The sequence below is a fragment of the Perna viridis genome, chromosome 5 (genome assembly GCF_037379345.1).
Source record: "Perna viridis isolate PV_CMFRI_1.1 ecotype Kerala chromosome 5, ASM3737934v1, whole genome shotgun sequence".
Classification (NCBI taxonomy): Eukaryota; Metazoa; Mollusca; class Bivalvia; order Mytilida; family Mytilidae; genus Perna; species Perna viridis.
The window spans coordinates 6,135,327-6,207,415 of NC_142449.1; the positions used below are offsets into that span (position 1 = coordinate 6,135,327).

At 33.6% G+C, this 72,089-nt stretch overlaps 2 protein-coding genes across 2 annotated transcripts; both read left to right on the forward strand.

Moving 5' to 3' along the window:
- Positions 1 to 115: 115 nt before the first annotated feature.
- Positions 116 to 8,365, forward strand: LOC148615743 (uncharacterized). The gene is made up of 2 exons (XM_088582282.1): positions 116 to 273; positions 6,682 to 8,365. The coding sequence occupies exon 2, from the start codon at positions 6,705 to 6,707 to the stop codon at positions 8,082 to 8,084; it is 1,380 nt and encodes a 459-aa protein (XP_088438408.1). The 5' UTR covers positions 116 to 273; positions 6,682 to 6,704; the 3' UTR covers positions 8,085 to 8,365.
- Positions 8,366 to 30,103: 21,738 nt separating this feature from the next.
- Positions 30,104 to 58,723, forward strand: LOC148615744 (thyrotropin-releasing hormone receptor-like). Its single transcript, XM_088581561.1, has 3 exons — positions 30,104 to 30,876; positions 57,002 to 57,224; positions 58,023 to 58,723. Exons 1-3 carry the CDS (start codon positions 30,121 to 30,123, stop codon positions 58,268 to 58,270), a joined length of 1,227 nt encoding a protein of 408 aa, XP_088437687.1. The 5' UTR covers positions 30,104 to 30,120; the 3' UTR covers positions 58,271 to 58,723.
- Positions 58,724 to 72,089: the final 13,366 nt, after the last annotated feature.

Below are 72,089 nucleotides of genomic sequence, written 5' to 3' on the forward strand. Positions count from 1 at the left end.
CAGTGCGGTCATTAATGAATGATATTTTAATGCAGATTTGTCACATTGTATGTCTGTTTAAAAGCCCCAGGCTGATTGGCCACATAAATGTCATTACACTCCGCCTATTTATTATCCTCTCATCCGAATCTCAGGTGTTCATATTTAGATTTTTACCTGTCGACTTAAATTTCAACACCTTAACGGTACAAGAATTCAATCTGATAGCCTATGGATTATAATTTAAGAAAACATTAGCGATGTCGCAAGGATCTGAATATAGACTGTGAGAAGGTAGGTTTCTATGCAGCGTTTTATATCGGTTTCCCTGATTTTCTTGTAATGAATACTTTGCTGTCGTAAAGTGATGTATTTTTAATGGAACTCAGCGGCTCTGTATATGTCTATATTCCACCTGCAGAGCATACCTCGAGCACGTAAGCTACTGTCCGAAGAATGAAGGTGTTTATTTTATGACTTGCTATGCTATTATCACTAATGAGTACTCGGTCAGAAAGCTTGGTATTTCTACGTTCATAAATATTTCAGTTCATAAAATCTAAGTATTCTCAACAGAAAATGACATACTTTGATATAATGTTAAACCCTGTGATTTGATAGAAGTCATAAAGTTCCTTAGCCCGAAGATTTTAGACTGTATACTATTGACAATGTCACGTTTTGTTGTATTTATTTGGATCATATATATATATATATCAACTACATACCCTTCATTAAATAAAATTGAACATCTATAATAATACTTGTTCACCTACTGGTAGTGTAAGGTTAAGAGTTGACCTAGATTCTGACACGTAGAAGCCACCGAATTAAACATGAGACAGGAAAACAAAGAAACCGTTTATGTAGTGAGAAGACAATGGGGGCATATTGTATTTCAAACATTATATCATTAAATTTCAAAAGAATCCCCACGCGTTATGCTTAAATTTAGTTACCCTGATCAACCACCCATTTATATATAAAAAAGGTAAATAAAATTATCAGCATCAAAAGTCGGACCGTGCAATACAATATTAAGTTTTTAAGGTTTCCTAGAATTCAGCATGTAAAAAAGTGTTGAGAAAATGAAGAGATTAAGAATACATCTATTAAAAGCGCACGTTTCATTGACCCAAACAATGGCTAGAATTTCTGATAAAATATATGTTAAGCTGTCTGGGTTGCCTTCTTAATAGAAATAGAACAATATTACCGGTAATGGACATTTATATCATTTATACAACTTGTAAATTAATATTATATATATCATACTACACATGTTACATAAGGAACGTGTTATTCCATGGCCCCGGACTAGTTCACCTGACAACACTCTGTCACCCCCTGAAGCAGATGCATTTATTTACATGTAATGTTTTCATGGTAAACACAACACTCTCTTTGAAATAATGAGATGCATTATTAATTAAATATTTCTTCGTGGCTTTTTTGCTTCAGTGATGTAACAAACTAATGTTGAAAAGGAATAAACATAAAATTGTGACAATGTAATAAAGTAGCGGTATATATATGGTAATATTTTCTTACCACTGTTTTCATTTCATTCTTGCGTTGTCATTACCTTTGAAAAGATTATGAAGAAGTAAGACATAGTCAATTGATCGTGTTTGTTATGATTTCGTATCCTGCAGTGCTTTTAACACATATATTGAATTATCTTTTATGCTGACTGGGAAGCATGCAGATTTTATATAGATTGGGTGCAAAGCATTAAAATAAAAGTATATTTTGACTGATCTAACGAATGTAGAGCTCAACAGAATAAATAAGTAATAAAAGAGGTTTTTTTTTATTGAAATGATGATGATTTTACTGATATTGCAGTTGCAATGTTTATCGTAAAAAAGAAAAACAATGTCTTTCGCATGCTTTCCAGCATAAGTCCCTTCCAACCTATAAAAAAATATACATAAATGTTCAATTTCATTATCGTTTCCAGTTATAACCTAATTAAATACTACACCTTGGCCCTACATTTGCATAACAGTCAAAATAATAGGACAAATTTTACTTTCACTAATTATCTGAACAAGGTTTATTTGATCCGTAAGGTTGAGCTTTATCGCATTATTTCAATTTTCAGAAATATAAACCAAAACAAACAAAATACTTTCCCCTGTAGTACATTTATGTTGATTGAGTCCGATTGTACATGTAGCCAGCCTTAATCAAATGGTATTATATTCAACCCTTTTCTAAGAGTTATTACTTATAATATTCTTGAATCACTGTATGACAGCGGTGGATCCAGTGGGTTCTTTAGGGTCGGAACCTACCCCTTTAGTAAGAAAACTGAAATTGTTCAAAATTTGGGGCAAAATATGATCAAATTATAGTCAGTAACCTCCCTTTTATATTTTTATTCGCACATGTATGAATCTTACAGGGTTATAGGGTGCTTCATAAGTATCTAAAGAAAAAGGCCTAATTGCAACTAGACATGAATTCAAAATTTTAATGAGATTAAATGTCGATTGTTTCATAAAAATACTACATTTTTGGACCTAGAAATCTCTGGTTTTGAATGCTAATTTTCTGTACTTTTAAATAAACCGAGATTCATGCAGTAGGCGTCCGAGTTTTTTTTTTTTCTTTTTGGGCTGAAAAACGCGGTAACCATAAATTAAGTTGGCATGGTTGTTATTAAAGTCCAGTTTAAATGTTCTTTTTGTTATCTTAAATCTTCAACCTTCATACAGAACTCGATAAGTAAATACAACCTAACTGTTTAAACTTAGAAAAAACAAACTGAAAGATACAATGTTTACATTTAGCGAGTAGTCAGATTATTTTCACGTCTCCCTTCTTAAAATTCAAAGAGCATTTTTAAAAAAGAAATGGGTTTTGGATTCGCCGTATTGATTTTCTTTGGATGATTCGTTTTCAAGGATTTAAAATAAGATCTGTGAAACCCTAAACTACGTAGCAGGACGGTCAGGAACACACTGTTCATAATTCTCACGGAGATGACCTTGTTTCTATATATATATATTTGTCTTTTGTTAAAAAAAACTGCTGTCACTCTTCAAATGAGGTATCTACGACTGATTTTAAGTTCTTCAAACTTCTTTGAAATAGATTAATGATTCGATAAATTATTTAATATATATGTTCATCTGATGATAACTTTGTTCTTTTTACATTTTAAAAATGCAATAAAAATTGTGTCATTGAAAAATATCTTTTCAAGATATGAAGGCATTTAATGTCAAGTGAACATCTTTTTATCCACCTATATTGTATGATTTTGAGGTTTAATCAAATTTTGGGATGCAATCCATTAAACACGACCTAGAATTGCCTTTATAGGTGCATAGTCGGATTAAATAACATAAAAGGCCTCTGTGATAAGTGCCCGATCATTCGTATATTGTTTCTCGGATTTCAAGGAAAAGACGTAATAAGAACGGGTTCTTTTGCCGTACCATATTATAATATTGTATTGAATTCTAATTTTTATTTTAATTTAACTCTAATTTGGTGTCTAGATTTTCATTGATGAGAATTAAACGAATCGTAATGGGGTATTCATTAAAAATTTGAAAGAAAAAATCGTGTTGAACCGGGAACGACAGTTTCTAGTTAAAGATAGAATATTTATCAAATGGACATAGAAATAATGGACATGCATGTTCTACAAAAATCTTTGCGATATACATATAATAAAATATTTGTCTTTAAATGATTTTTTTTAAATATATGCTATAGATTTAGGTGTGCATTTGGATCTGATGTTCAAAACAAAACATTGGGAATGTAATCCAGTGGTTATCGTTGTTTTTTTATATTCATTGTTTTTCTATAGATTAGTTTTGCCCATCATTGAAAACCCTGTAGTGACCTGTAGACATTTAATTGTTCGTTGCTTGGCATTTGGTGGATGAGATCAGCAATCATACCACATCTCTATTTATATTGATTAACAAATGTATCATATGATCATTATAATGCCTGAGGTAATGTAATAGTAATGGGATATTACTAGATGATGCTAGATTAAACAAATCTGCAAGACTTTGTAATATTTTGGTAAGATAATGTTCGAGGGAATATGACTTTTGAATCAGTCATGTCCCCTAAGGTCCTAGTACAAGTAGGGGTGGTTATGACAAATAAACTCGTTGACCTTTAACCTTTTATACGCATTTCACTTACTAAAAAAATCATTCTTCAGTCATGTTTCTTTTTTCATATTTTTCTTACTTTGGGGCCTTCAAAACTGGATACGCAGTGACAACAACAAAAATAATTGGTCAATTGGTACAATTACATATCAATTTAGTGTAATGACAATATAAATTTATGTGTTAATTTATCGTTCTACTCATTTTCAGCTAAAAAAACATATAAATTATATTGATTGAAGCAGTCAAAGTTAAGGTTTTGATATCACATATTGAACTGGGTTTCTATATTCGGGATTTTCTATAGTTGGACATATCATTTTTCGATAAACATTATGTTTATACATGCACGTGTATTCATATGCTTTGTGAACATCTGTAAATTTAGAAATAATATATGTAAATATATGTAAACGTTTAACCAACTGTCCTCTGATTGAGCAAATTATTGGTCGGCAATACCTGTACAATTACAACAGTGCAGCTAACGTTTACTTTGATGTTTCATATCAAATGCACCACTTCATATCAGTAAAATGCATGTCACGTATATACCTACACACACCAAACATATTAACATGGTCGGCGACCACTATGTTTTATGGAAATTTATTCACCGTATGCAGTTGTGTACTTTTTAGATTCATTATTAGAACATATTGGTTTCTTAACCGTGTTCTTGACATTTCCGACTGTTTTGAATTATTTTTAACAAGTTATGGTAGCGCAAAGCCTCGTTGAAATAATTTAGCCGGATGCGAAGCACTTGCATTGGAATAAATTTTATTGTTGCACTACAAGATTGACGAAATATTCTTTATTCTCGTGATAATTATTAGATAAAAGAATTAACTTTGGCTAAGATGATAACATGATCGGTGTGTCTTTGATTTAAATTGCTTGAACGTCTTATGTAATAATTTCACATGATAATAAATTAAACAAGAAAATCTTAATTGCTGGATAATGTAACATAATTATAGGGGTTTAGTGTACGAAAAATCCATCCAAATATTTTAGTAAAGGAATAATTATAGAACGTGTCAAGAAAGAAAGATTTCATTAAAAAGTCAAAATTTTTTACAATCACCCTAGCGTCTGGATGTAATAAGTCCGTACAGATTTATATTTTATGACATTTAATTGTAGATTCTACTCAGTCTGTTGAACCAAACAGTTCGCCATTCCTACACTTACCTCAGAAAAAAATCTAATATTAAGGATGAATGACTATCTAGTGACACTTGGTTAATAATGTAATTAATGTAATTAAGGAGAAATAGTTTATCACATCTTATTACGTTTAAACTAATGTATCTATATTTTTGTCACCTTTGGTCCGCCGTATAAGTAGTGTCTTACAACTTAATGATTCAGTTAACCAATCTATCATCATGAAATTTCTCTAAATATGACACAGAATTTATCTAGATATTGTAATTATCCTTAGAAATACAAAAATCTTGCCGAATACATTTAAATGAGATATTATGTGCCAGCGAGTGCTTGATATTTTCTTGGTGTTTTGGTGTAGTATAAAACGGTCAGGATTTTTAAAGGTGTAGGTTAATGGATTCTTCAAAATAGATATTTAAAAGAGTGTGTGCAGGTGTTAGTATTCTTCAGTACGTATTCTCAATTCGACAAAGTTGAGAGACACACTATAAAAAAGATATGTCAATTTTGATAAGAGAAGAGGTTTTATAAGATAGCTATAAAATAATATTTCTGATTTCGACCTACTCATGAAATGTCTTATTATTACAATGAAGAATGATGTATGAAGTCTGCACCGGTTGGCTTATTTAATCTTTGAACTTGACTTAATGTAAAACTGTAGCTGTAGACATGGACGGAGCGTGCATAACCTTGACATACACCTGTGTATGTAATGTATTATCACGTAGAATCTGGTTACCTTGGTTTGCTGCCATTTCAACGTTTCCCTGGATTAGAAAACACCCCCGTTATGAGTTTTTAATTAAATATTTTGTGACAAAATACCATTGGTTTTTAAGGATGTTGAAACTGTACTGTAAATCACCTAATAAACGTTAATCTTGAATTATTCAGTGCTTGTCTGAGGATCCACTTAATTACGTCTAGTTTGATGCATGTCTAGAAGGTGTAAGACTATTAAAATGTATTCAGTTTTTTACAGTTTTACAGTCCGAATGTTGTTACGACAAATGAATTATTCATATTTGCATTGACGATTTTTAGCTGTACAAAAAGTTATATTAAAATTCAAAGAAAAATACTCTATGGAGTGCTTGAAATAAACACAACCACCCTTTTTCTGTGTCAAAAGTTGCATCTGTCGCAGTTGTCCCAGATACAAATCATCTATTGTAAAATTCTATGCCTAATAAAGCAATCAATGTTATCATAATTTCATACATTGTTGTAAGTCTTTTTGTTTTCTTTTGATATTATTTTCCTTTTTAGAAACTGGCTTAGACAAACCTCTTTAGAAACTAGCTTAGACAAACCTCTTTAGAAACTGGCGTAGGCAAAATAATACAAGCATTTCAATTTATAATTATTTTTGCAGGTAATACAACCTACAAGGAAGGTATGATTCGGTGGTTCAAAGGTCGAAAACATAAACGAAAATGTTACGACAGTAGTGATGATTCCCCCTCGGAGTATGGATTTAAAGATTCAAAATCGAGAGATTCTTCTCCGTATGGATTTACGAAACAGGTACAGGAGGATCGTGTTCAATATGCAGACGTAGTGCCTCAAGTGGACAAATCAGGGACTGTGATAATAGACTGTAAAACAAGTTCATCGCCTATCTATGGAGCACCTTCTCCCCAGATAGGGGGCTCTTCTGGGTTACACGGCGCCTCGTCGCCACATATCTATGATGAAATCAAGGATTTACCAGATCACATAATAGCAAGCCAGTTCAGAATACTTACTGGTTTGAAATTTCCTTCTAGTCACTCAGAAGATGAGGAGGGACCATATATGGTGGTCCCGGTATTGCCGGCTAGGCGACTTCCTGCCAAATCTAGTGCCATAAAAAGTCATATAGATCAGTCACGATCTCAAGTAGGCTCTTCAAAAGAGGTTACAGAACAACGGGAATCCTTCCATGATTCTACAAAAGACACTAACTTAATTTTACGTGATAATGTCTCTAAGACCCCAACTTATGAAAGTGTTGATTTGCTGAACTGTAGTAAAAGTGATACCGAATCAATAGCATTACCAACACGCGCTCAACATGGGGAGGCTAATGGAACTGAAAGTGACAGTGAGTGTGATCTCAATTCTAATGAAAATAATGGAGGCGAATATCCCGTCTTTCTTGACAAAATTGAACAAAATTTGTTTCTAAAACAGCAAGTGAGAGAAATAATTCAAAGTCTTAGTGGAGCAGATTCGAGTCAAACTCGATGCTCCCGTACTGATTCGTTCTCAACCGTTTCAACAGAAACATCTGTGGTGTCGTCAGTTCCTCCATCATCAGCGTCGGAGGTATCTGATCCGGATGTATTCGCAGACCAGTCGGAATCTGAGGATGAAAAAGTTGATCACGCGTGTCAAATGGAAACTGTAGTGGCTCAAACAGTATGCACTGAAGCCACCCTTAAAGTGGACAAATCGTCTGCTAATACTGATCTCAAAAAGTGTGTTCAGAAGCAAAGGAAACGGTCTTCCAAGTCCAGGAAGCCTAAATTTAAGACATATTGTATTAAGGATAAGGACCATGAAACAAAGCTGCAGTCTGTGATTCAGGAGGATACAGAAATGTACCTATTACCGTCATGTAAAGAGGAAACAGACTATTACAATTATAAAACATGTAGAAAACCGGTGCTGATTCCTACACTTCCCACCAGGATCTACCAAGACCCAGACAGACTTAAAAGTAACAGGAATAACAAACTTTTAGGTGATCTTATTAGAATGAACTACGACAAACAGCATTTAATTCAAGTCTAGTTTAACAAGTCACGCCTTACATTATCAATACAATTACAAATCTCTACATTGACATGTTGAGATACATTTGTTCTATTTTCATTCGGTTTACTTCATTGGTTTTTTGTATCAGTGTAATCTTTTAGATCAATTTCAATTGAAAATAATACTAGGATAAAGTTTCGTGAGATTTGTAAGGTGATTTAACCAGTTAAATGACCAAGGACAGTTGTGAGAATTCACGAGTGAAACATATCAACCTGATTCTATACAAGTGCAATGGAATTAAATTGTTAATAATAGTTGGTGTGTGTGTATCATGATCAATCTAGATTTCTGTGTGAAATAGCAAATATCACTGATTGACCCTAAATCCTGGAGATCTTGCCTTGTCATCTCATAACGAAAACACACTTGTCATTGTTGTAAAGGAGGGTTTAGGTCGGGTCACCAGTTCGATTTAAAACTGAGAAAAAAAGATAGCTTTTCAGAAATTTGAAGTCATGAAGTATGTCATAAATCGGTTTAATGATTTGATAAATTACATCTTTATATAATATATTGTCAAATATACAATATATAGTATAGGACCGTAGTTCGGGTACTAGTTTATCATATTGGATGATTAATGTCCAATTCGTACGTCGACGTTTTGAAAAAAAAACTGTTTTGATAATCTATGCATTTGAACTTCCTTTAAAATGCAATCTTTTCTTGTCGTTAAAAAAGGTTAAACATTTCTAAAGATTATATTTCTTTTTATTTGCAATACTAGAAACCGTTCATTAAAAGGATATCTTATTTCGAACCATGTTATCAATGTATAATTTGGCATCACTAACTTGGTACGTCTGAACAAACCGATTGTCGTTGGTTTGAATTCAATCCGGGACTTAATTTATGTTGATAAGTGTTAGCCATGATTTATGGCCGTCTACTCCCTTTTAAATTGACATAAAATGAAGAAAAACGGCGTTCGTATCACACTGCCAGCTTTACACAGATGTCTTTATTTAGTCTACCGACCCACGCACATAGTACCTTGGCTATGTCCCTAATCGACTTTATCAATTTTATGTAATAACAGTTGGTAAAATTTTACCGAAGTATTCACAATTCTGGTGTACTTTTATTAAAGCTGCATTTGAAAAATGTCTTGAAAAAGCGGTGGATAGACACATCTAGATACTAAAACACTATATCTTATCATGAAGCTTAATAAAAGTGGATTGACAAGAGGTTGCGTTTATAATGAAATATATATTGTTACTTTTCTTGTATAGGTTACAGAGATTTATCTCTGATGTAATATTATATATGATGGTCATTTGCTTTCAGATTGGAGTAAGGATATTTATTATATTTTGGAACTGTACAATTGGGAGATCTAACCGAGATTTTTATTGTGAATATTAGAAATAGAACAACGAACAAATGTTAAAAGGTTGTGGGCTATTTAGACGTTAGTACGTGTATACATTTAGGCACCGACCGTTTTAATAAGCGAGGAGGCCTGGGATCTTTTGAAAAAAAAATAAATGTTCCAAATTTTGGAGAAATTTTATTTTTACACCTGCATTAGAAAAATAAAAATAATGATTCTATATTTAACCTTAACATGACTGATTTTCAAATAAAAATATTTATTTCGGTAGCAGCTGATAAATAACTAAGAATTATGCGCTTGCACAAAAAAAAAATCTTTTCTTTCATACACATCCATAGCTTGCCCATAATTGATATATGCAAACGACATTCCCAACTCAACACAAAAACATATGTGTTCATCCATCTTAAATTTCTTACACAGCAAATTCAATAACAAACTCAGAACCAGAGTATATATATGTGTTCAATTACGGCAAGTACTCTTAGCTGCACCGATATTTTTTATTTTGCGGGCTTCAGACATTGTATTCGTCGTTTTCACTATCGTGTTCACACTAATACACTAATTTCATTTAGAAAAGAAAGTATATTTATCTCAAGCTATGCGTATAAGTAAGACGCGTAAGAACGTCGCAAAATGTTCGTTTTAGCAAAGGGAATGCTGAATAGGGTCACGTTCAAAAGACTGTCTAGATTGATTATTCGGTTTGTTAGTTCTGTTAGTTCTGTTTTTCTTTTTATTCTATGTTTTTGTCTGTTTTTTAAGGGCTTTTCCTACATGGGAAAGACCTTATTGTTTTTCTAATGTTTTTTTTTATTCTTCCGTTATTTGCAAAATTTTCTTTGACATGGCCTCCCCTTTTCATCTTTCAAGATATCATTACCAAATTTGGACCATCGATAAGAACTTTTATCAGATGACCCTGTGAAGAATTCCATTACCCATAGTAGAAGTTATCTCCCTTTTATTGGCGTTTTTTTCAACTTGGTTCCCCGAACTCATTTTTCAGTCTATCATGACCATATTTGGTGAACATGTAGATGTCATCATGTTCAATTAGGGAATGGATTTCTTTACTATCTTTAAGAGTTATTTTCCTTTAAAACAATTTCTTTTAATCGCTCATATCTTGAAAACCATGACAGATAAAATAATTCTGGAAACGGTTTCATGTACATTCACAGACGGTCTAATTTATAATCATAAATTTGTATTTTGTTATCAAACCATACGGGAGTAATATCCCTTGAAATATTATACTAAAGTTTTAAACATTTATATTTCGAGAACCGCAAGTTGTAGAGACATGGGACCTTCATCAATGACCTTTGGTCTATGTGACCTTTCATTTGCAACCAAGGTCAAAGGTCACAGTGTGCTATTTTTTTCCATTCAACATTTACTTTGGCACGGCCCTGTTTCGTCATCTTTCAAGATAGCATTACAAAATTTGGACCATCTATAGACCTCTTATAGGACTTTTACGGGATATCCCCATGAAGAATTTCATTATCCGTTGTAGAAGTTATCTCCCGTTTATTAGCGTCTTATCGCTATGGTTAACATGGTCCCCCGAACTCATTTTTCAGGATATCATTATCATACTTGGTGAACATGTAGATGTCATCATGTTCTATTAGAAAATGGCCCTGCTAAGGATTTCATTATCATCTTTAAGAGTTATGTCCCCTTAAAACAACTTATTTTAATCCCTCATATATTGAAAACCATAATAGATAGAATCAATCTAAAACTGTTTCATGTACACAAGATGAAGACCTAATGAATGATTTTTTTTTTTTTTTTTTTTTTTGTTTGTTTATTTTTTTCTCTTTTTTTATTCTGATACCACATACAATGTACTTCCGATTATGAAGGTTACTATAGTTGTGTCTGTCTATTGTCGGGTCATTCCAAACAGGAACTCCGGTACTACTTTATACAAATAGAATTGAATACGCCCATAACTATCCAACACCAATTTGATATGTAAGAAAAGATTAGTTTTCACGACAAAATATGTGTTCCTTCCCAAAATAAACTGCCAAAAGACAGACTTTCTAAAATAACAGTCACTTTAAAACTGTCTGGAAAAGTAAGCATGCATGGTGGTGTTGTAACAAAAAACGTGTTTACCTTTTACTCTTCATTTGTTCATCATTTTGATTAAAGTCCGTGCGAAAGTATACATTTTTGTGAAACAATCGGTACAAAGGAGAAAACCAAAGTTGATTTTACTGGTGCTTAAGTTTTTTTTTTGTATGGTTTTCTTTTTCTTATCCCAGTTTTAATATGTAACTTTATTTTATTCTGTTACATACGCCTCTGTTACCTGTTTTTACGTCAAGGCCATGTACTTGGGTTTCGGTGTATCTGAATTGTCCAGTTATTTGATTTTTTGTTTACCGACATTAAGACTCGCCCATGTCATGTGTTCTCGTTTTAAAATGTCCCTCATGTTCTTAGTGTAGAGACTACTAGTATAGGCATTCAAATATTTGTTTTCGTTTGTGGAATCCTAAACAGACAATATGGTATTGAACGAAATCTAAAATTAGTTAAAATGCCTCCACTGGTGAATCCTTGATATGCAAGTTTCAAACTTTTACAAATGAAATTTGCCTTATCCCGGAAAAGAACCGTTGAGATCTTTGTTTTCGGCAAATATTATACCTATTTATTTTTGGAATATGTATTTTAATTGAAACCAACCAGAGTTAAACTAACTAAATGTTCTGTTTGATTACTAAACATCTCTTCGTGAATTAGCTTAAGAAATAAGTAGTTCTATTTTAATAGAAACTTATCCAATTAATTGTTATTAATTTTTAAAATCCAGAGATTATTATCTGAAAGGACTACATATACATATTGAAATTGGACTAAGACTTGTATTGTATAAGGTTAAAAGGATTGAGTCAGTTGAGGGCTGTTAATCCGGGACCTAAATAATCCGTATCGTTGTTTATAAATAGAAACTAATGCTACAATATTTTGAAAAAGACCAATTTTTTTCTTGCGTGATACCAATTTTATACATGTGCTTCTTTCTAAATTTGACTACGACAGAAAAGAACAAACGACCGAGCATCCCAAAAGAGACGAAACAAAAAGAAAACAAACAAATCGACATAAACACAGAAAAGTATAAAAGATGGAATTTTTTCTACATTTTAAGTAGTGACTGAACGAAAAAAACACTCTTAAAAACACTAACACAAACCTAAAAACACTGGAACAGAACAGAAAAAAAACTATATCATGAGCACTAAATTTGATTAATTTGTAAAATAATGATAAGAAAAACATCTACATAAAATATGGTATGTGGAATTCAATCAACACCACGGTTTCTGTATATTAACAATCAAACAATAGATCAATCAATCAATTTTCCTTACTATGTCGTTGAGCCCAGTACACGATTACAAGACATTACAGTGATAAGGGTGGGCAGATATTGCGATGGAAGCCACAGAGAACTCGCTAAGCATCGTTAACTAAGCGTGCAAGGCATCGTATCACAAAGGTGTTTCATGCCTCCATAGAGAACTCAATGAGCACCGCTAGCTAAGAACGGGAGGCCCCGGACCACAAATGTGTTTTATGCCTCCATAGAGAACTCGGTGAGTATCGTTAGCTAAGCGTGAAAGGCCCACATCGCAGAGGTGTGTCATGCCTCCATAGAGAACTCAATGAGCATTGCTAGCTAAACAAGAAAATTATCACAGTGGTATTTCATGTCTCCATAAAGAACATACTGAGTATCGCTAGCTGATCACGAAAGATCCTATATCACAGAGGTGTTTTATGCCTCCATAGAGAACTCGCTGATCATCGCTAGCCAAGAACGGAAGGTCCCGTACCACAAATGTGATTCATGCTCCATAGAGAACTCGGTGAGCATCGTTAGCTAAGAAGGGAAGGCTCCGTACCACAAATGTGTTTTGTGCCTCCACAGAGAACTCGGTGATTATTGCTAGCTAAGAACGGAAGGTCCCGTACCACAGATGTGTTTCATTCCTCCATAGAGAACTCGGCGGTGAGTATCGTTAGCCAAGCGTGAAGGGTCCCATATCAAAGAGGTGTTTCATGCATTCATGGAATTTGTGGATTGTGACCTTACGTCCGAACTTCAACTTGCTATTTATTTGCTCCAGCGTTTGGATATTTTTGGTCGTTTTCCTGGCCTTGGTCAACAATTGGAAGTAGATAAGTAGCTTCCTTCAAAATATGAATTCAACTAAGTTTTGTTGTTGGTTAGTAGTGGAACCAATATGGTCATGTGAGTAAACACTGGACATTGACTTAAAGGAACCCCCTGGAGCCGGACAAACAATTCTATATGTTTTCATATAAAATAAGAGAACGGCACTGGTTAGAAACTTTGTGAATTAGATTTAAAAAATATAATATTTTATGTCAATAATGTTTAAACGTATTGAATGTTAATTCAGGTTGTTTAGTGACGCTTTATAGCCAGTATACTTAAAATCTATGTTGACAAACCCACACTTAGGTAAACAGTAGAACAGTATTAAGCTATTTTCAGGTAAAGTATTAAGTAGATTTAAGTGTGTACCGAACACCGGGTGACATTGCTTGCTTAGATTGAACATTATCCAATATTTGTCTTCTATTCAAATTAATGACAATGCGAATTTTACGCTGGAAATTCATCTTTATTTGTTTAAAAATTCATAAAATTGTGGGAGGTCAAAACGAGTTATTATGATTGGAAACAGCCAAAATGCATTTTAATTTATACCGATGATGCAAATCTTATCTTTGAATGCAAATGAAATGTATTTTACAATTGAAATGCTTTGATTACATAGGGACATTTGTCAAACAATATATTGATTAGGTCGTCTTAACACTTCCCTCTGTAATTTTGACTAGACTTAAAAATCGTAGACTAAAGATAAGGCCTTGATAAAACAAATAAATCGTGCTAATTAAACAAGATGCACCACACGTCTGAACATAGTAGGAAGTCCTAAGCAAATGCAGGTATACTAGCGCTTGAAATCGAATATAAGGGTTCACTCGATTTATCACTATGCAAGAAAAGCACTTGCATAATAAATTATGATATCACATACGATGCATTTTATATGAACTAAATTATTCTTTCATTTACTGATGGACAATGTAGTATTGGATACACGTGATAAACATGCCCGATTTAGAGCATTGCGTCGCTGTGCAGTAGTTGTAGTAGAATTATTGCGTCATTAAATTAGGTTATCGATGATTCGACGTCGGGACAAAGACACGATAGTAAAAAGTTTAATTTCATGCTATGTATTACCCCACAGATAGCAGTGAAATGTTCACTACCTTATATTTGTGGTTTGACATCGTCTTCTGTAGAGTAACAATCGTCTTCACAGTATGAAATGTAACACTGTACCTGGTAAGAACGGAATGAACTTGGACTTTTAACAAGATAGATAAAGCAGAGGTACTCGTCCAATTGTTCAGGCTCTCCCAAGGCACCATTAATAACTATTCAATATGTACTAAAACTGTGCACTTTGCTTTCTACTAGCCGTTCAAGTGTGCTAAATAGGTTTAAATGGACAAAATAACCCACTCTACACATTACTATGTACTTCTCCTTTAGTTGTAAGTAGTTTGTGGAGGTAGTGTTCATTGTCAATATGGCTTAATGCATTCAAGCCTCCTGCTAGTTTTGAAAAATTTATATTATGCAGTGTTGCTTTATAATTTTCATCTAAGTTTGGGTTGAAATCTCTTGAACGAACAACACAGCAATGTCGCAGAAAAACAGACCTATTAGATGTCCTAAATCTCCGATCAAATTGGCATCTTTTCGCTTAGAGTCCTGGATCCACTCGAACAAACTTGAACATTTACCGGACCTTTCCATGTTGTTGCCGAGCATGTTCATCGAATACTCTAACTGTCTTTACATATCTATAATATTCTAACCACGAGAGAAAAAAGAAACTGATGTTCAAAGGCATTACGATAGTGTCAGACGCCATGTTATAAGGAGTGTACTACACGACCCGACTTACTTCGGTATTTGTTTTTGTCAATCATATCCGTTTTAAATGAAACTAAGCACAGCGACGCTATTACATTATATGTATACGTATAGTATATCAATAAATGACAATGCTTTGTGTAATTCATGAGTGATATCAACGAATGGAACTAAATGATCCAATAAATCTGAATGTCTCTACACTTCGGATGTCATGATGTGCATACAGATTGAGAAAATAAAATTCTTTTTTCTGTACCAAAAATGGTCAGGTCATTTCATATGGAGTCCACTACACCTAACAGTAATACTGATGATGTATAAGTGATGATAATTAAGGTGTATACGGTCTTGACTATCCTTGCGGATTGTGTATCTGCTGTTACTAGTAGGCTTACGGGTATTGGTGGCGCTACCCAGTCATCGCGATACCTGATCAAAGAACTCGGCCAGAGTATGTCCTACTAGCGGCTAGGCTGCCATTTTGGGGTCCTGTCCTACCCCAGACACCACGTAGGTATGAGAGAGTTTCCCCACTCTAATCGTCTTGGAGGTACGCCAATTAAAGAAAAGTGGCTTTTATGATACAGTTTATTTTTAAAGAAAAAAAAACGGTCGCGAAACTTAAGCCCAATATAATCGATGCCATGATGGGCTCTAGTATTGTAAAGTGTAATTTATCTGAATGTGTGTTTACTTTGAAGTGCCCTACTAAGGAACATATGGGCTATATTTTTTTCTATTTTCCTATCTATCCCTGATTTTGCTAGTTATCTCTCTTCTCGATTCGATAATTTTAATATTACCTTGATTTCGGACAGGATTCATTTCAAGAATTAGGAAATGGAGCTTCTCGTATTAAGGTACAATCATAGATCATACCTATTACACGGAGCATACTTATCTGTCATCTTGCAAATTCATTCAGACATATATTTTTTCTGTTAATTGATAGTGTTTGAAATGGTGTAAAAATAATATATTAGATTATCTCAAATGATTTTTTACATAAAAATTTTAAACATTTATTTTAAAGAGCCTCTTTTAAGGGGATATAATTGGTGGGAAATTTTCTTTCAAAGGGGAGATAATTGGCGGGAAATTTTCTATTAAAATGTATAGGGTATTTCAGTTTTTTAGCGTTGCAAGTAAAAGAGTTCGATGACCCCCAGTTTTCGTTTTGAAATATGAAAGAATTCCAGTTAAGTGTTCTTTACATAAAGTTATAAAGAATTTTAAAAGGCAGGGTTCTTTTTAAGACGGTTGCAAAATATTGAAAATTCCCTCTACATTAAAATTCTAAAGTATGTTCATTCAGGGTCATCTTTGAGAAAAACTAGGAAAATTTATCTACTAGAAATATTAGGTCTCATCTATCTTAAATCAGGTAGATATATATATCAATCAGTCATACTCTGTGTCGTTATTACCTAAGATCAGTACTACGTTGACCTTTTTGTAGCATTGTCTGGCTTTCCGTGATAGAAGAGATGACCAAGTACATATACTAATGACCAAAAGCAATTTCTATTTCGAAGCAAACAAAAATGTTTTTACTTTTTAAAGCCGCCCGGAGAATGAGGTTCGAAAAAAAAATCTCCTGGTGCAATGATAAAGAATCGATCCTTTATTCCAATGATTTTTAGAATTGCTTTTTCAGATGGTAAAACAATATACTAGACGCAAACATATAAAAATCATCATTATATGTTATTCGTGATCTTAATAATAATGAAAACAAATATATTCTATATGTCGTTGGTTTCATCCCCTTCTAACAGCTGCAGACAGGCCTTTCGGAGTTCTCTGTCATTATTCAAGGGAATCGTCATTTGACAATCGGATAACCAAATATTGTAAGATTCTTGCATTTTCTGAGAGGGCTGGCTGCAGCGTCTAGAGTGAATTTCAAACATCAGACCCTGTTTCGGAGCTTGACATGATGTAAGAAGACTGTTTTCAGATATTCTTATTAAAAAAGATGTTGAATTTCCACATTATTACTATGGTTGTATACTTATTTTAACTTCACTTTCATGAAAGCAGTAGATTTCCTTATCCACTTCCATACCCCCGGGTCTACCACGGGAATATGAGACCATATCCCCTATCAAGCTGACCAATCAAATTGAATGATTACTCCATTAGAATGTATCAAAATCACCATATCAAAGTAATCGAGGGAACCAAGATTCCAGCGGAAATCAAATGAACGCAATCAAGGGACAAAAACAGGCACACTCAACAAAGGACATAAAATAACCAAAATAATCCGTACAAAGAAACAAAAGTAAATGAGCAACTCGAACCCACTAAAACATCTATTTTACGGCAAGGTGGATGTACTAATTTTACAATTTGTCGAAATTGTGACGTCATACCTAAAACAAAAGCCAATTCTATTTTCACCTCCATAATATGGGTAATTCCATATTTTATATGCGTTTCAGTGTTCACTTAATATATTAACTTTCCTCTAAAAGTACATAAAATTATTGTTTTCGATATACCCGCCTCTGTTTTAAAAAAAAAACATTTTAAGTTCAAGGTAAAACAAACTGAAGAGATAATGACTGTTTACCAATACAAATTACCCCTATATTGAACCGGAAAAAGGCGGCAACAAAGTATCAACTGCTTGAAATAACCGCGTTATTTCAAATTTATTGCAGTTTTTGCAGCTGATGTTAAAATGTTGCACTGGTATCGCTCTAAAAGTACTTAGAAACGGAAAGTTAAATTCCTTCCGTCACGAAAAAGCTTTGTTTTGTATAGATTTAATGTGAAACGTGAATCTTTTCATTTACATAAATGTAAAATGACACAACAAATTACAGGGTAGAAAAATCCACATGAGTTATTTGGAGAACGATTTAATTCCTTATAACCACATTTTGGTGTTTCAATCGAAACTGATAAATCTGATTAATCAAAATTCAGGTTAGTTCCTACTTAATGCTTTGGTACATACGAAAGCCAACTGAGCTACCAAATATTTTTTAAGCAGAGGCATACAAATTAGCTGCTCCCGATTATATAGCGATCACCACGAAGTTTTGATATAAAAAAATGGCGCCCTGCTTGATTCAAAATGCTGTCACTTTCAAGGAGACGTTTATTCATGACTAAAATGGCAGCGAAGAAACTGAAAGACATTTGAAAAAAAAACTCGGTCTCCATTGATTTCTGAACACGTTTTTTTAACTGTGTTTTCATAATACATTTATATATATAATATTTCGCGTTTTTTTCGCGAAAGTTTCGCGTTATTGCGCGAAAGTTTCGAGTTAATATTTTTTTAATCTACGACTTTGTACACACTGGTTCATCATAGTGGTAAAAACTTTTTAATTTATAGTACCACAAGGGCAATGCTATCTCGGAGTTACTTCTAAAATTTACAAAATGTAATACCATGGTTCTTATAGTTTTAATGAAATTATCATACAAACACTTCCTACAAAATACAACTTGGGGCGTAAATACAATTATGCGACATTAGTTTTTAATTTGTGAAAAATCAAGATTTCATGCAAGAAAAATATTTTTCGTCTATTTCAGATGGTAAGGCGTACGCCGGGTTCGCTACAAAGAATACTTCAACCATAGTATCAAATAACTAAAAAGACGAACACCGCTGACCTGGTGGAAGCAGTCAGTGTATTTTGCTTGTTTATCAGCGAACAGTATGTGAATAATCAGTATTTGCTGCCTGTTGTTCACGGTGAGTGTTTTACAGACAATCAAATGTTACGGCTCAAATATAATAACATAGAAAACAGACACAAACGAGAGCTTAACAACAACGGATTTCTGTAACTAGTATAATGTCGTATCTCTGTACTACATCTTTGACCGTTTAAATATTTGTTCAAAAAGGTTCTCAGTATAAATAAAGATATCTCTGATCAAATGTTTTAAGTTTGTCCTTGGGACAGACTTTCTCTTTGGTCTACATGTTGTGCAATGAGATCTTTTGATTTAAAATAATCTTAAATAAATAATTTGGCAAACTATTTCCTTGTTTTTATTCCAAACTCAAACCAGTTTGTCGTAAAATAAAAACATATAAATGAAGTAATACGAATTAATAGAAAGTCATCCATAGTCTTAAAACCTGTTCGAAACCGACTCAACAATGCATTGTGTGTGAGCTGTTGATTTCTTGAGTGTTCGGAATAGATAAAAACTTACAATGTGACAAGTGAGGTATATAGAATCTTATGATACACTCGAAACGATTATTTTCCTTGATTACAACGCAAGGCTCATGGAGCATTTTAAAAATGAAAGATAACTATTTTTTCTTTACTAACTCGTACCTTTTTGCGTAACGTTATAAAACAAGTTTGACATGCTGAGATTAAGTATTATCGATATACTTGTTTTCCACTGAGTACAACACGCGGAAAGTAGAATTTATCACACAAGTCCATAAAAGTGCGCAAAAAAAAAGAAAACAAAAACAAAAATGTAATAAACAATACAACAATCAATAAACAAAAGCGTCGGGAGGAGTTGCTGGTCGCTCTCGTTCCGGGTTTACTTTCAGCTTACTTAAGGTTATACTTTGGTGCACCATACTTGTTCTTTTTTTAAATGTAATGTAGTGTTACGTTAATAGGAAGCATACACACTTTTATTTCTCTACGTGCATATTGAACATTTTGAATCTGCATTTATCAGGGGCGGATTCAGGATTTTAAATTGGGAGGGGGACGCACAGTTCAATTTTTTTAGGTTAAATTTTTGAAATATTCTTCTAGAGTGGGTCCAATGTAGATATATCTTTTGTGGTAAAATTAACGAGAAATTAAAGTTTCAACCTAAAACTAAAACCACCTAAATCTACCCCTGACAACCCATGCTTTGCAAATTTAAGGGGTGGGGGCGCACGCCCACCACGATCCCGCCTGAATCCGCCCCTGTTTATGAAGTAAAAGGTAAATATATTTCGTTTCAAAACCTTAAAATGTACATACATAATTGAAGAATTTCCTCCTGATGTTTGTAGGTGAACAGAAATCTCGTTTCCTGACACATTTATCTAAGCTTCAACACAAGTGGAACGCATGCATATTTTTATAAATGGGTGCTAGCGTGTGAAAATTAAGATACGAAATGTCTAGATGCCTGCACGTATTTCTAATGTTGGTTAATGGATTAATTTCAACAATACTGGCTCCAGAATATTTTTAATTTTGAGTTTTTGAAGAGCCGATGAATTTCGATGAGGTTGATTTTTAAGAAATACAATACTCTCACACAAAGTGATCATTCAACATCAAGAAATGGTGAAAGAAACTAACTTTTCTCAAAAAGTACTTTTATTCTAAACACAATAAATAGCATTTATCAAAGTCAAGCATCAAATTAGAACTTCAAATGATTTTTAAAGCAATGCTCTATTGTAAAAACTTATCAGCTGTGTCGGTGTAGTTAATGGATAATTGTCACCATAATCTCTATATTGTGTGGTGTAACATTTGAAGATGGCCATTGAAACCAAACAGATTATTTTACTTGTGTCTAAATTTAATGGATCACTGGGGATTTTTCTTGATCATTCATACCTTGCAACAATATCAACACCCGTGTTACAATTTTACAGCTTTTGTAAAGAGCTGACAGGTGAGCAGATAATTAAAACATCACTTGATCCTACCTTTCCTATAAACAATGATGTCTGTTCAGAACAGTTGTACCTTTCAAATGACAGTCGTCTTCCATTGTCGTCCACTTCAATGATGATCAAGATAAAGATGATAATCCATAGCAATAGTACAATTAACAGGAAAGGGATCAAGACCGAAAACTTTACTAAAACCTAAACTCAATTCAGGCAACAGTTGATGATAGTTTTATACATCTGAAACACACAGCCAGAGAAGAAACAATTATAAAGTGCGGACAAATAACAGTCAATACAATGGTACTTCAATTTGTGATAAATACTAGAGCAGTCACGATATGTATATTTTTTTAGGCACCGTCCACATGGGGATAGGTCTTTGACCAGATACAAACCGATCGAAAGCAGGGTTCTTTGTTACCAGCTTTTATGTAATTATGTACGTACATCGTGCTTCAGCTTTGTGTTAACAGTGCTTAAACTTATTGTTATTGACATCACCATGGAAATCGGTAAAAGAACAATGAGAAAATCATTTCAAAGGGAGAGAGGGCTTACATAGCCTTTACCTGCTGCCTAATCCTTTTCAATTTGTGTTGAATAAAATATGGTTTAGACTAATTAAACTAAACTTATCATTACATTTAATGTTTTTCCTCTTTTTCAGTTCTATTAAGACACGATTTCTAAAAGGAGAAGGGGCGATAAAGGGTCTCATTGGCCTAAATTCAACTGAAAATTAATTATGCAGTGTTGAAGAGCAACCAAGGGAACCAAGATTATAGCGGTAATCAAAAGAATGCAATCCAGGGACAAAGACCAGACATGGAAAACAGACACAGACAACAAAGGACATACAGTAACTAAAATCATACATACAAAGTAACAAAAGTAAATGAGCAACTCGGACTCCACTAAAAACTGGGAGCATGGACCAGGTGCACCGGTAGGGTAAGCGTCCTCTGCTTTTCTAGAACCACCCGCCGAGTTGCTCATAAAAAGTCATGTCCGGGGAAGACAAACGAGAAAAGGAAAACTATGACCCGTTGAATACATCAGTTTTAATGGTGCTGATGGATACATCATAACGATCCACAAGTTCATGATGACGACCATAAAACTTCTGTAGTGATGACTTCAATCTTGTAGCAACATAACCCTATTCCAGAAGCAATAATAAGAATGATTTAATTGTGAATTGGAGACTTGAATCCATCACAAATGAGAAAACGTAAAGTTACTGGCCATTTTGAGAGCGAGGGGAAAGGGCGTGTGGGGTTGGAATTTGGGGGGGGGATGTTGAAGTTATTCATTTATTGATTAAGTAACAAGACAGATTTTCAAATAGAAATATTGATTTTGCTTGCTGCTTAAATATAAATAAAACTTGCACTTGCGAAGCAAAAAATTTCACCTGGGTTGACACCCACCCCCTTCTTTGTAATGTCCTTTTTACGAGTCTCGCGCAGACGGTACATGTGTGGTAAAGCTCACGGTGCTCGCTGATTTAGGCAATGACTACCCCATATTATTTTTCCTGATATTTATATATTCTACTATGTTATGAACAACTTGTATGTTATTTTTTGTTAAGCTTCTAAATCAAATCATACAAAAATATGCATGACCAGCTTTATATTATTTGAATTGTCTTGATAAAGAAAAGTTTTAGCTATTCTGTATGCTGGTATAGATTCATACCGTTTGGTCAAACCTTAGTTACTGTGTAATGGTAGTAACAGTCAGTGCATACTTTTAAATGGACCAAAAATGAGAATCGGTGTAATTACAAAGCAGAATAATAGCTATTGAATCAAAATAATCTTTACACATCAAAGGCAGATAACTGACCTTTTCGATCTCTTCTTGAGTTATGGTTGGTTAAGGACAAAGAATATTTCATGCGCTTCACACATAAAGCATCTCCTTTATCGGGTCGTAATAAATGGAGCACAAAATGAGCTGACAGATCATCACCATGATAGCCGTCACTGATTTGTTGCTTTTAAATTCTCCTTTGAAATCATTTACACTTTCTTTTGTTTTCAAATAGAAATTGAAACTACCGTCTTTTTTTACTGAAATTTTATAGTCGTATGTTTCTTTCCATCACACAACTTCTGAAATTTGATGAGGCGGGTTATAAAAGAAACATGAAAATTAATGACAAACAAATGGTTAGTCGAAAAAGACCCATGGGTCTTCAATGAACGACGAGGAAACCCTCAAAACTGGTCCCAAAACAACATTATACACAAGCACAGCAAAATAGTTGCCTTTATATACTCCAGCAACAATAAAGTAAACTGGAAATAAAAACAAAACAAGACATACAGAGATCAGAAATTCCTGACTTAGGAAAAACGCAAAAATGTGATGGAGTTAAAGTACTTTAGTGTGATCACAAGCCTTCCCTTTTTATAACTGGCCAATGTGGAAAAATATTACACATATAAACATACTACTACTAAGTTTAAAGAGGTCGGAATCCTTTGTTAAAACATAAATTAAAAAAAAATATTATACGTTACCCACATGCACGAACGAAGGACGACTAGCAGATTCCAGTTCACTAAGCTTGGAGCAAGTGCGAAGAAAGATAACCCTAATTCATTATATTGCATGCTTTTGTGTTTAGGTCTCAGTATCGTATTAATTTTCCCACAGACTTCTATAGTGAAGTGCATATTTTTAGGATTTTTAAAAAAATATGTAATTTGATTCAATAAAACTTTCACTTATGTAGCATTTCTAAGGACATGTGAAAAATAATTTTCCGCAAAGAAAATAGGGTGAGTCCACCAAGATCGGACAGAAAAGTAGCCTTGAACTATAAATAGCCATTTTCCGTACTTTCACTTTCGTTTTGCACTCATCAAACCAACCTTTTCAGTGGAACATTTTTATGTTATTATGATAGATTTTCTTTTTAAATAGTTCTTCATCTTACAGTGTGATGTTTGCTCTATTTTATAAGTCATTGTTCATATCTTTTGACAAAACATTAGTTTGTAGAGAGGCAAAAAGAAAATGCACTATATTTTTCTAGCATCCATGTTTTGACGTACACCCGCTCAGGGATATGCAATACGATACTGGTACCTTAAGAGTTTATTATATAGTGCTAAAATGGTCCACGATACATGACTCGATTTCCTAGCTGGGATATTACAACACATATTTTGTATTATATTGATATTATAACACATATTTTATATTGGCATTGATATTAATTGTACCTGTACTTTTTTATGTATGTATGTATATACGTTTCTTTGTTAATTGATGATAGATCAAGGTTTAGTCTTTATTTCAATAAAACTTACTTACTTAGTAAATATTTAAGCATTTTGGTCGCTAATATTGTTAGTGACGTCTTGCACTGGTAATAACAGTACTGTGCATTAGTTTATGATTTGCATTATTGTATATTACTACACCACCTTAATCAGCAGATCGGTGCAGAAGAATCGTCAATTCTAGCTTCATCCAAGATCAAAATGTACCCCTTAAATACCATTCGTTTACATGTGTTCTATGTGTGTTTGTTTGTACTTGTTTTAGAGAGGGAAGTTTGCATTAAAAGATGACAAAGAACGGTTAGCATAGAACTTTCTGTTATATAGCTGTCCGAGTTGTTTTGATTGAGAAACTTCGGGTCATCACGGTTACGAAGTAACCCAATTTTAAATAGAGCATATCGTAATTTTGTTTGAGTTCGTACCATTTCGGACCCACTCGAAGTTAACCCGATTGACGAACTGTTGCGTTACACAACAAAGTTCAAAATTCAAAGTTTAATAGTAAAGTCGGTACATATAAAACATTACAACACAAACTTTAAAACGTTCTAAAATGTCAAGTATATTTTCGAAAAGGAATACACTTATTTTGCTAGTTAAATGTACAATGTCAAAAGATGTGAAATAGAAAAGAACATGAACGTATATTATCAATCGACCTAAAATCTTCAAATTTCAGCTCACTAAAATTTGTGATTTTTTTTAAATTTTGAACCAAATCCATACATATATCTACGCCAGGGTTTATGGTGAAAATGAGAAAATCACTGATTGATTTGGAGTTAAGTTTAGTAGAGCATTGAATACGCATGGATGTTGCAAGCAAGCAAAAAATCAGTGGCATAGAATATTTGACGATTATCGACATTGAAGACTTCAGTCTTTGATTTATTTATCTCAAACTAAATTACATTTAAAAATAGAAGAACGTTATGAAGCCATCCTACCATCACCATCAATAATCATGATTTTTTACCGATTTGAATGTAATCATTTTTTCGCGATATAAGCTGGTTCTCGGCTGATTACTACATTACACTACATAGACTACAAGCGAGCAGTTTAATCGAGAAAGACTGGTTCCGATTGGTGAATAGAATACTCTAGGCAAACACGGAAACAGATACGTTCTTTTTATGGGTTAAAGTAGAGTAAATATTCATGATCTAGCCTAAAGGTAAAAAACGTAAACTTTTAATTTAAAACGTAAAAACCCATTTACTATGTATCATTCCGCTAGCGTACTGTACTTATTTACACACGATGGGGACATAACTCTTTGTATGTCTAAATTGGTCTTGAGCTGGCATGTCAGTTAACTGCTAGTAGTCCTTAGTTTGTACATTTGTGTAATTTATATTCAATTTCTTTATTTCCGTTGTAACAAGGGACTTTGACCTTTCTGAACTGATTTTTAGGTGTGTTTAATTGTGTAATATTTGTTTCCACTGTGACCAGATTTTAAAAAGGGGAGGTTTGTGATCACGCCAAAGTACTTTAACCCCTCCGCATTTTTGCGCCTGTCCCAAGACAGGAATTTCTGGTCTTCGTATTCTTGTTTCGTTTTCACCTTTATTATTTTTTATGTTACTTGAGTATATAGTGGCAACTCTTTCGCTGTACTTGTGTATACTGATGGGGCCAGCGGCAGCCTGTCCTGTGGTATGAGGGTTTCCTCGTCGTTCATTGAACACCAATTTGTGGACTTGGGTTGACATTTTCATCCCGGTGGTGTTGTCTCTTTGACATATATACCATACCTTTTCTCGTTATATCATTTGTTTAAAGGGGCGGGGTTCAGTATTTAGGTTACAGACCACCAATTCAACCAATGAGCATTTGGAACGTACGCAAAAATAGTCCTACGCAGAAATTACCCCTGTTCCTCATAGTGCTGTGAAAAAAGTTCTCATCTTATTTAAAAAATTCAAACAGTTTCTGAAAGGAAAAACATTTCTGTACATTTTATAGGTGCATTTTGCTTCTTGTGATGTGAAGCCTAATCTCCATAATGATTTTTAAATATACCCCTATCTTGTGAAAACACTGGGATTTCCCATGCTATTTATAGACCCTTCACTTCCGGTGACCAGTACTGCACTGCAAGTCTGCTAACCCCACATGCCATTCTGAGGATTGTGAGCTGACATATGTAGAATCATGCTGATATATAGTCATCTGCAGGTTAAAGTTAAGGTAAAGTCCAGAGAAGCCATTGAATATTGTGAAATTAGCATAGAAGCCTATGGGAAGTGGAATTAGTGGTTTTTAGCCTTTAGTGTGGCAGAGGGATATACCTTCTGTGTAGGAACACGAATATAAATCACTGATCACAAGATTTAAAATTTATGTTGAAAATAGCACTAAATTATTGTGAAAATCGATATGATAAATAGGGTAATCGGTTTTCGTGAATAACAAAATATAATTACTAGTGCCAAGAACGCTTGGAGATTTAACTTGCATGTGGAACAAATACCACTCACTCGTGAAATCCATGCGTTTTCCCGGGCATTCCTGGTCATGTTTTGGTTATTTTTTCTTTCCAATAAATTATCCCATTACTATTGAAAATTATTTCTTTCCATATCTTTTTTAACAACAGATCACTATATAATCACTATATTTGTTTCACCATTTTTCCAATCTCTTTACTACTTTTACTGGTTCTAAAGTTACTAAAGGAACCCAATGGATGCAATGATATGGAAACCCTCTGCCTCATTCTTAGATGAGCTTATACTTACAGGATTTAACTTTTCACAGTAGACCTTTTCATCTAGTTTCTGATAATATTGTAACATGATATTGTGGCCCCTACACTGGTACAATGTGGGATATTTCACTCCCCTATAACAAAAATTTTTGAGATAGTAAATTAAGGTCGACTATCATAGCAGTTCGTAGCGAGTTTTAGATTTGCATTATAATCCGAAGTATTTCTTCGCGGCATTTTTCTATTGGCAACTAATTTTTTATGCCTAGAGAATACTTCGTGTTGACAAATATAAGATTCTACACCATATCATACATTTAAATCAGCCAGTAACCATGGAAACCAGTGTGTATGCAAGCATTTAAAAGTCACGCGGTTTTGAGTTGAATCTTTGTATGAAGAAGTTGCAATGTTTAGTTATATTTCAGCTTTTGGACTAACTTACTTACTTTCTTATCCTTATTACAGTATACAGTTTGAAATGTGAAAATACATGTAAAAAATAACCTGTACTACTTCTATTACTACTACTCGAATTACATTTACAATATATTAACTCAAAATCCTTGAAGTTCGCATTCAAATAACCATGCATGTGCCGAGTTATATTTGCAATGCCAAAGTTTTTACACCTTTGCTTAATCGGTGCTTAATCCTGCGTCTCTATGCAAATTGGTACAGTGCACTGGAAACAGCTTTGCATATATAATGAGTGTTCATGCCTTGTGAAAGTGGATATCAATAAGCTTGCAAAGTGATACATAGTAAATTAATAGGTGATTGGGCATTTGTCACGCCTTGTTAAAAGGCTTGATTGATAATGAACGTCTACTAACGTCTAAATAGAATAAATCAGGATCGTTCATAGAAGATTGATTCATTTGAATGAATAGCATTCAAACCCCCTCTATAAAAGATGACGCCATTTATTACCCAAAATACACAAGAACCCCAACAAACAACGCTTAATAGTCGTATCAACAAATCCAAATCACTATCATCTATTCTAACAGATGCCACTTGAAAAGTTTTGTGTCGACTATGGCATGGTATCGGTTACAAACAAATAATATTTTTCATTTGAATGTATTATTTCTATTCAGTTTGTATAACTTTGTATTGGAATGCAATATTTTTTTTCATTCAATAGTTTTTTTTTTATCATTTGAATGACATCTTGGGGTCATACAAGTATCGCATAGATAAAATAAAACAGTCGAATATAACTATCGCATTTAAACGAAAAATCACACCAATTAAATGACAAAATATTGCATTGAAATGAAAAAAAAAACAATTGGATTGAAAATATATAACTACATTTAAACGAAAATTATTGAATCTTTGCAAACATTAAAATGCCATAGTCGACATTATAAACTCGTTGATCCATAGTCGACATTATGAACTCTTTGATCGTCACCATATTCACCTTGATAACAGATTTGTTCACAATGTCGTCCCCTCTTTTGTTTTAACAATCCAGAAGTTTGTAGAAAATCAGACCTTAGCGGTGCACCTGGTCCATTTTTTTTCAATTTTAGTGCAATTAAGTTTGATCATCATAGTAAAAGAATAAATAATGGAACGTAACTATCAATATGTATTTTTAAAAAATTGTTTTCCTTGATGTAGTCTTTCCCCGGGTTATGGATATCTTGTTCTTCGTTCTGTTCATGAAAAACAATATTTTTTAGGATTTTAGAATGTCACTTGTCTTGAGTTGAAAGTTCATACCAAGACCGTTCAATGGAGTATATTACAGGCTTAATATTTACTTAATAACAGTACAATTGTTGCTTTAGTTGAAAAGACAGAGTTCTGGACTAATCACATTTTGTAGTCATATTTTTTTTATTCGAAGATTAAAGTGGCGAAAACGCTACTGGGAAAATCGCAGGCTAATCGTTGGAAAAAATTACAATAATTGGAAACCTTGTCTGACGATGTTGTTTGTCAAACATCTTCATATATCTAATATCATGTAAAATTAAGCATTCAGCGATTTTATATGGCTTTCGAATCCAAAGGAGGGAAAGTTTTTTTCCAATCAAACCTAAAGCGAAACCTGGAGGTTGGCGTTTGGTGTAATGCAGTATTAATTTCCTTACCATTTATTTCTTTTAAAAATATTTCAAAACTGTTTTTGAAATAATTATTGCTACTGCAAAAGGTCAAATTATTTCTACTGAAAACAAATACTGATACCAAAATAAAATATTTTTGAAACAGTAAAATGTTTAATGAAAGACACCGATAAAACAGTATGGATTTTTTACTGGCAAAAAGCAACTATTTCTTTTCGACTAGTACTGCAATAGTTTTTGATGAATCACGTCAACGTTAATTACTGTTGGACATAATGGTATGTGTAACACGTGCACGAACTGTCAAATTTATTGTCTCATGTCAATTTAGTCAAATATTGCATCCATAATAAAAAATAACAATTTACATTTCAATCGCTGATAGCACTTATTGCATTCAAAAAAAATGTGCCAGATGAAAATATTCATTTCTTAAAAGATTAAAATAATCGGATGCGAAATATTTAACAATAAAAAGTAACTGAAATTCCCCAAGGATACATATCTATGACAATCCTACATCATGATGTTTGATTAATGCACAATACAGGGTAAATAATCACTACACACAAACCCCTCATTTGCTCTACGATGTTGGTAGCTGAATTATTTATACGAAGTTGACAGATGACAGCACCGACGTTGATTTGATCGTCATCGATTACTTTAAATCTCTGAGAGGATTCGACGGAGTTCGTTCAATTTAATTTGCTCGATAATCTCTTTGGAAATGAGCTAAAAAATTTTGAATATATCTTGAATGTATTCTGAACTGCACTGGTAACGCTAATCATATAAAGAACAAGTTATTGTTTGTCTGGTTTTGGATTAAGTGTGTATTCGTAAGCTTATCTATTTTAAAAAGTTAGAAAAAGTCTATGATATATTGAACCTTAGCAGGAAAAAAACTTGAAATGTTCAATATAACATGTAACGTGACAAATGAAACAGAAATGTGTGTATGTGTTGATGAATACGAGTATTATTCAGAATGTTACATCGTTCTTGCCGTATCTATCGTAGTTGTTATATTTGTTATGGGTTTTGTTGGAAATATTTTAGTCATTGTTGTCATAATTAAACGTAGGAGTATGCACACCACTACTAATTGTTACCTGCTCAGCCTAGCCTATGCTGACCTGCTGCTGCTGTTGTCCGCAGCGCTGCCGGCCACAGCAGATCCATTCTACAGGAGAGGAGAATGGCCGTATGGTTATGCTTTGTGCTCGCTAGTAGTATTCATTCAGTATTTCGGAGCTAACGCTTCTGCGCTTTCTATCACTGCATTCACAGTAGAAAGATACATAGCAATCTGTCATCCGATGAAGGCACAAATCATGTGCACAACTGAACGTGCAAAGAAGATTATCGTGGGACTATGGTGCTTTGCGTTTATGTATTGTGGACCATGGCTAGGATTGAGTGAAGTACTTTGTAAAATAGATTTAAAGGGGAACAAAATGGAGCTATGTGGCTACAGACTAGAGAGACACCAATACAGATTGTACTATGTGATAGATTTAGTGTTATTTTACATAATACCATTACTAATTACCGCTATTCTTTACTCTTCTATAGTACACATGTTGTACAACACATCTATCTACTGCTCTCGCAGACAGAAATGTTTTGAAGAACGACGTCAAGCTACAGTGTCATCTAGAAGACAGGTAAGTTCTAATATATTAAATGTTACTTGTGAAACATTTCTTTGGGTTTGCGGTTAAAAACTTCTATACTCACTAACTTGTTTCCTGATATTTACGTAATGAATTGAATTTAGTTTACCTAAAAAAGAATAGTTCACCATTAGTTTTATTAATTGATACTTTCCTTACTGTTTTAAATAATTGAATTAAAATAAAACTTGGACTTCAGCAGCAATTGTTAAATAGAGAGGAACGAAGCAATCTTTTAACTTTGTTATAATTCTTATGATGCATATCACTTCTGCAAGTGAAAAATTTATTCATCTTTTTTCACAGAAATTGGCATTATTTTACATTATAAGTTATTTCAATAGTTATGACTATGACAAAACCGTACAGTAATAAGACTAATGCCACGGGTGTTATGAGGATCGGTTTTTGAAATATGCATGGTTTTATCGACTTGGTTGTCCTTTTGTGTGGATTTTGTTATCTTGTAGCGAATTCGTTAAAATATCAAATGAAATATAATCGGTAATTGTTTCAGGTTTTCGTCAGTAAATTCGAAAGCGTTGTTGGTAGTGCCAATATCAGTTGTAACGACAGGCCAAAGGTTATTAAGGCCACGTGATACAATTAATTGTAGTTATCATGTCGTTTCTATTTTACACGGAAATATCAATAAAACATCAGCTTATACTAGAACTTTTTGGAGTGATTTGCAGGTTGCGGTCTGCCAAGAGAACAAGTTTATTTTATTGAATTTAGCAAAAAAATAAATTAAAAAAAACAGCCTATATTCAACGTGCATGGCAAAGTAAAAACAAAATGGGATATGGATCAGGTACGCTGTAGGGGATGATTTTTCTTTCATTATTAGAATCATTCATCGAGTCGCACATGACCGGTAAAAATTTCCGAAAGTTAAATAAAATGTTGAATAGCTTGTTTTATTTTTATTAGAGACTGACACATCAAATTGTTCCACAAATCAGGATGTTTGCTCAGTAATAAAACTTCTATTTGTTAATACTACGCCGAGAGCATTAATGGTTTTATTATCAACTGGGTTCAATATACTTTTGGCCAAAAAAACATCAATATCCGGTTTGTGCATGTAAAATCGGGAGCTTAAAAATAGCATCATGGCAGCTTCATTCTCGAATATTTTGTAAATGCACTTGAGCACCACACCTTTCTAGGAAACATTAGCTAGCTTCGATGATTAAATGCAAATCGAATCTTAGCTTTTTCCCAGATAGGGGTGGTCAAAACATGGCACCCGAATGTTTACAAAAATAACTTTATCATGATCAGCTTATCAATAACCGAGACAATTAGATCCAAAGACATTTCGGACCATGCAGCCCACAGTTCCTTCCAAAGCCAGAAATTTTGACCCATACATATTTCAGACCATGATAATAAGAGAATACATCAGGAAAAAAAACCGTATATCATAACAAATTTTATAATTTTAGAAGTAAATGAAAACAGGGCTGACAAAAATTACGAAAGATGTTTCTTCGGGAGCGTTTACCTTCCTCATATTACCTTAAAATAATTTATCTATAAGATAATCTTAATTAGCTTCAGAAACATGCCAAAAGTGTTCGGTCATTTGTAAATTTTCCCTTTGTTTCTATGCAAAATCGCATTTTTTTTTAAATTTGAAAGTTATTTCTAGATCCATTTTCATGATGTTTTACAAATTATAAGCGAAAGTTTTTGAAGTTTTGCTATTTATTTTGAAAAATGATTTTCTGGCTTAAAATGAATGACTATTGGCACTTTTATTACCGAGAGAACTGATGACGTTACGATTTAACACTATTTTCAATAGAACGTATATAACCACGTAAAGTAAAATATTACGGTGACAAGCACTAGAATGTTTATAACCACGTGTTGCAAATTGTTATGGTGACAGGCGCTAGAATGTATATAACCACGTGTTACATATTGTTATGGTGACATGCGCTAGAATGTTTATAACCACAAATTAAAACGCTGACAGGCACCAGGACGTATCAAACCACGTATAACAAACTGTAACAGCGACAAGCACCAGGACATATAAAACCACGTACAAAAAACTGTTACGGCGACAAGCACTACGTACATCAAACCACGTATGACAAACTATTACAATGGTAAGCATCGGGACGCATATAACCACGTATAACAAACTGTTACAGCGACAAGCGCCGGGACGTATCAAACCACGTATAACAAACTGTAACAGCGACAAGCACCAGGACATATAAAACCACGTACAAAAAACTGTTACGGCGACAAGCACTACGTACATCAAACCACGTATGACAAACTATTACAATGGTAAGCATCGGGACGCATATAACCACGTATAACAAACTGTTACAGCGACAAGCGCCGGGACGTATCAAACCACGTATAACAAACTGTTACAGCGACAAGCACCAAGACGTATATCAGCACGCATAACAACTGTTACAGTGACAAGCACCAGGACGTATCAAACCACATATAACAAACTGTTACAGCGACACAGCACCGAGACATATCAAACCACGTATAACAAAATTATACAGAGGAGATAAGCACCACGACGTATAGAACCACGTATAACAAACTGTTACAGCGACAAAGCACCGAGACATATCAAACCACGTATAACAAAATGCTACAGAGGAGATAAGCACCAGGACGTATAGAACCATGTATAACAAAATGCTACAGAGGAGATAAGCACCAGGACGTATAGAACCACGTATAACAAACTGTTACAGTGACGAGCACCAGAACGTAACAAACCACGTATAACAAACTGTTACAGTGACAAGCACCAGGACGTATATAACCACGTAAAACAAACTGTTACAGCGACAAAGCACCGGGACGTATCAAACCACGTAAAACAAACTGTTACAGAGACAAGCACCTGGACGTATAGAACCACGTATAACAAACTGTTACATTGACGAGCACCAGGACGTATCAATCACACATAACAAGCTGTTACAGCGACAAGCACCAGGACGTATCAATCACACATAACAAGCTGTTACAGCGACAAGCACCAGGACGTATATAAACAAGGAACATAATGACACTACGATTGTAGGTGTAACTTGTTATTATATAGAATCTTGTTATTTAATCAATGCCTTTATATAAAATAAGTTAACAACTTTGAATTAACACTGTAGAAGTCATTTGAATGGCACTGTTTTGGAAAGACACATTCACCAGTGTTCTCTTCCATTTGCGATATCTTAAAACATGATCAGCATGCGTCATAAGAACCTTAAACATATTCATCTAAATACGTGTTTTAAAAAATGAGTTATCAATTATATGAACTATCTCCTGTTTGTTAAATATTGATCTCTGTAAATCTATCATATAGTTTTATGACTTCCGTGCTGAAAGAAAAACATAAAACCGTTGTTCGTAGGCATATACATGTACTTGAAAATGTTCGCCAAGACAGATGTGTTGAAAGAAATGTCCGTAAAAAGTAAATTCAGATCCACACGATACAGTAACGTGTTCTAGGATTAAACTGCATATTTTCATTTACCATGGAAACTGTTGTACAGACTGTGGTTGTAGTTTACTTTACTAGTGGTAAATATGATACAACTGTCAGGTGTCTTATTTCATATATCATTAAACCGTAGGATATGACTCGATTTGAGTATTGTTAACTCAACCACCCTGTCCGAGTACACTTTATTTAGACTTACTAAGTCTATAGGTACCGCTTATTTTATACCGTAATTTTATACAGGTCAAGGAAACACAAGTTCCAAAAGATTGAATGTTAAAGAATATAAGTTCCTCGGGAATTTTGGTTGTAATATATGTTCCTAATGGAATAAACTTACTATAACAAATGTTCCCAAAAGAATTTTCATTATAAAATAATCTATAAGAAATGTTCCATCGGAAATTCTATTATAAAGAACACATTTACGTGCAGCAAAATAACGAACGCTTACAATACAAACCAAAGTAGACACCATTATAGTCGTTCACATTTTCAGTTTACACATATAACAGCCGCAAAATCAATTATAACAGATGGGTAAATTGTCGAGGCAAAGACAGATTAAATTATCAGAGGCCAATCATGCTATTTATATTGACATGATCTCAAACGTTGTTCTTTCTGAATTTGATAATGACATTCATGAGAAAGATTAAGATAGGTTAAAGACGATTACAACTGATTTCACTGTGCACGGGAACTTCCTTTGAGATTAAAGCACGACGCCAAATTTTATTGCTTGAAACGTACATAGTAAATTGTTTCCTGGCCGATCGCGATAAAGTATGTTCTTGAGACTGATATGCCAGATATTAAGCTGTTCGACTATTTTATGGTAATTGACTCCAATAACTCCACGACATAAATAGATTCAGGAATCACTTAACTATTCTCGAGAGGGATATTCAATGGTTTCAGTAAATTGTTGTATTAAATAGCAAGTCATTAAAAAAGACATATATAGCTCTTGGGTTGCCATTTTCAGTCTTCTGGTTTTACTGAGGAATGACAAAACCCTCCTTACCATTAAATAATCTTATCATGGTTTCACATGATAACAGAAATATTGTGAACTATCATTAAAAAGATTTGCTATAAATTAGTGCTAAATATAGTGTTAATGGTTTGACCTGAATTTTAGTTTAACTGTGATTGGAACGATATAACCTCCACCCCAAAAATTGTGTTGCTTTGTCAAATCTATTCATTATGACAAGGATTATGTTTATGAGACTCTACATAAACACAAGCTTTATGACATTGATGCATTTTTAGTTACGACAAGAAAAAAGTACGATTTCCATTCTAAGATATACAAACTGTATTTCTTATAGAAAAATATGTATACTAGTAGTTTAAAATATAAAATTAACGTACCAACATTCTTCATAATGACCCAGTAACCACGAACCAGTTGACGTAGAAATTATTCACGATAAAGTGGATTCCACGCAGGTATAAACATGGCAGCAAGCAATGAAAACCAAGTTTATTTAAGTTAATAGTTCATGTCACATTCACTAGAACTGCAAAAATAGTTTAAAGTTGTTATAAAATCCAGATTGCAATTCATGAATGAAGCCAACGTAACAATATACAATATTTTATTTGATTATCTCAAACACAAGTGCACACATATACATTATAATCACAGCATGCACAAACAACACTTCAACATTGTGACTTATGAGTAATCAAGGGAACCGAGATTCTAGCCGAAGTCAAAAGAATGTAATCCAGGGACAAACACCAGACATAGAAAAGAGACACATACGACAAAGAACATAAAATAACAAAAAAAATACATACAAAGTAACACAAGTAAAAGAGCAACTCGGACTTCACTGGGAGCATGGACCAGGTGCACCGGTAGGGTAAGCGTCCTCTGTTTTTCTAGAAACACCCACCGTGTTGCTCATAAAAGGTTAAGTTCATGGTAGACGAAAGAGGAAAGGAAAACTATGACACATTGTACAAATAGGTTTTCATGGTGCAAATGTATACACCGTAACAATCCAAGAGTTCATTATTACGACCATAAAACTTCTGTATTGATGACTTCAATCTTGTAGCAACATAAACCTGTTCCATAAGCCTAATTGGAAGTACTCTAGAGCGACACAAAAAGTCTGCATGGTTACGGCAAGCTCTGGCATAACGCATGAGTTGTGATATGTAAACTCCCATACGCAGGTGCTGAAGGAATGCTGTCACATATGAAAGGAAAGTTGACAATACGGAATGAAAAGTCGTCGCGTATGTCGTATAATTTGGTCAATCGTTTTCCTTTACACTCGACTTCAAAGTGTAGATCAAGATAGGAGGTGACAGATTGAGTACCAGAATATGTTAGGATACGTAAAGTCTAAGTAACAAACAATCTATCTGAAAACTTTTGAAACTAGTAGACAAAATGTTGAAAAAAGCCAGAAAACAAACATCAAAGAATGGAAACCAAAGAACCAAGAAAACACAACAGAAAATTCAATGAAAAATCGCACGGAGGGTCTTGCTGAGAACAGACATTCACTTGTCAACCCAATCGCTTTCACAAAATCTCTCAAAAAATATCAACCTTAAAAGTTTCGGTCCTCCTTTTCTGTATACAGTGGTGTAAAAGCTCTAAAGATACAGAATAAATTTTGAACCATCAGTATATCTATGCGTGGAAAGAGTAATCATGGAAACCAAGGTTCGAGTTGAAATCAATAGAAATATTCCTAGAACAAAAACAAGACAGGGAAAACAGACACACACAGCAAAGAGCATAGAACAACCGTAATATGGAACATATGTTATGCATTACAATACAATTTAACCGTTGGGAATATTAAAGATTTTTATTTAATAAACATAAACGGCCAAAAGTCATGAGGACAATAATTACGACCGATTGAAGGATACCTCATAAGTAACTTTACAGTCCTTATTGCAAGCTATAAACCCTCTAGTCAAAGATGCAGCTTCGAACTTTTTGCCATATCAAATTACAGTACACTTTCACATGAACTATATTTCTGTTATGGAAAACTATACTATTCATTAGCATCGACTTTATAATGATCTCAAAATAATAGTACATTTGCTATAAATAATCAATGTTTTGCTAATAATTAATGAAATAAAATTGCATTCCTTTGACATTTCATTACAATGATACATCCGTTTCTCTTAATGACATTTCAAATCCATAAAGTCCTAAAAGATATCCCATGTTTATGCATTTATAGGTCATTTTTGGTAAACTCCGAGATTTTATTAAATTTGTTCGAAAATGCCCTATGCACACCAGGGTTGGGTTCAAATACTTCTGAAAGTAAATAGATACTCTCAGTTACTTTGGAATTTTTGTCAAATACATAACATTGCAATTACTTTGGTTTTCAAAAGGATTTTTTTCCTAAATGTGATTACACTACAAATAGGAAAAAAAATGATTTCACTATTAAATCACACTATCTAGGGGAAACAAGATTAATGACTGTCAAAGGTAGATTAAGAGATTAATCAGACAGAAACAAAAGTTTTTAACAGATAACAAATGATAAAAGGTTTGATCAATTTGTTTTGATGTTTGTCAATATACTCTTTTAAAACGTATTTGAAAATATATAGCTAATATACACTGATTATTGTAATTGATCAAAATATAATTATATGCAACATTTTTTTATTTACTATTCATACTGTTTGATCAATCTTGTCCTTTTAGCTTAGATAACTAACTCCAGGAAACATATGGGATAGATCAATTTATCATTAAATTGCAATGTATTTGGAATGAATCCTCTCAAGTCAGGGTTTTGAGTCCACCCTCGCTCCCTCAAACCCTTGACATCAATCGTTGATATTTAGCGGATATCGTCCAGCGCCATCTAGTGAGTTACCTAAATTTAACCCGGATCCAAAATCCAATGAAATCACTCGTAATAGAAACTCTTCGATATAACTTACAAAATGGCTACATACACGTAACGTCATTTTTTTCGCTAAAGACTCTAAACAGAATCTACAGTTATCATTTTTTTGGTCATATTGAATCATTTGTGACATCTTACAACTATCAGTTACTCGTATCATTGTTTACCTTTCACGGACATTTTATGTCAAATCAAGTTTCATTGGTGCTTCTCACTCGGAGAAGCAACTAATCAGAATTGACTGGACGCTAAATATGAATGCGTGATGTCAGGGGTTTTAGGGAGCGAGGGTGAACTCAAAACCCTGACTTGGGAGGATGTTGAAATGTAATTGTATTTAAAGTATTTAAAAAAAATTAAATACTTTCAAATACAAGTAATTGAACATTCCTTCAATTACTTGTGCTTTGTAATTACTTCCGAAATATATCTAATTGTTATTGATTGCAATTACCGATTTTAATTACCCAAAGCCTGATGCACACTCTTAATAAATGACTTAAAGGAACCATGGAGATAGGTGTAAATGAAACAATAGTAATTAAACCGAAAGTCGACATGAAGTATATCAACAAAGCAAGGTCACAAATGGAAAATTATTTGCAGTACTTAAGGAATAATATTTTCACATGCACATAAAAGCAAAATCTTGAAAAAATCCAGACAGTACCACATGAAAACTTAGTCACATATTGGTGAAACTGATTGAACTTTTTACGGTGACCAATTGTAATAACTGTGTTTTCTACATCTAATTTACATACAGAGATATTTTCATATTGAGTATATTGTAGAAAAATGACAATTTCTTGGGAGTACATTCATATAAATAGTAATAAGAAAAGGTTATGAAGGTAACTACATTCCAAACAACAAGATCAGTAACACCAGGTCTCTCCAAAAGGTTTCATACACGTGACACTCACATTAAAGAGTGAGATTTAATGACACAATGGGCTCGTATGATTAGATGTAAATCTAATTATGGTTACAACACAATCGATGGTTTAATAGTCAAAATATGACTCGACATATAATACATTACAGAAAAAACGGAACATACATGGCGAAACGCAACACATGTACCATTGTATAACATTTACAAAAATAGTAAATACTTAAAGAGATCACCAAAAAGGTCTTCAATATGTGTAAACACAGCTTCAAGTAAGCTTTAAAAGGCCCCACCAACAAAAGTAATTACTGTTAAAACTGAAATATATATTGTACATTTTGGCAGCTGTTGAAACATCCTTTCATTGGAAAATTCACTAGAATGAATAATGCAGGAAACATTTTTATATACTGTTTCTTAACACTTAAAAAAACACAAGTTTTCATTTGCATATTTCATATGCTTATATGCATACGCTACCTTCCCATTATTGTGAAAAGCATGATGAAGCAGTGTAATGAATAGAGTGGTTCACATTCTGAAATATATACATTACAAACTAAAAAACTCAAAATCATAAAACCCCAACTTTGTTCAACGAAATTAAGCAAAATTTAACCAACATTTTCTTTCTCGTGTAATTTTCCTTGCTGATGTCTTGATTTTTATATCTGCCACAGAGAACTTGGACCATTCTTCTCTTAAAAACAAATCGGAAATTACATATGGAATACTCATAAGCAGTATTTTTTAAATGTTACTACAACAAATATATAGAACACATATGCAGAGATTACAATTTTACGACGATTTGACATGAAATGAATGATACGTATCTTAAAATATCGCAATACGTGCAGATAAAGCCTTAACTCTATATATCTACATTTAAATTATTCCCTTGAGGAATTTTCTACAAAGTTTTATCACACCATATAGATTACATAGATGGTATCCAGAACATACGTGTAATGTGGTTGTGATAAAAAATTAAGAATCCCATATTTTATGATGGAAATTTTTTTTTAACACGTGAAAGTACACGTGGATAATATTTTAGTACAAAGATATTTGTAAACCTAAAGAGTGGCGGTATAAGTAGACTGGTTCCCGATATTCAGTATGTTAAACATATACAAATATAAATCGTGAGAGTGTATGGCTGTAACAAAATACCTGGAACCAGGATACACAGGCAAAATTATTTCACATGATTTTCACCTGAATTGAGCAAATAAACTAAGTGACAGAGTTCACGTGAAATTCGGGTGAATGAAGCCTTCACGTGAAATTCACAGGAAATGTTCACAAGAAATTCGTGTTTAGTGAATTTCACATGATAATCATGTTAATTGCATGTGAATTTCATATGATAATTATGTTAATTTCATGTGAATTTCACGTGAAAAATATTTGTTGTGTTCTGTAATGTGTCTTTTTTTATATTTGTGATTGTGACACGTAGGATTTTCTATCATAATCGTAGTCACTTACAGCATTAAGACAGAAGGGCAAAAAAGATGTTTGAAATTAGATTAGTTAAGTAGGAATAAAATGGAATTTATACCAGCAGGAATGTAATCACTTTTTAAACGAATAACCAAATTCAACGAATGCTCAAATTCGCATTATTAGTACACGACTAGAGTACAAAATTATAGAAAGAGAAACAGAAATAGTAGCAAAAAAAAAAAGAATTGAATAAAATTTTATTCTTCGATAAGCGTTGAATATCTAATATATAATTGAAAATTCGTGTTAAATGTCCAATTACTGTTTCTGTGACACAAGACTTTGTACTATAGTTATTGCCAATTAATTTAGCCACGCTCCCTAGATACATTGTCTAAACGAAACAAAATGGATATGTAACGACATAGAAGTAATGAGCTTGATATATTATGCATTTTTACCCGACATTAAATTTGAGTTAATCAACCTAAGTGCCAACCTTTGAAAAATATATATATTGAAGATATGAACAATTCAGTTACTACAGCAAACAAATATTGTGAAGGTGTTTATAAGCATGCATGCTGGTATCCGCAATGACAACCATAATTCAGTTAGCAAACTAACAATAAAGAGAAAATAATCACAAACGTTTGTTGGTTTTATTAAAAAGCAACATACATCGTCCCATCACATAATAATGATTAGTTATATGTACACACATGAGGTTTATAAGAGAATACATAACAGATCATTCTACAACCAAACGACCAAACGACAAAGAAATAGTCTTTGCGAAGTTCTGTTATCTGTTAGTACATTACTTCGTTACTATATAAGTATATACTAGTAATGTGTTTTATGGAAAGGACTTCACTAAGTTAAAAATTACTTGTGTTTAATCTATTTGTTGTTTGATGAAAAATAACATGTTTAAACTATCAGTGATTAAATAAAATAAGATTATTACGATAATTAGAAATGCACGCCACAAGTTTTCACAGATTTCATAGTAGAAATTGATTCCTCATTAGCTTAGCATGATTGAAGGTCGTTGACCTAGGGTATCCCCAAAATTTTCCCATAATTCAATTTTTTAAAATTATTTTTACATAATATTTCACAACTGTGGTACATTTTCTGATAATTTTTTAACATCGTGCTGATTTTAAACAATGGCAACTAAATTTTTTTTTCAGTATTCTGAAATCTAATTTACCAAACTGAATGTCAGCATTCAAGTATGAAGGCAATTTCCTTCAATCATTTTTTTTTATATATCTTGCTAATTTGTAAAGTGAAGTTCCATATGGAAAGTTTACAAAAAGCAACGAATTTTGCAGGTTCAAAATGTCTGAATGTCAAAGTGCATTATAGTTTAATATGTCATTTACATTTATTTGATTCAGTTTCTGTTTATTCCGCCAGTTTCTTTTTATGCCCATTAGAAATTTGGAATCGGATAAACTCGCATAAATCTACGAATAAAATATTAGTTATGTTAATTTAAATTTCACATTGGAAAAAATCTGAAAATTTAAAAAAAAAATGAATCTGACCAATCTAATAGAATGGATATTTGTTTAATTGTATAAATATAGCAAAAAATCCAAACTATCAAAGTAGGAAGCCAAAACCGAGAGGTTCTACCACGTTCAATATTTGATATGAAGCCTCGATGTTTTAGATTTTTTTAAAATTTGTATTATTTCAAATTTTGATAAATAAGATAACTAAAAACTGATATATTTTGGGTCAGCCAAGTCTTACTACTGGGTAACCTATAATTCCTTTTAAAAGGGGTTCTTTTCTGATGTTTTGTCTTTTGTTGTCATAAACCGTATTTGCTGCAGAAATTAACGAAAGTTATCACAATTATATTGGAGTTTTTCATTCAGCAAATTCATGTGAAAGTTTTGATTAGGTCCAGTGGAAGAAGGTCTAGATTTAGGAATTCCTTGTTGTTTATTTAAAATTTCAGTTCAAGTACAAAAAAGTATTTTTGATATTTAACCAAACAAACTGAATTTAATTCAAGACTGTTAGTTTTCTTTGGTTTTCTCCTTCATCTTTTTGTTTTTGATTCTTCTTTTTTCTTTGTTTTTTTTTTTGTTTTTGTTTGCTATTGCTTCATTTTTTGTTTTAGATTTTTGGGGTTATTCAACTTATGTTTTATCCCTTCTGTTCTAACCATCGTTTGCCATTCAAAAATCTTGTGTACTCATCAATATTTACCAAGTCTTAAAGACAAACGCCTATATATTTGAATGTACAGCATGTTCTTTTGAATATACGGTTTATTTTTAGTATCTGTTTGAATATAATCTATCATTTTTCTTTCAAATGTTTTTAACAAGTAAAAATCCCTAAGTGTGATAATTTCTCTTCGCAGGCATTTAATTTTTTATGCATATTTGCATGTAGTGCCAAAGTATGCATGTAAAACTCTAAGTTTCTTACCGAAAACCAATCTAACCTCATTTCCTCATTTCTACTTTCAACAAGATCAAAACGAAAGGCAGTATTAAACATCTCTACTTCGTTTGGTTTATTTTCTATGTATACTTTAGCCGTGCTGACATTTTCATCTCGGTGGGGTTGATGTCTCTTTGATATATCCTCCATACCTACTCTCGTTATATTCATACTGATATTTAAAATGTATATGAATAAAAGAGTTCAACATATCAAAACTTTGTTACTCTGGACTCATTTCATACTACACAGGTACATAAAACAATTTATGAAACGAGAACAAAAACAAAAACAAACGTCATTTGCTCAATAAATTTTGATATTATGATATCATAATGTTATATCTATCATTGGCTAGGTTATTGGTGCGTTGCTTGTATTATTGGTCTTAGGTGCAGCCTTGGGTAAATAAAACTGACCAAAGGCTAATGCCATAACCAATGCAGACATCATTGGCTAATAATATATTTATTAATTAACCACGCCAACACGGCGAAGAAATGAAAAATACTTTATTCGAGAAAATATTCAGATCTGAAATATGAACTCAAATTGATGTTGAACTATTCACCACAATATTGTATGTGTTCAGAAAATGATTCAGATGATAAAATGAGTACATCAAGTTCTTAATCATCTTAAACCTCCTTTTTGCCCTCAAGGAAGAAACGAGGAATAACATTTCTTTCAGTGCACCTGGTCCATGCTCCAAGTTTTTAGTGGAGTCCAAGTTTCTCATTTGCTTTTGTTACTTTGTATGTATGATTTTAGTTACTTTATGTTCTTTGTTATGTATATCTGTTTCCCATTTCTGGTCTTTGTCCCTGGATTACATTCTTTTGATTACCGCTTTAACCTTGGTTCTCTTGATTACTCTTTCACTTTCAACAGGGTATCTTAAGAGTTATGAATTATCTTTATCAAGATCATGTTGTTGGATAGAGCTAACACGATACTACAAACATCCATTTCTTCGAAAACAATAAATGATTCATTTCTTCGAAAACCTGTAATCTTGTGGCGTATAGCCTCAGCTGCTATCTGTGCAGATAATTCATTGATATATCTGATGATATCCAAATTTTAAACATTTGGATTTTTTTCTTTGTAATCATTTTGTGTTTTTACTCCATTCATGATTTCCAGACATATGAAGAACCTACTGGTGTTGTAGGCGTGGCATAATGTAAAACTAATGATTTTTTCGCACGGATTTGAACCAGGCTAATATCGATATTGGTCCAGTTATTCTGCGTTTGCCTAGTATGGCAACAGTATGTCTTATCGACAATTTTGGTGTTAACTACGTTGACATCTTACTTAATAACATCCTGCATAACTGATGAAGGTGATTGCTGTAAAAAATGACAGCATGCATCATGGATGAAACATAATTCTACAGAAGGAAAATATGGTTTTAATTTTATAAGCTTTGTAAAAACTTTAGGAATGTCTTCATAACCCTTATCTGCCAGAAATCATGCGCGGTCATGATCATTGACTGCTGAACCTGAATACAATGTTTTTTCAAGAATAAATTCTGAGGTCATTTGAATTTTAGACAATCCAATCTAAATCGGAGAAAAAAACGCGATATCGGTAAACAGAACACACAGGGGCTTATTCGAGATAATAGATGTAATTTACTACAGAAAATGAATGCTGATATATGATTAAAATATAATTATTCTTGAAAAAGAAACGTCAATTTTTCTATTATATATTCGTTAATAAATCTTGCAAGAAGAACAAATGAGTCTAAGATGTGATACATGCGTATTTAGGACATAACAATTAACATGTATATAATTTTATTAACTTGACTAATATATTTGTACAAAAATATATTTATTGTTATATTCAGAAAATAAGAAACTGAACTGCGGTTTGGTGTTTTATCAGTGCATGTAGCAAGACAGTATACGAGCACACTTTTACGAGTCCAGTGAAAAATAAATAGATAAATCTTTGTTTATGTCTACATAGGTATTATACACAGAAATTTCAGTTCTTACGTTTAACGTTTATGATATACATCAAATCAAAGAACAGTCGTTGGAAGTATGTATGATTAAAACCCTCTTCAAGCCACATTTATCTGTGACATCAATTGAGAGTCCAATAAGCCTTAAGCACGAGAGTCTCTTTATAGAAAATTTACCGTCGTAGAATTGTGACAAGAACATAACGCTGTGCGAATCGGAAATGTCCAGTCGTTAAATTACGAATGGGATCACCAGATGACAGATATTGTTTTCCATATCCTACAGGATTGGCTTATTTAATGGTAGTAATCAAGGCTTACGAATACAGAAAGCAACCTACTTATGTCAACGCCGGAAATACTATTACTTTTATGACAGTTTTCCATCATTAATGCAAAAAAAGCCTTTAAACCTAGAAATAAATAGGTTTATAAAAGAGTTTTCATTTTATTTTATTTTTGTTTTTGTTTTATGAACAATCAAATGTAGTTGGGAAATTCAAGGTAAAAGAAACCAGTACACACCAAACGCAAGACATTTAAAAGTTAACACAAAAACGATAAACACAAACCCAACAAAAAAGAATCAGTTTCACCTTCTGGTTCACGACAGTGTAAATTCGTCTGAGAATGGGACACGTTTCTCGATGGGGTTATGCCATCGTTGTGCAGATGTATAAGGGAACAGTGTTTTAATCGTTTGCATTTATAAAACGATTGCCTATCATGTGTTGTATTTTACTAAACTACGAACCACTTTCAGCTTTTCTATATACATTACGTTTGACATATAATATGCTGATATATGGCGAAAATTTTCATAACAAAAATATAATCATTAATTTTAACAATCTTGGATTCATTTTTAGAATCAGCTAGATATGATCTGTAAGCAATTGATTATATTTTGAAATGAAGAATCCGTGGCCATAACGTATCAGTGAGATACTATCACAATGGTACAAATTACATAGGAAATACAATTGTCATTAATTTGACTTCAATTGGTACGTTTGCAGCGAGCAATAAACGCCTTTATTACTGACAGTTCAGTTGTGTTCTACTTTTAAAGCAAGAGCAAACCTTTACGCTCTCGAATCAATGAGACTGCATGGTCAGTGTTATTGCTATTTTCCTGTGGTGATATTTATATACGCAAAGGCACATGCACCGTTATCTATCAATGCTTCGATAAGTATTTATTACATAAATCAAACGAAAGTTTTGCGAGATTTGGAATGTATAATAAAAAAAGTAGATAATGTTGGTAAAAAATTTTTACAAACTGTCCGTCGTTGTGTAATTATAAAGCTCGTGAATAGTTCTATTATCAAAATCTGTAAATAATCCATCTAAAAGAGTAATCAAGGGAACCAATGTTATAGTGGTAATCAAAAGAATGTAATCCAGGGACAAAGACCAGACATGGAAAACAGACACACACAACAAAGAACATAAAGTAATTAAAATCATACATACAAAGTAACAAAAGCAAATAAGCAACTCGGACTCCACTAAAAACTGGGAGCATGGACCAGGTGCACCGGTTGGGTAAACGTCCTCTGCTTTTTTAGAAACACCCGCCAAGTTGCTAATAAGAAGTCAAGTCCGGGTAGACAAACGAGGAAAGGAAAACTATGAACCGTCGAATAAATCAGTTTTCATGGTGCAGATAGATATACCATAACTATCCACGAGTTCATGATGACGACCATAAAACTTCCGTTGTGATGACTTCAATCTTGTAGTAAAGGTAGATCATTTTCTTATACTTTCAGTAGACAGGTTTTTCCTATTAATTCTCAAAGATTATCCCTTGAACGAACATACTGCAAAATTTTAAGATAAAAAAATATAAGTCACCGAACTTAATTTCGAGATAATTGAGTCTATATACAGTCTATATAAATATATATATTTTTACAACATTTTATGTATTTCCCAGTTTCGTTTTTTGTATTATGAATACCTATCTGACATTATTTCTTTTTTTTAAAAAAGAAAATAGGGGTCATCGATTTTTTACTTGTATTATCAAAACAAAAAACAAACAAAAAAACAACTAAAATTCCCATTATGTTATGATACATTATTTTCCCCTCAATCATCTCCCCCCCTTGAAAGAGGTTTTGTAAAACCAATGTTTGTAGTTTTGCCATATATAGGTTTGTGCCAAACTATCTTTTTGAATAATTTTAAGGACAATTGTTTTCCATCTTTTCAAACACTATTTGCTCATTGAAAATACATACTTTTGTATAATTTTGCAAATTGACAGAAAAGGATGCGCCGTGTAAAAGTTTGATCCACTTTAAAGATAAAGAACTCAATTGTATTAAAATATTGATAACACAAATTCTCGGAAACCAATTTCCAGTGAAAGATTGAGAGAAATAAAGAGTGGTGTGTTATACAAGATAAGGAAACAGCTAAAAATGGTTGAATTAAATAATAGCTGTCTCCTAAAAATAGAAATAGCATATGTGGCCATGGAGTGTTTCCGTTAAAATTAAGCGTTTTAAAAAAGAAAACAGAAACACGAAACAGATGAGATATTAAAAAAGTAATTTCCTTGAGGAATTACCTTTTGACCAAATATGTGTCATTTTCTATTATGGGAATTTCTAATATAACGTCTTCATATCGTCAAATAGTATATGTCGGTACAACCCCACCTTTACCACCTGCGCACTATCTCTTTTCTTTCATTGTCGCTTCGAGACAAGGCTCATTTAAAAACGTTCACACGATGACTTAACGGCTAAGATGTTATCTAATTGAAATCCATTATATAAATACACACATTTAACACATACGATGACATAAATATACAAATTTAATCAAACTGCTGTACGGGGGAGGTTAAACGGAACAGCCGTTATTTCGGCTATTCCTAGGGAAATTTTTGTCAAAAAAAGAAAAAGAATAATTCGTGGAGGGGGTAGATTTGTACTCATTCTAACATAGGTTTGGCATTTATAATCTCATTTAAATAATCGAATATAAATGCCCATGTTAAAACGGGTACAAATATACCCTCCACGAATTATTTCCTAATTAAAACATAATTTAATGTTCTTAAGAAAAGAATTTTACATTGTATTCCTTTTCATAAATTAGAGATTCTTACTTTTTTTAGTGTTATTGTAATTTTATGTGTTTTAAATAATTTGTACCAGAAAATTTGGTTATTAAATGCGGTAAAATGACATATATGTGTACTTTAGTCACAAGGCATCCTTGTAATTATGGTTATGAAAAGGAATTCACTTGACGACTATCTTATGGAAATGACACGTTTTCTTTGGTATATAATTTTTGGGGGAGCACGACATGACATTTTGTATGAGCTGTATAATATCTTGTTGGAACGACATACTACAACTTGTAAAATCCAGTGTAACCATTGCATTGTTGTGTGAAGTGAGCTGCTCATACATGAAATCTAACATTGTACCTCAAGATGATTCGTTAAACGTAACAATGCACAACGAAGGTCAACCGAAGATCAATGGAATGACGGGGACGTACAACGTCACTGTGGTTTTTTTTATGATGTTTTTAATAATTGCCCTAACAATTGTTTTGTTTTTTTTTAATTATATTTCCCTACCCTAAAATACATTTTGTCATTTGTTTACTGTTGTATGTAGATTATAATTAGCTCATTAATTCATAGTGTTTTTCAACTCAGCAATCAGATTGGATGATAGCCGATGACCAGAATTACGTAGCGCACACACCGATATTCGATCGGGTTCTTTGGTTGGTCGTTGTGACATATAACTTTTCATCTTTGAATGGTTTCATTCATCGTGTGGTTTCGATGTCTGATTCCACGTCTGAGATTGTTTCAAGGGTAAAATATTGCATTAAATGCAATAAGCCCTGGATCTGGTAACCAACTTTTGTACATTGGAATTTCTGCATTGGTTCTGTCTGCAAACAGATCTGCCGTGATTACTACATTTCTCTGTAGACACCAAGTCCAGATATCTAATGCAATTTTGTTGCGTTGCAAACATTGGAAACCGTGCCACACATCCTGTTCAGGTATGTCAAAGTTGTTCTGTTGTCTGTTTGAACCAGAACGTGTACATTGTTTCTGTCCTTCAGGAAGGATTTTACAGCATGTGTTACTGCATTTATATGGAGAGGCTTCTCTGTTTCTAACCAAAGGCCCCCAGTTTGAACTTTGTCTGAAACAGCGCCTCACCCTTGATTGCTTGCATCTGTCTGAATCAACACAGCTGGTTGAATGGATAACAGTGTCCGTCCGTTCCAATGAATTAGCTGAAGTATCCACCAGTATAACTCGTCTTTTTGCCTCCTCTGAGAGTACAATCTGAGAATTGTAGCTCATTGTCTGACGTAATCTTTGATTTTTTTCCCCATTTGAAGATGTCTGTAATGGAGGGGAGTAGAAAAATAGCTTGAATTGAAGCTGTTAAATTGCCTATCACCTCTGACAAATTCCGAACTAATATTTTGTTTATGGCTTTGAATTTGATGCACATTTTCTAAATTTTCTGACTTTTTTGTGATTGATGTGATAATGCCATTTCTACTATGTTCAGGATAAACCTCAAAAATACCATTTCTTGAGACGGTATCAGAACTGAGTTGGTTTTGTTTATTAGAAAGCCTAGCTGTTCTAATAGCTTCGAAGCTATCTGTGCCTCGGACAGACAAAGTTGTTCCGATTGATTTTATCAGGGGAATATCGTCCAGATAAACCACCAAATGAATGGCAATTCTCCGAGGAAAACTCATTGGAACTTTCATTGACTTTGTAAATACCAGAGGGGCCATCGAAATTCCAATAGGGGGTACCGATATCGAAATGTTTTTCATTTCCAATCGAACTGAAGGAACTTATTATGATTTTTTTTATATTGGTACTGTTAAATAAGCATCTGTTAGATCTAATTTGACCATCCAATCTGATTTTTTAATTAGATCCTTCACTAAATGAATCTCTTCCATTTTGAAATGATTGTAGACCAGATATTCGTTCAAATCTCTCAGATATATAACTGGTCTCTGACCTCCCCTTTCTTCTCGACAAGGAATAGGTGACTTAAATATATTATTGATCCTTGTTTATCTGACAAATTGCATATTTGTCTAAGAGAGATTGAACTTCTTTGTATGTTAGTCCTTCTTTTTCGTTGCTGAAAAAGAGAATTGGAACTTGTGATTGTTTTGGAGGGTCCTGACAAAACTCTTACTTCAGTTCCTTAACTGTTTGCAAAATCTAAGGATCTGAAATTAAGCATTGCCAATTTTTGAGAAAAAATTCATTCTTCCCCCTACATGTAGATGAATAAATTTGTCTGTCTGAATGAAGAAATTCTAAATCAGTAATATTTACCTGTTTGTTTTTTAATTCTTAGCACCCTGTCTCTTGAACTTCGGCTATTGTGTCCAACACCTCGACCACCACTGTAATGAAATTTTTTAGAGTTTTTGTAGGTGTGTTTGTTACCAGAACTACCAGCGAAAAAGCTCTAAAGTTCTTTATTGTCCTTGCTCTCCTCTGTCAAAAGTTTACGGAACTGGGAAGTAGGAACTGGTTCTTCCCCAACATTTCTTTCCGAAACTCTCGCGGACTCTAATCGGACTCGTCAGACACACTCTCGTCTGAAATATGCCTTCTATCGTCGCTGTCCTGAATGGCATTATTTCTGCCGTGACTAGCAATTATCCATGAATTTTACTCCTTTTGCCCTGACTGGCATCTATATTGCCCTTATTGGCATGTGTTTTATCGCCCTCATTGGCGTCATAAAAGTGCCCTTCTTCGTGGCTAGACATTTCAGATATATAGTCTAAATCATGTGTAGGGGTATGTTTCCTCTTACACAAAAGCAACCTTCGAACCACAATACAAATTAAACATGCATTCTCGACGAGCTAAAATTGAAAAGCAGTTATAATATCTTACCTTCGTGTTATATACCTGTGGTCACTCAGGTGTCCAGTTGGTTTTTTTTTTTCACACTTGAGTGATTCTTTAAACAGCTGATTTATTCTCTCAATTTAGTAAATTTGAAGGCAATTGCAATGTTATATCTTATGAGCTTTCGGCTGTATAATTATCATTTGGGTGTTGTAAGTGCAATGAAATGGGTTTGGATTAAGTATACGTTATTACATTTAAACTTCTTTAGATTAAGTGCAATTAATATGTAATTTAGGATTTGGGATTTACATGAAGCGCATGATTTTCCTTGAATTCAAAGATTCGGATTTAAATGTTGTTTTCCCTCAAACTTTTGTGGATTAATAAAGCGCAATCGTATGCATTTATATGATAAGTAGTTAGGGGTGTAGTGCAATGGTTTTCATTGAAATAAAAAGAAATGGACCAAGTGCTATTTCCATTTGAATTGCAGATTATGATTAAGTGATACGAGTTTCATGATTAAAAGGTAACCGTTTGGGATTTAGCGCATTATTAAAGGGCAATGATTTTCATTAACATAATATGTAATTCGGGATGTGAGTTCAAGATTTGGATTAAGTGCTATTTTCATTGGAATTACAGCTTGGGATTAAATTTACTGATATAACGGGAATTATATAGAGAATATTTTTAAGTTTTATTTTCATTCTAACTGTAGTTCTGTATTAAGTACATTCAATTCATCAGAACTGTATATACATGTATAATGAAGAACTAGTTCAAGTAGATACTTTGAATCAAGGTTATAGGGTAATCAAAAGAATGTAATCCAGGGACAAAGACCAGACATGGAAAACAGAAACACACAACAAAGAACATAAAGTAACTAAAATCATGCATACAAAGTAATAAAAAGCAAATGAGCAACTCAGACTCCACTAAAAACTGGGCGCTTGGACCAGGTGCACAGGTAGGGTAAGCGTCATTTGCTTTTCTAGAAACACCCGCCGAGTTGCTCATAAAAAGTCAAGTCCGCGGTAGACAAACGAGGAGAGGAAAACTATGAACCGTTGAATAAATCAGTTTTCATGGTGCAGATGGATACACCATAACGATCCATGAGTTCATGATGACGACCATAAAACTTCTGTAGTGATGACTTCAATGTTGTAGCAACATTACCCTGTTCCAAAAGCTTATTTGTTAGAGTTCTAGCGCGATACAAAAATACTGCGTAGTTTCGGCAAGCTCTGGCATAACGTATGAGTTGTGATATGAACACTCCATACGCAGGTGCCGAAGGAATGTTGCCACAGATGAAAGGAAAGTTGATAATTCTGAATGGAAAGTCATCACGTTTGTCGTAAAGTTTGGTCAATAGTTTTCCTTTACCATCGATTTCTATGTGTAGGTCAAGATATGAGGCTGACTTCACAGTGCCTGTAGTATCCTTTATCTCAAGTTCTTTTGGGTAGATGCGATGTATCGAATTCCCGAAATTAGGATTGTTTAAAGATAATACGTCATCTATATAGCGGAAACTGATTGTAATTTTACCCGGTACCTTAGTTTCTTTTTTCAATATTTCAGACGGGTCAAACAGCTTACTATTATCATCACTGTCAGTATCAGAATTAGACGAGTCCTGTGAGGAAGACTCTGACTCTGATATTCCACCCTCTTCATGGTCAATTTTTCTCTTTCTACCGGAAATTTGGGAAGTAGGAACTGGTTCTTCTCCAACATTTGTTTCCGAAACCCAGTAAAGGAGCACAATTTGTTCCCATTGGAATGCCATGCCAACCGTTTGTTGAAAAACACGTCCACCACACTGGACAAATATGTTGTCGATTAAAAATTCCAGCATTTTGTAAACATTTTCCTCTGTATATTTGGAAGATGATTTGGAATTATTTCTTACAAAGTATGAGAAACCTCTACCAAGAACTATATATTGGAAAAAAACAACGATGTATAATGTTTTTAAGTCGGAATTTTAACTGAGTATGGAGAATAGAAGTATACAGTGTTGGAAAATTATAGGTTTTAACGCTATTATATTCATATAATAGTCTTGAACTGATTGTCTCCAAAAGATCTTTCGAACTTTGCAGGATCCACATTGAATTAATACCACTACTGGTGTAACAAGTGTTGTAGTAGGACTGCAGACTAGTATCTCTACGCATATATTTTGAATAAGAAAACTAGTATTCAATGGATTCAGATTTGAGGTGGGACGATTCAAATAAATAGTAGCATAACATTGTAACATTTCATGAATGGGTTACTATAAGAAGTTTATTGTTTTTCTTTGACTTGCCATTACATATGTGCTATCCACTTGCGAACCTGTGAATTTAAAGCTTTTTTTTCTTGGAAAAAGTTTTAAAAAATATTCAAAGTACAAACAAAACAACAAAAATTACTAAATTGAAACAAAAGCAAAAAATACCTCCAAAACACATTTTGAGTAATATTCATAAGCTGAGAAAATTCCATGATATGAAGTGAAACATAGAGGGTATTAGCTGCTTTACACTTTTACATTTTACATTTTTACATTTTTACTTTACGCTTTCCGGTAATCTTTCATGGACGAATGGTTACCAAGTCATCAAATCTTACAATTACAACTCGTCAGTTTTTATGTCCCAATAGCTTTGTCAATTCTTTGTATTGTTCAGCAAATTGGTGACAAGAGTCTTAGGGTTGTAGGAAAGTCACTGTAATGGAACGACATAACATCTTGCGGAACAACATACAAAGTATTGCTTACATGGCCGAATTCTGTCACCGTAGTACCGCACTCTCTTGCAATTAGTGATTATAAAGAACAATTATATTTCAACGAGTTTAAAGTCGCCATTACTTTAAGTAAATCATGATATCTATCTCCACCGTGTGATAGATTATCTGTTTTCCTCCGATTATTATATGTCCTTACCAAATCGAAATAATGGAAAGGCATACTTCGTTATAGATAGTGCTTACTTTACTTTACCTAGTTATGCTCATTTTGTTTCTAGGGGAAAATAGTGATACTCTTTGAAAGTATGTTGGCTCCAATGGGTGCCTTTGAGCAGACATTTTTCATTCCGATGGAGTTGTTGTTTTTTGTTTTTTTTTTGTTTTTTTTTTGTTTTTGTTTGTTTTTTGTTTTTTTTTAAATATTCACCACTTCCCTTTCGTTACATTCTGTACTATGTTATATCGTAATAATCATGGATTATCATCAGACTTTGACTGTTTGCGGGCGGAGTGAACGTAAAGAACGAAACTCTCTCGTGAAAGAATTATCAAAACACTTTTGTGTCACCTATCTTTCCTTTAACTGTATAGTCACCAATCCTTTTTTTATCTTCTCTGTACAAAAGAGTATTTCATTACAAAGAAATTCCAATTACAACAATCAATCCCCTATAGATTTGTGTTTATAGCACCACACCTTTGATGTTCATTAATAATGAAACTTGCAGTGTTCGGGAATGGTGAAAATAGTTATATACATTAGAGGAAATTGAATTGAGGGGAGTAAAAAGATTATAAAATTCGCTTGTCTATTTAGTTTTGAAATGAAGCTACTAATCAAGCACATCACATGCAGCTTACCAATGTTAAACATTTTATTTATTTTTTTTTTGTAATTTTTACTTAAATTTCATGACAATATTTCATCATGATTTCATATGAACATTACTTGTAAAATAAGTCGGTAAAAATACAGTGCTTATATCGTGGAATAGTCTAAGTTCAGTAGATATCCGTTCAAAACGGTATTATCTTTATAAAATGGATACGCATCATCTGAACACGTTTTAAAAAAATAAACACTTGATGTTTATCTTATCAATTATGAAGAAAATGTTATAAGAGAGTAAAAGTATGAAAATCGTTGCATTTCCCCAGAACTGGTTTATTAAATTATTATCAATTTAATAAAACAGTTACTACAAAGAATACGTATTGTAACAAATAAGAAATCGCTGAAATAAACATAACCGAAAACCTCATTATCAAATATCAGCTGATGCATATAGAAAATATTTAAGAAATATTTCCTTGTTTTGACAGGTTAAACGAAATATACCCATTCATTTGTATAAACTAACCCAAACCAGATCATTTCGTATAATATGCTCAAATATTAGAAACGTTTTTGTTATTTAATTTGTAATGTATTTCAATCAAATAATTTGGTTTCGTAATCAAAACACAACTTTCTTTGGAAATATTTGAGTCGCGGAATACGAATTAATCGACATTATGATGTCAAAATGCCAAGCAAAATTATGCAACGCAACCTGGTTTGCTGAAAGAGAACCAACCAACTAGAAAGCTTCTCACAAATCAAATTAAATTATATAAACCTTCTTTTATACTTACATTAATGCGTGTCGATTTTCATATGATATTTTTCGACATTCAAGAATTATTGATTAAAATATAATAGAATATAATAAATCTTACGGTGTTATCGACTAGATTATTACAACACTTTGATACAATGTCCTCTTGAAACTTTTGAAAATTACTGAGGATGTGAATGACAATATGGCTGTTATTAAAAGTGCAGTTTTTACATAAGGTCGAAAATGATTTACAGCTTAAACTACATTCATTACTTGAAAGTAATACCAAGGATAACCATTATGAAGGGGATATCTAAATCTCAAATGGAAATAAACAATACAAAGCAAGAATGAATAGTGAAAAAAAAAACAGACACTTTAAAGCGAACTGTCAACCTTTACTACACTGCATCCTTTAGGCATTTGAAAATGAATACCATTGAGGTTGCTATCTTCCTTTAAATATCTAGCATGATTTGCCTACGTACATTAATGATGATGTTTCGTTGAACTATTGAAAGAGGGATGGCTGCAATCTTGGAGTTACGAAAGCCGTTCCAAGAAATAATCTGTATGAAGATTTGTTCGTTACAAAGCAGTAATTTTTTTTATATTTGTTTGCGTTGTGCATTTGACGATCACAATTTGAATGCAAATAAAATGAATAAGATATAAAGATTAGGGAGAGTAATCAAGGGAACCAAGATTCCAGTAGTACTCAAAAGAATATATTCAAAGATAAAGACTAGAAAGAAAAATAGACATATACAACAACGAACATGAAATAACCAAAATAACACGTTAATACAAAAAATATAAATATTGAATGATGTAAACTATTTAGTAAAAATCATAAAACTTTATGAGCATAAAACTCACAAAACTTCACGAGCATAAAACTCACAAAGTTCAAGATCAGAAGCTGAATCGCGTACGCTGTGGGTGATTGTACCTCTATCGAAGGCACACATAAGCAAATGATAAGGAGCCTGAATGAAAATAACAAAGGGGGTCTTTTTATCAAAATTAAAAGTAAAAATTAACTCTGGAAAACAATTTTTAAAAAAAGTTCAAATATAGTAGTACGGCATATTTATGTATAGCATGTAGTGCTGTACCAGCCTTAGACCAAGACCTAAAACTGAAATATTTTTTCTCGTTTATTCCGTCTGGAGTTGTTTGTAATTTCTTCATTCAAAATCTTTCCCGATATCTATAATATAAAGTCCAATTTAAGATGGAAAGTATTCTGCAATGTTATTTTAATTTTTGAAAAGCTCTACAATTATTTTTTTTTGTCAATGAAAACGGTTGTAGGTCAGAAGGTCAAAATATGAATTGCATTATAGTACTTATGGGCACATGTCTTATGAGATCAATCTTAGATTTGAGTACCTTCTCTAAGAAGACGTATTTTTTATCCTACTTTAATTCGTGTTATTATTACACATCTTGCTTTTCACGGGAAATAATTGATAACACTAATAATTGTAAATTTAGTTATATGAGAATAAACATATTTAAATGTAGTTTCATCAAGCCTGTGCTTCCCCACCCATTTCTAAGTGTCAAGTTTTCTTCATACATTTTTTACCCCACCATGATAACTTATTTATACTTTGCAGGTAGTAAAGATGTTGATAGTTATAGTTGCTGTATTCTGTATAATGTGGTTACCGTACAGATCTGTTGTTGTCTACAACTCCTTTAGTGATATTGGAATATCTAACGTCTGGTTCTGGCTAGTCTGTAGAATAATGGTATATACCAACAGTGCTATCAACCCTATTTTATACAGCGCAATGTCGGTCAAGTTCAGGGAGGCCTTCTCAACAATTCTGTGCCATAGTAAGTTGTTCAAAATATTTTTATCATCTCTTAAATTGGTGCACAACCGAATAAAGATTAAGATATATTCTATGTTTTCATAATCTATATAAGTTGAAAAATAGTATGAACAATTACCATAACGATTATGATTCGTTCAAGAAACAGGATATAAATGATATAACAGAAAACTGTGGCGTACACAGTCATTACTAATTATCTTTTTAAGAGTCATTTAAGACATTTGTTTTTGTCATCGTGTCAAAGCAAAAAAAAAAAACAATTTTTAGCACAGAAATTCAACTTGTTTGCATGACAGGTATGGAATTAAAAATTATGTTCATGACCTTCATGTTTATCAAAATTCCCTCTTTAGAACTGTAGAAAATGCATGGGTAAAATGTATTATTTTAAACATATTTCAATTATTCTAATTTTGTTAAAGACGAACCATTTTTGATAAACACTATTCAAACATGCCAAAATTTTTTTGAAAAAAGTCTTCATCAGAAACTTGGTTCGTAATTTACTGAAATGGTAAATTTGAAATTAATAAGACAGAAAGCACTTGAAACGTTAAAAATAAAAAAAAAGGTAATGACTGTTAGATCTGTGCATAATTTATTTTGATTTATTAGGATCTTTGAGTCACCCACTTTGCATAACGAAACAATCCTTGTTCTCTTCTTCATCGCGACGAGTTAAATATAATATTGAAACAGGATAACCAGTGGGATAAAATTTGCTATGTTTGCTCTTGTCATAGGACGTGCTTGGTTTCCACATAGACAGTTATAATACAAGTATTTCTGATTTTAGGATCAATTTCAAAGCAAAGATGTCGACGATGCAGTAAAAATTTTGGCACGCACCATGATCACACCAGAACAGGAAGCTCAAACGCAAGACAATACGCCTTAACTACTTCAGCAGTAGGTCACGATCTGCAGTTAGATCAAAACGAAGAGTTCGAAATGCAAGACAAAATTTCTGATGAAGAAAAATGCAGTTCTTGTTTAGACCGTTATACTTCAGAAAGTGATAAAAGAATAAACGGATCTGTATAACATTAATGGAGCATAAAATATAACCTTGTGATGCTCAGTAACGATAGCTGATTTACCTTTGTAGAATTACTTGTCTGCACAAACTTCTCCCATAACTTTTCCACTATGCGGCTTTGAATACAATTACTTTATGTTCTTATAGACGTTAGAATTTTCCATTTTGAGAAGACTACAGTAAAAAGACATTCCTAAACAATGTTCTAGTTGGCGGTTCAATCATACATTTTTTCTGTAGTTTTAATGTTAACGCAATGGATTGACTATGTTCTGTTTATGAGTTATATAATAATGCGACATTTATGATCAAATTATCTATAAAATTTGATTTCATTACATTTTAATTATTAAATGGAATAAAAAAATAGATTTTAATCCAAGCGAAAATACATATCTGAAATTAATACAGTAAAGTTGTAATATTGGAACGCACGAAAGGATGATTAAATTGTTCTTATCAAGTCTATTAATCATTTACATTGTATTTTTGTGGTGATTAACGAACATATTTCATGGACTCGATACGGATATTGAAATAGTTTTACCAGTATTCGACAGTGCTGTGTATGTTTTTTGCACTATATCGTGGCCTATTTGCTCCCAAAAAACTGTGTATTCACAAGGTTTATTCATTATTACCTTCCATTTAATGGGATTACCTTCGGTTTTTGCAGCGACTGAGATCATGTTGAAAGTTTTAGGAGGTATAACTTATATATTGTGGTTGATAATACTTTAATACAAAAAATAAGGTAAATATTCGTTGTATTATAGACAAATATTATAGGCGGGAACAGTAGCAGGCGCACTTTAGTCATTATTATTATTGGAATTTTAGTGTCGATAAATGTTAATTTGTATAATTTTACCAGTGCAAATTATTTTGATCTTAAAAGAAAAAAACCAGAAACCTTTGAAAACAAATTAAAATGTAGAGGATGTTCTGATTAAGAAATAGATGTAAACATCCAATCAGCATTCGCTCTCCCGAAGGATAGGTTGTCGTAAACAAACAAAAAACGAAGAAAGGTATTCCACTTGTATTTATCATGAAATACAACCCTTACCTGCACAAATTCAGAAAACGCCTGATGAAACATTTGCACTTACTCTCAATATATGAGAAATGCAAAGACCTGTTTCAAAACCAAATATTGCGTATAAAAACATGAACATATTGAAGAAATTATCACATCTTCAAAACTAAAATAAATTTCAGTTAGGAACACATGTAACGGTAGACTCCTGACGATACGGGACCGTTTAGGTTACAGACCACCAATTGCTTCATCAATTTGGAACATACGCAAAAAAAGTCCTACGCCAAGGTACAAATGGTTTGCGGTCAGGTTTTCCGTATTATAACCTGACAACCCCAGCATGTAACACACCAGGGGTACCCCATTCCACCACCTGGGGCACACATCCCAGTTGCAATGTGGGCAGAGTGCCCTAGCCCCCGGATAGGGTTCTGAGCACTATTAAGTCGCCTTTTACGACAAGCTTAGCGCTGCTGCAGGCCTATTCCTTTAACACCCGGACCTGCAAGGGGCAGGATATCTCTTTGAAATAATTTTATACTTGCATAAAGTTCTTTTTAACCAAGTACATGTGTATATTTATAAATGTAAAAACATCTATTATCTCTACTACTTATTTGCTTTTAAATTCATGATATTTTAGGTCAGTATATTAAAGAGTAATCAAGGGAACCAAGGTTATAGCGGTAATCAAAAGAATGTAATCCAGGGACAAAGACCAGACATGCATTTACATTTTCTTAGTTGATGTATTGTTATGATTATGTGGTAATCAACAACAACGTTAAATTTAAAACCATTGCAAAATAAAAGGCAATTAAGGGAGTCCTTCATTAATTCTTTCATTTTTCAATGCTGCCAATCGGCTTTAAAAAGAGCAATATTTTTAAAATTGTTTCGACATATGCCACTTTACAAACTAAAAATACATTTACTTTTCATATTTGTCCCAGGATATGTCAACCTTTAGAACAAAACATTACAGAAGATAGCAAAATAAAATTCAATAAACTATGGTTTGTGATATTAACAAAACGATAATGAACGAAAAAGCTTAGCAAGCGTGATATCATGTTAGCCAATTCACTTACTTTCATCACATCGGTGGTAGAAAGTCATGCTTGTCGTAAAATCAATATATTTTTAACAAAATTATCACATATGATATTATTTAGCGATCACCGTTGGTGATGAAATATCAGTATACGTCATTAATCGGAGATTGTCTGCCTCTACAGAAAATGTATACTCAGCCTTCTAAATCACGAAGAAGAGTGTCATTTTAGAAAAAAAAAATAGGGGACTAATATGTGGTGCATTGTCTTATCGATTTTACAAAATAATGATAAGGACTTTTGAATTAAATAATGAAATATTAGACAAATAAAGTTCTACGGATCTTGGCAAGAAATGTTCTAATTTAGGTAGTGACAATTACATAACAAACTCAAGCATAATAAAACTGATCTTTTCTTACAAGTAATTAAGATGAGGTAAGAATAACTTTCATTGTTGCTTTACTAATATGATTTTCTTTTGTCGAAATGTCTTGTCTCAATAATAGGACAATTCAGATACATTAACAGTCATGTACATGACCTAAACGTGGAAACTATGAAAGGTGACGATCTACATACATAATGTAGCCAGCAGAATAAAATCATAAATCACTTTATTATACATTAGAAACGATAACTGGTTGGCCTTGAACTTAATCATCACATATTGATACACATGCGAAAAATTAACTTACCCAATATGGAGATATTATTTTTAAAGAAAATCAAATGTCTAATTTTAACGCCCTGACATGATGGTAGCGTGACTGAAACTTATAACATCGTTTTTTTTTAGTCATTAAAGCTTCTCTGATACAGATTTTTACAGCAATATAGCAACATCAAAATTGGTCAATAAGTGGAGTTCGAGTTGCTCATTTGCCTTTATTTCTTTGTGTGTACTATTTTAGTTAATTTTTGTTCTTTGTTGTCTGTTGTCTTTTTTCTATTTCTGATCTTTGTTCCTGGATTATATTCTTTTGATTTCTGCTAGAATCTTGGTTCTCTTGATTATTCTCTCAAAAGAGTTACACCACTGTTGGGCCAATTTCGACCGGTTGGCAATCTAGTTAGACGTGAAATTTGACTTACGATGGTATCTGTAAGATTAGAATTTTTTGCTGGTCAATAGAGTAGCGTTAAGAATCGTAAATTTTTTGAGGCGATGACATCATTAAAGGCTGGACAGAACAATATCTTATAAGCTAATTGCTAGTATCCATGCTTTACAAAGAAAGCCGTTGCCCTGACCATAGCTCGGCAATTATGGAACAACCTTGATGTTGCTATATTGCCGCTAAGATAAAGGAAGTGTACAATTAGTCATTGCAGTCAAAATCAATACGTTTGTCACAAAGTTTCGATTGCAAACATCCTGTATCATCTATGTGTTTTATTTCAAGTTCAATTGAAACCAAAAACTCAAAATTTAACAACATCAGGCTTCAGACTTAGAATAAACTTTGTAAGAATCTGTGTGGTATTCACAAATATTTTTTTTTCTTTCCTAATACATGTTCTTGATAGTTCCTTGAATTGTATAGAATTTAAGGCATTTTCTAGACATCAAAGACATGGAAAAGATAGTAAATTCTGTTTGAAAAATAACAAATTTATTTTTTTTTATCTTTGTAATCTATTACAAAAACTATTACATTGCACAAACAATGAGAAGTTTTTGCTTATTTCTCCCTTTTGATTAGGCCATGAGAAATATTAGTGAGAAAAGATCATTAATGAAATCCAAAGAATGATTGTTCAACATTCAGGTTTCTTGCATGTTACATCTTGGATTCATATTGGAAAGACATGAATTATGTTTTAAATAAACTGATTTATTATATGGCATGCATTATATGACATACAAGGCATTATATTTACCGGTTTTATTATATCATTTGACTATTTTGCAAGCGGCCATCAGTAATTTATGACATTGGGTTGTAGTAAATGACTACATAAAGACTAATTAATGTATATCAAGACATAACATTAGCCTGAAATAAAAAGGCAAAGGTATATAGTATTGGTTTCAGTTTTCAAAACATGTATGCAGGTTAGGTTTATTAGACAGGCCAACTTTCCCTTCATTTGTATCAATATGTTTCAGCACGTTCGTAAAGAGGTTCCATATCAATCCATATCAAAACTCATAGGTTATGTGAAAGATTGGCGAAACTGCACAGACTTTTTGTACTTTGCTATACTTCTGGTTTTCACCCAGACGGCCCGGGTTCGATTCCCGGCATCGGAGCTTAAATTTTTGCTTCGTGCAGGTCCGGGTGTTAAAAGAATAGGCCTGCAACAGCGCTAAGCTTGTTGTAAAAAGCGACTAAATAATGCTCAGAACCCTAGCCAGGGACTAGAGCGCTCTGCCCACAAAGCAACTGGAATGTGTGCCCCAGGTGGTGGAATGGGGTACCCCAGGCGTGTTACAGGTTGTCAGGCTATAATACGGAAAACCTGACTGCAAACCATAGTGGTGCACCGTGTTGGAAAGATGCCACGTTCCTCGCACGTTAAAGAACCCTGCTGTGGTATTCTCCCGGAGTAGGAACCATAGGGCTCCGCCACAGGAGGCTAAATTGCCCGACCCTACCCATCTCTCCCTATTTCCAGTGGCAATCAAAATTTGTCGACCCCATTGTCCTTGTGTCCCATCCCTTTTTTATTTCATCATCATTTCATGTTCATTTTATCATCAATTTCATGTTCATCGTCTGAATATAGCTGAAATATTGCTGCTCGGACGTTAAACCCCAACAAACAAACAAACAAACAAACAATACAATTTTGCTCCTGGACAGGGCTATGTTGCTACTGGAGAAATGCTATTTACAAAAGTGTTATGGTCATCATAATGAACTCGCGGGTCTAATAATGTATCCATCTGCACAATGTGAACCGATTTGTTCACCGTGTTATAGTTTTCTTTTCCTCTTTCCTCTTAACCGGACCTTAAATTTTAAGAGCAGCTCGGCGGGTGTTCCTTGAAAATCAGAAGACGCCAACCTTACCCGTGCATAGGTCAATGTTCCCAGTTTTAGTTGGTTGAGTCTGGGTTGTTCATTTTGTTTTTGTTTTTGTTTTTATTCTGATTATTTCATGTTTTGTTGTGTGTGTCTACTATCTAGTTTTGATCCTTGGTATATATTCTTTGGACTTCCGCTCCAATCTTGCTTAAATTGATTTCTTTCAGACAACATTATAACATCGTGTAAAGAGAATACCTAAATGGTCATTTGTTAAACAATATTCTTTGTAAGTAAAAGTTCCCTTTCTTCATGGCCTCAGATTTCCGTAATTTTGCCTCGGCGTTACTTCAAACCAATGCAATTATCCTCAGTCATTAAAAATACATCGGAAATGTAGCAGTAACACGAGAATGGATATGTCGAAGAGACAACAATCCTCAGGGGCGTGTCCAGGATATTTGAAAGGGGGGCGTAGAATAAAATATTTCGCCGAGCGAAGCGAGGCGAAAAAATTTTTGGACCTTTTTTGGCTTAAAAACATAAAATAATAGAGAATTGCACTAATGTAACGGTTCCTGACTTGGAGCATGTATATTTTATAGTTAAAGTGTCAGGGTGTGACATTTTTTATGCCGAGTTTTCTCCATTAATTGTCTATGGTATATTAAAATGATTGGATGGATCTTAACAGCAGTAGACCAATAACGAGAAATTCCAAACTCAAGGGTATAAGGAGTAACTTAACATTTCAATACCTAGGCCAGGATTTTATGAACGAGAGGCGTGATTAAGGTTGAGGGTCCATGGGGAAAATCAGAAGCTCCTGAATTTCAACAATTTAGCATCAAATTATGAAGTAATCCCTCTATTTTTGATTAAGTTCGGGTTTCGTTGAACGACACACATGATACAAGACAAATAAACACTGAAGAATAAAGTTCTTTCGTTCTGAGTATTGCTTTAATGTGGAAATATACATATTTCTAGTATACATGTACCTTGACGCAAAACCTAAAATGAACACAGAAAAATACTGACGGACTCTCATTTTCAATTACTAGAGTGGATTCATAAGAACCATTTTACGTGGATTTCTCATGGCGTAATCGTCAATAATTTTATCAAAATCAAGTTTAATGTCTCTGTGAATATACAAAAGAAGCAGAGCATTTAGGCGATCCTCCTTCATGGTGCTTCTCAAATCATTCTTGATCAACTTAAGGGATGAGTTAGCTCTTTCGGTGGAGCTTGACGTGACGCTCGTCAAAGCAAGTAAGAAGAGAACTTTCATGATGTTTGGAAATAAAGTCGAGCATGCCCTTACATCAGTTAAGGTTGATGTTATTGACTCTGGTTTGTCCGATTGATTTTCCCAAAACGACTTCCAGAGTCTCATCTCTTGCCTGAATGTTTCAGGCGAAGGCATATCAGTATTGTAATAATCATAAACATCCTTCTCCATCTCTTCGGAAATGAGGTGAACTCGGAAAGGCAAAATTGACAAGGCACGAACAACAGAGACAGCCTCTTGACCAAAACGCATATCAAGTTGCTGAATTAGCTCATCAAGATAAGGTAAGTAGATTGCCCGTTTAAAGTATTCTTTATCTGATGAAGCGGGAACATTGTTACGATGTGTCTGTCTAGCACAACGACGGGGCATTTTAAGCTCATCAAGTCCGGCCTTTACTGCCATGTCAGACGCATTACTGTAAACCAAGTCAAACTCTTGTTCATTTTTACGGGTTTCATCGATGATCTGTTTCACAGCTCCGATCATTTTATAACCTTCAACAATGTCTAAAGATGAGCCTTGAAGCTTAGAACTTACTCCACGTACATAACCAAAAAAGTTGTGTACTGTTTGGAAGCAAATAATAAATGTACTATCTGTTATCTTGGACAGAATGCCATGAGCATCCGTAATAGCCTTTTGGTCCCACGAACGTCCCTCATTGGAGCTTATGCCTTCTAAACATGCTACCAATGCCTCATACATTGTCGCGAATGTGTCGAGTGTGGCGTGTTTCTCTGTCCACCTAGTTTCACAGAAGATTTTGAATTTTGATTTAGAAATTTTGTTATTTTCTTGTCGATTGTTGTTAATATCTTCTACCGCCGTTTCTAGTCGTCGGCTTCTTTTAGGGGAATATTTAAAAAATATCCCGAGTTGTTTGAGAGAATCTAGCATGAGATGGATTTCTGTAACCTTACAACTTTTACACAGCACTAAACTTAGATTGTGACTAGCGCAATAATGATACATTGCGCGTGGAGAGATTCGTGTTAACCGTGCGGCACATCCAACGTTTTTCCCTGACATATTTCCTGCCCCATCCATAGTCTGCGATCTACATAACTGGATATCCAAACCATTACTAGCGAGGGACTGAACGACAAGATTACAAAGGGATTCGCCAGTGGTTTCCTCGGCCAAAATAAATTCTAGCAGGCGTTCTACTGGAACTCCATCGACGACATAACGTAAAACCAGTCCTAATTGTTCCCAATTGCTAGTGTCTGATACCTCGTCGCATTGGATTCCAAAGTATCCACCAAAAGGCTGGGACTTCACTTCTTCCACAATAGATTTCTGAATGTATGTCTTAATGCAAGTTAACAACTCGTTCTGAGAAGTGTTTGATGTGTAGGTTGCTACCTTTGAACACGTTTCAAAATGTTGTTTTAGGGTTGTATCGCCCGCATTTATTCTAAATTGAATAAGTTCTTTGAAATTACCCTTGTTCTTACTATGGCCTGTATCATAATCCCGATGTCCCCTAAGCGCCATTCCACGCCTTCCACAGAACTCTAAACACTTAAGCATAGATCTGATTATATCACGGTTATTAGCGATGATTGCTGCATTATTCGATTGCAGATTGACGTCGATTCTGTGTGACTGATTGACACACGATTTCTTGAACCCATTCAATCTAACCATCGAGTCAGCGTGATTACCAGTCTGTGCATGCTTTTTCAAATCGACAGTGGTGTCTTTCCATTTATTGAATGGTTCTGTAACTAACACTCTTGGTCGGCGAACGGATGTGTCCGGAAAAAACTTACAAGCAAGGCAATATAACCCATCTTTCAACTTTGAATATGCTATGAATGGGAATTGCTCAAACCAATCGCGACAACAAGATCTTTTAAAAGTTCCGTTTTTGCATCTTTTATCGTTATATAATTTAAACGGAAATTTAAAGCCTGGTTCCGGACACCGATTAGACAAAATCCTGAATTTTACATCGTCCGATAGGGTATGTACATCAATGACTCCAATATCATCTGATAATTGCGATCCAAAGGTATCGTCAACTGGAATTCCCGCAGTTTCCTCGTTGCGTTCATTGTTGAAGATAGGTGACTCATCATCTCCAGTACCGGAAGTTTCATCGTTATTGTCATTACAGGACATACATGACTCATCATTTTGAGTATCTGCAGTTTCGACGTTATTTTCATTGATGGAGACAAAAGACTCATCCACTTCTTTACCCGAAGTTTTATTGTTGCTTCCGTTGTCACAGTGGAACGTAGACTCTTCAATAATTGACATCTCATGGCTAGTATGTTCTATATTTGGTATGTCAGTCTCATAGTCAGTGGATCGCGGTGAATTAGACGCCTGGACGTCTCCAACTACGTCAGAGTCGACCACTCTTAGTTTAGAACTGACCAGGGGTGTTATCTCAAACTGTGATTCAGCGAATCGGTCTGTGATCGATTTGTTTAAATCTTTGATATGTGATATCAAACTTGAACACGAGGAAAATGACAGTACAACAGCTTTACCAGATGGAACACATAGTCCCATATCATTGCGACTGTGTGAATCAATACAATAAAGTATCCCTTGAGCCTTTTTTAAGCCGATAGTTGAACCAGGGTTACTTCCAAGTGTAATGAAAGAAGTTTCACTCTGTGCTAATGATTGGTGTAATGCAGACTCTAAAGTAAATGTTAAAGCGTCAGAATTGTCACTTTCCTGTTCCACAAGTCCACTCATCGGATCTTTCATTGTAATAGAGAAACTTTCGTTTTCAATAAAAATATTCTCCGGAAACTCTGTTATTAGCATGTAGCCATCGGTAGTACAAACTTTATGGTACAAGTCAGTACCTCTTAGAAGAATATTATCTATTTCATCTCTAGTCTTTGGAATAGTATTATCCAACATGAAAGCCAATGCAATGCACGTACATTGTCGTCCACCGCCGTTTATATCACCTTGATGCATTGACCCTTTGCAAACCAGCCTAGAATGCAAAAACAAAATCTGTTAACATATGAATTACACGGACACGCATGATACACTTAACACATTTGTAACGGAACTTCTCCATTTTTTCATTCTTGTTAAAGTGCATGTCATTGCTATACACGTAGCCAAATGTCGCCCCCCCCCCCCCCCCGAAACCGAAAAAATAAAGTCCCATAACTCATACAGAATTAAATGAAACATTTATAATGATGGTGCGAAATGATATCAACTACATGTCATGTTAAACAATCCTGCAAAAAATGAACGAATCCGTCCAAGGTTTCATAGGAGTTGTGTACACAAAATAGTCACTGTGTGACGGACGAACAGAGGCCACCATTTCCATGCCCCTCTGACGCGTGGCCGATGGAAGACAATGCAGGGGAGATATTCTTGAATGTCTCTAATGTAGCAGGAGTTGCGTATATAAAGACTGAGAAGGTTTAAAGGGTAATTATATAGTATACTGACAAAACATATACAAGTGATACCTCGCCACGCATAAGGGGATGGCAAATAGTGTACTATAAAACTGTAATTTCTCACAAAAATAGTTCGTAGATTTTGCTAAACATGGATTTAATATTAACACTAAACAACTACATTGAACTGTGCAAATGTTAAAAACGTGTATCCGTTCTCGAGTTATTGTATTAAAACCACCGGGATGGACGGACCGACGGAAAATGTTGTTTGTGCTGTATTGATACCACTCTACCAAGAAATTTGTTTTGCATGCACACGTATAAAAATTGCGGTTTTTATCCAACGCAATCATAGGTTTGAACCCCGTTCTGGATATCATAGTCAAATCTGAGTGACCCCTTCCAAGGCAACGCGTGAAAAAATAACCCCATTTTAGACAATTTAGCTGAAAATACAACCCCTTTTGTCAGAATATACCCAGTATTGTATATATAGTAATATACCCCCCCCCCCCGGTATATTTAGAATGGCTATGGGGAATCGAAGTTAGTGTCACACAAAACAACCAAAATTCATGTATTATACTGATTTACTTACCGTTTTGGTTGTTTAAAAAAGGTGTCCAAGACACCTTGATACGATTTTAAGGTCTTTTGACGTTTTGTTTTTGACATCGACATCTTTGCGAATTCTTTATCACATCAACAACAATGGATACTAATCGCAGAGTCGAACACGCCGGACTCCGAGAAACGAAATTTTACGGTTGATGATGACCCATCAAATTGGGGAATCAGTATAAAAAGAAATCAGAGTATGTGTTTAATTAATGAATATGATAAATTGCCATCATTCAATACAATACTAGCAGATTATAACGATAGTTTTTTTTTTTTTTTTTTTTTTTTTTTAAAGGGGGGGCGTACGCCCATTACGCCCTTACCTGGACCCGCCCCTGATCCTACCGCAGTCATTTCTATATAAAGACTCTATGAGCCAATCAATGTTAATACAAAAAATATGTTATCTTTAATGATTTGACAACAATTTTATAACTAATTCCTTACAAGTTAGCCTATCAAACGATTGAGTCAACTTATTGGGTGAGTATGGAGCTTTCGCGCTTTGTGAAGAGTATTTCCATGAGTGCCCATTTGAAAAGGTTATGCAATAATGTAGTTTTGTATATAGAAGACAAACTGTAAAATATAAAGATAAAATTATGTTCTCGTCATCATCTATCTAGAAGAAAGCACATTCTTTATTTAATGATACAAAATACTTAAATCGTTAATATAGCTACGATTAACACAGAATTAAAGGATTGAAACAGTTGACGAGAATCTGAAGAAAATCATTTAATTTTTTTAAAAATCGCGAAATGAATAAAAATCATTTTTTCACTCACTTGCTATGTGACAATGTGGCAGGTGTCGCTAGCAGTCCGTGGAACGCCTTCATTTTGGAGCACTAATATATCAACCGATTGTTAGATTAGTTAACTTTTTGAGTTTAGTCTAGTTTTTTAAGTAATAATTAAAATATTCGTATGCATATTTGCAGTGCTTATTTTTATTTACAACCACTTACCAGAGCTGGGTTATTATTGGAAATAGATCATGTTATATCTGTAACAAAATTGTCAACTATGATGTCCTAGTTGCAGGTACAAAACTACATTATTTGATCGTTTAAATAACATATGATCTTATATGTTTTTTTCTGATAATACATTGTAAGCAAAAGAAAAGAAGCAACCTGATCCACTATGCACGGAACGAGATGGTTGGAAAATGTTTGACTGTTAATACATTTGGCGTTAAAATAAGATAATATTGGCTAAAATGGGCAAGATTCAAAGAATTTATCATAACAAAATCAGACGTAGTTAGATACATTATCATAAACAATACTAAACAATGCACGGGGAGAGAAATATCTATTCTTTACTACATCGTTTCTGTCAATTAAAACAAGGATTAGGCATTGCCTATAAGCAAGCACCACAGTAAGTCCGAGATTGCTCTTATGTCCACCACAAAGGCTTTTTAAAGACAAACAGAGGCCATGAGACCCAGGTCAATCTTGGGTAACACCACAGCAGGACCCTATCATGGTTCAAATTCGTGTATTGATCAGTGAAATTTGGATAAGACTTGACCGTAACAATTAAGTTTATAATCTATATATATATTTTTTTTTGTGGAGGAGAAACACCTGTTGTATGAAACATCCAACTATTTTATGTTTCGTACGCTAGCAACAATCAAGATTTGAACTAATTTTTGAAGGCTTATACTAGAACTGTCAATACACTAGGCCGATGTCACAGATGTTGGACCATAGGGTCTCGATGGCATCCCCCAACCCGATAGTCAAACTTGTCTAACCCGAACTGCATAGGATATAGAATGTACTATTTACCGAAAATTGCCGTGGCAAAAATTAGAAATTACAAAAACACCATTGATTGCCATTGAGACTTCGTGTTTGTTACATTTATTACATTTAATTATGGTGTGAATTTTAGTTAGGCTACATATGTTCCTATTTGTCACATCTGCATTGAAAATACGAAATGTTTCACTGCGTAATTTCTATCTGAAAAAAAAAGAGATTAATATAATAAGTCAAATATATATTTTTTTCTATTTTGTTTATCTTTCTTTCCTGTATATTACAAATCATTCACCACATTGAAACACATGCTGTCTTCTGTTCATAACGTCGGGTTGTTTACTCAAGCTATAACCTAAGTGCACTTTATCCAAAAAAAAGTTTCCGTAAACCGATATAAATGTAAAACAGAAGAATAATATGAAACAACCAATAATTTGTGATCGCTGTTAAGAAAGTGCATCTCAGATGTCTTTTAAATTGGGTTAATTTCATCAAGTACAGAGAAAGTTGGTTGGCAGTAAATGACCAAAGGCTTCTTGAACATCACAGGGAGATTTTAATTAATGAATAGTCCACATCACGAAGATTTGCTGTGATGACAGAACAGAAATCTTGTGTTGTTCGATTTTACTCTGTGATATGAAAAAATGTTAGATATAAAATGAATCAGAGATAAACGGGGAATTTAAAATTTCGTATTTAAAAAATTTACTTTCTATTTCATTTCTTATATTCATTTTTATATTTGTAAAAAACATGTATCTATATTTAAGATATGTCCAGCGAGAAAAATGATGGTAAACAAATAGACAATATATGTCAAGAAATACAGCTTGATCATGAACAGAGCAAGTTAATGATTGTGAACAATTTCAGCAAAACTTCACCTTTTATCAACAAATCTAAGATGTCGGTCAAAATGATTACCATTTGCATAGGATATTTAGAAATTCGTCTTATTTTCTTATCATCCATTTTGTTACAAGGCAAAGAGCAAGATACCACATTGACAATGAAATTATCAAAATCAGATCGACAATAAACTATACCTATCAATTATAATTGCAGTATCTATTTTCCCTATGTATATTCACCGAAGTGCGGTTATGTTTTGTACCGACAATTGTTATTAATATGGTACTACGTTGTGCTCATATTTCCTAAACAGTTTGTACTGTGAGCTCTCTCGATGTTTTTAAAACAAAAACAACACAAAAAAAGAAATACGATGTAGTAAAACTAGCCCATGCAGGCCATTTATTTTTAATTTAATAGGGTAAGATTCTTCTGCATTTCTAGAAACACCCGCCGAGTTGCTCATAAAAAGTCAAGTCAAGAGGGAAGGGAAACTATGACACATTGAACAAATCAGTTTTCATGGCGCAGATGGATACACTGTAACGATCCACGAGTTCATGAAGACGACTATAAAACTTTTGTAGTAATTTTGTTCAATTGTGTTGCAACATGACCCTGTTCCAGAAAGAGTAATCAAGGGAACCAAGGTTATAGCGGTAATCAAAAGAATGTAATCCAGGGACAAAGACCAGACATGGAAAACAGACATACACAACAAAGAACATAAAGTAACGAAAATCATGCATACAAAGTAACAAAAGCAAATGAGCAAGTCGGACGCCACTAAAAACTGGGAGC

What these genes read in the sequence shown, in the direction of transcription:
- LOC148615744 (XM_088581561.1), top strand. Translation starts at nt 30,121, where the DNA reads ATGTTCAATATAACATGTAACGTGACAAATGAAACAGAAATGTGTGTA. An exon ending in CAGTGTCATCTAGAAGACAG is followed by an intron (nt 30,877 to 57,001) that starts GTAAGTTCTAAT and finishes TATACTTTGCAG; the next exon opens with GTAGTAAAGATGTTGATAGT. An exon ending in CTCAACAATTCTGTGCCATA is followed by an intron (nt 57,225 to 58,022) that starts GTAAGTTGTTCA and finishes TTCTGATTTTAG; the next exon opens with GATCAATTTCAAAGCAAAGA.
- LOC148615743 (XM_088582282.1), top strand. Translation starts at nt 6,705, where the DNA reads ATGATTCGGTGGTTCAAAGGTCGAAAACATAAACGAAAATGTTACGAC.